Raw genomic sequence first — 72,089 nt, forward strand, 5'->3', positions numbered from 1 at the left:
GTTTATGATACTGTGCTGTGTGTGATCAGGCTGAAGTAGCCAGTGCAGGGAAACAGGAAACAGGAAGTAATTGTGTGTGAGGCAGTTGAGGAGGCAGAGGGAGATTTGAAAGGGCAGTGAGAAGAGGCAGAAAACACCACAATACACACATTTTCTTCTCTAGTGTTTTACTCACATTTCAGGGAAATTACCTGTTGCAACTCTAACTACAAAATCTCAGTCCCTTTGTCATTTAATTTTATATCTTTTAAAGAAGCACTGGTGTTTATAAAAGGTGTAGTGCATAGTCCTATGGAACACTATAGGCAAGTGTTACACATACACTGGTTAATGAAAGGATTAAACAGATAGAAAGGACCTTTTTGTAATTCTGCTTCAAAAAGCCACAAGGAAGTGGCAATGTGTGTGACTGGAGGCTTAGGCAAAAACAACTACACTTCATAGATATTTACTTAACTGAAAGCCCTTTGATTCACTAAGTATTCCCATAAAGAGAATCAGACACTGCCTGAAACAGTAATATAAGAGAAAACACACAGAACATTTTCTGGTACATGGGCTAGAGGGAGAGAAATGTCCATTTTAGACATGTGCATGCCGGCTAGTACGGAAAATTGATAGTTACTGTACATTAGAGAGATGTCTAGGCCTCCAAATTAACAGATATATTTGGTTTCTGCCTACAAGGCATCAATTGTGAGGGGGAGAGGGATATGAATAGCATTTGAATGCCCTCTGTTTTTTTCATTATGATAGGATCTGATATGTTAACATTTCCATAAAAAAAATAATTCAAAGTAACACCAGAGATACTGAAAGAAGAACTGAAATCCTATTTAACTGGGCAACCTCAGAGTCACCTTGACACTACTTTTACTATACTATACTAGGCCAGAAGAACATGTAGACCTCTAGTACAGTGTACATGCAAGTATATGTAATTAAGGTAATCACAGAAAACACAATGTTTATTATAGTCAGAAGCAGATATATTTAAATGCTAGATAAATCAAATACTAAGGCTATTTTAAACTACACCAAATACAAGGGAATTTGGTACCCTCAACATATACGTAAGTAAACACATGCCCACAGTTATTAGCATCTCATGAACCATGTTCACACATATATGGGGTCCCTCCGACACTCTCTTGGGCCCAGACAACATGCCATCACAATTTTTAGTGAGTCATGTGTTGCATCACTAGGCAACAATTCTAACTGATGTCTGAACACTGTACATAGGGATATATGTTACAGGATATTCCTCTTATTAGTATTGCTTGTACAGTTACAGGAGCTGTTATTCAAAATGCTCGGGACCTGGTGATTTCTGGATAATGGATCTTTCTGTAATTTGGATCTTCATACCTTGAGTCTAATAGAAAATCATATAAATAATAAATAAACTCAATAGGCTGGTCTTGCCTTCAATAAGGATAAAGTATATCTTAGTTTGGACCATGTACAACATATTGTTTTATTATTACAGAGAAAAATAATTTTCGTATTAATAATAATAATTCCGTAATTCAGAGCTTTCTGGATAACGAGTTTTCGGATAACGGATCCCATACCTGTATTATAAATAAATGATGTTCCAAATTATTAATTATTCACACAGTCAGCTTAGTGATCGGATTCTGTTGGGCCAAGCCACTTATTTCCACTATTCAAAAACAGAATCAATATTCCAGTCTGAGTAAATCTGATGCATCACAGAGCAGGTCAACTTAGATTTCACAATATAGACAAGGGTTTCAACAACAGCCCTCACCCAGAATGAAACATCCAGTTACAGTAGATCTGCTGTCACATGACATGACTTAGTAATGTGGAGAAACCTTTATTGGTTTCACAGGGAATGCTGGAAGCACTGCTTCTTTTCCCAGCTGATCGTTAGCTCTTTGGGGCAACTATAAACTATATAGAAGGTCTGTGAGTTACCCTAGATCTCATTTATTATAAAACCAATAAGGAGATCTTGACATCTGATGAATATATGGAACTTATGTTCTGTATGAGCGCAATGTGACTCCATAGTTAGTACCGTGCTTCTGGGTCCTCCTGTTCAACTCAGTAGTGAAAGCACTGTAAAAGTGGAAAAGTGGCCGGCAGCTGGGGAACCAATCTGATTATAATGTCTGTTCAAGATGTGCTGTTTTGGGCCAGTTACATACAAGTACACAGCAGGTGTCAATTACTTATTGGTGGGGGCTGGGATTACAGTAACAGTTACCATATCTGCTCCAAATGCATTTGGAAGCATTGTAAAATATCCAGACTTGTTTGATACATATGTAGTATTTAACTGTGATAGTGTCTAACATTTGTCCCAAACAATACACTTTTGCACCCTCATAGAGCATTGTGCTTTAATGCAGAACACCTTGAACATGCATGTCAAGCACATAACATCCAATTTGTATGTTGTGACATCCTAACCACAAACTGATTACACTATAAAGGACCAAGAGCTCACACACTGTGACAAACTGGGGTACCATATGGCCTCTAACAAGGGCAATGGCAATAGTGCGTTACGTGTTGTTACACAAAGAAGTCAATAGAGAACGGAAACAGTCTGAGTGCCATGAAAAACTCCATTGTGGGGCCATATACAGCCCAGAGACCTACAGATGGACAGCCTGTTTTACATGCACACTACATTTTTTCATGGGTTGGGAGATATGTTTGAAAGCGCAGTCGTGTCTCAAGTTAAGACAAATAGGAAGAATCTGATAGATGCGAACTACCAGGAGGAATGTTTGTTAGTATTTCAGGGTTAACAATAAGTTACACAGTGCTTTACATTAGGGAACAGGGGACACACAGTAAATAGTAAACAAGGGTTTACAGAGTACAATAGGATTAGGGGGCCCTACCCGCAAGAGTCTACAGACTAAACGGTTAGGGTAGAATTGAGACATAGGCATTTTAGAAACAAATTTGTGATTTATAATATGACTGATTAAGTAAGATACATTGAATAAGCTTTCCTAAACAGGTTGGTCTTTCAGGAGCGTTTCAAAATTTGGAAAGAAGGAGAGAGTCTGACAACGCAAGGCAGAAAGTTCCAGAGAAAAGCAGAAGCCTGAGAGAACTCTTGTAGACAAGAATGGACTGAAGTTATAAGAGGAGAAGAAAGGAGAGAGTCAGAGGCACAGCGAAGCTTGCGTAAAGGAGAGACCAGAGATGAAATGTAGGGGCTTCATTGTTAAGGGCCTTATGTGAGTGTGAATGTGTGAATGTGAGTGTTAATAGTTTGAATTTGAAACCTCAGAGCCAACAAAGAACAGTTTCAGTAGTAGCCACCTGCAAAAAAATGATCTAAAAAACTAAGATCATTTGTAAAGATTTTAATGGCACTGTCTGTTTTAATGTCTGTTCATATTCAGTCAAAAAGTGAGCACTCCTTTAACAACCACAACATCTTATCCATGTCTAGTAATCCAGATGCCTTGTTACAAACAGACAAAGAGTGTTTCATATGTTGTTATTGGGTATTAGTACTGCCACTTTGTGTTAGTGGCAGTACTAATATCCAAAGATCTAAAGATTACATCCAAAGCACATCAATACTTCCTGCATAAGACTCACCTTGATTTGGAACTGGACCTGGACAGTATTCAGAATGCTTGGAATCTGTTGATGCTCTACAGGATCTGGATATGCTTTCAGACTTCACATGTGGGGCATATTCCGTTGGTGACTTTGAACATGATCTGGATTTGTAGCAGAAAACATTTATTACAACTTAAGTCATTTCTGAAATGCCTAGTTCTATATATAAACATTCAAATTTTTCTACTTCAAAATTTGTCCCTTGATAAATCTGCCCCCTAGAGTGTGATTCAAAGCCCACTGCTGCTTCATGTCAAGTTTAATTGGTAGCACCTTGTAGGGCAAGTACCAAGCATTTTTTGGCTTTGTCAATACAGTATTTACAACTATGATTGGGCAGACAAAATACCTAGCATTGTAGGGACATTAATAATGAAAAATAGGCATAATTATTATTTTTCAGGCCAGTAATGTCCAACCTTTTCCATGCAATGAGTAGAATATTTAATAAACTACACCTCTTAGACAGAAAATCCATTGAGAGGCCTCCTCTGAACAACAGGCCTACATTTAAACTTTATTTTTATTTTAATTCTCCTTTGTAACACTTGACATAATCAAATGTCCTTTAACATGGATTGACATTATTTTTATATTCACTATTTCATAGTCTGCATCATTATAAGAATTTAGCATTCATTTTCTCCCCTTAAGGTTCTTTAAATGTTTTTTTTGGGGGGGGTCTCCTCATTAACAAAGTGAACTGTCCATGTATATTTTATGATATGTTACCTTTGTACAATATGCGTGCTAAACCACATATCGATTTTTGTCCCATGCAATAAAATAGTCAGCAGTAAAATTATGGATGGAGTCCATTTTTTTGTTCCCCTTAATGTGTTACCATAATTACCACTTTATATTGGGGGTGGGAGTTGACCAATAGAAAGTGTCCAACAAACACAATTAGAGCAGATAATCTGTAGCTAGCTGTAAGATACCTGCTCCTATTGTATTGATGTCTCATTCAATTATATATATCAGGGTGTGATGCACATATGCATTAAGTCAGAGACATACCATACTATACTATACTTTCTAGAGAACAACAATTAATCATTACAGAGCAAAACCCATATCTGTTTAATAGGCACAATTGAGTGAGGCATGTTTATGATACTGTGCTGTGTGTGAATCAGTCTGAAGTAACCAGTGCAGGGAACAGGAAGCAGGAAGTAATTGTGTGTGAGGCAGTTGAGGAGGCAGAGGGAGATTTGAAAGTGTATTGAGGGCAATGACACACGGTGCTACATATCACTGCGCGATTTTTCGCAACTACAAAACACCAGAAAATACCTTGTCATAGACAATACTGAGAATTGCCTCTGCTAAAATATTCACATCACGTAATAGCTCAAAAATGCATACCAAGTAGCATTTGTAGCAAATTAGCATAGTGATTACCCTGGAGAGGCAGATATGATATATATATATATATATATATATATATATATATATATATATATATATATATATATATATATATAGATGAATCTGTTCTAAGTGGAGCTGGGACTTTACTGTAGAGCAAGACTTGTACAGACAGTCTGTCAGTGACCAGGCTGTTCTGGTTAATGATCAAAGTTCTGCCACTTCTGTTATAAACTGTTAAAACCCATGTCCCTGTAGGAAACCTCCATTATAAATAAAGCAAGCAGATTTCAAGTTGAAGCTACTCCGGGTCTGGCTATCTCTTAATTTTGAAAGTTAGTACCAAGTCTACCATATGAGTGATATATTTATATATATATATATTTTTCTAGTTAGGAATAGTAAAATTTAAGGGAATTGTTTTTTGCAGCTCTAACTACAAGATCTCAGTCCCTGCCATCATATACTGTACTTTTTTTATTTATTAAACAAGTGCTGGTGTTAATGTAGTTGTATAGTGCATAGGGAGTTTTGATCGCTGTGCTCCTTTCTGGGACATTCCTATCCACCAGCTCAATGGAAAGTACACTGCTCTGTCATACACAATAGGCTAGTATTACTCGATGGAAAAAGATGTCCACATCTCCAATAGAATCTGAAGATTATTAATTACACTACATATTTTGGTCCTGACTATGTTCAAATTATAATTTAATAAAAGAAGGGCCTAATCCGGGCCCACAGGCCTACATTTACACAGCCCCACTTTGGGTGAACATAAGATTTATCAGTGTGAAGAGTTCACCAGAGTTCACAACAGAAAAACTTGTTTACTTTCTATTCAATACTTTATATATTTTTAGTATTGATTGCCTTAGCACAGTCTATGCAAAATGACTTGTCGTGGTGCAATGATTTGGGGGAAATTGTTGCATTCCTATAGCTATAGATACTTATTTAGATACTACTAGGCACTTTTAGTTTGTGACTTTCTCCTTAAATGACCAATGTTTGGTAGGGACCAAGGTTTTGAACCCTATTACGTGCGCACATATGCAGTCAATATGAACTCAATTGGCCTTTAACCTAAAATGAGGTGGCTTCAGTGTTCACTATTTCATAGTCTGCACCATTTTAATTACTTCTGTATATGTTTATTGTCTCCCCTTAAAGAGGTTATCAAGTTTTTCCTTTCTTTTTGGGTCTCCAAATTAACAAAGTGATTTGTCTGTAAATATTTTATGAAATATGACTTACCACTAATGACTTGGCATTATTAAATAAGGGAGAGGGGGGGTCAAACTGTTGTTGAAATTGCATTGTGCTATATAACTTGTATAACTTTTCTAATTTTTCCAGCTTCAATGGCTGCCTCCATGCCTACAGAGCAGCTTCTTTATATAAACTATAGTAGTCTTTGAAGCAAACATATAGCTTTTACCAGTGGAAGCTAACTGTATATTATATCTAAATTAGTTGAAATGTACTTAAAATGCTTTAAATTTTGGTGTTACTGTTCCTTTAATAAGTTTTTTATACACAATTAAATGCAATTTAACAGATTACTGAAAGTATATTGTCTACTAGTCAGCTGCCTCAATGAAAATAAACCTGAGAAAAACAACACGGCACCAATACTTAACCCGGCACAAACTCATTGCCGACTGCCCCCTTTTCCTCACCCAGTCATATCACGCTGCATGCACCAGCAGTCTGGGGGGGGTCCCATTTTGTTTAATTCTGTGCAATTTTTGTGTCATGTATTTTATCTGCATCACATACAGAAATTATACCCCACAGTGAATTTGCAGTCCATTCATTGTTTTCACGTGTTACCATATTTACAATTTTATATTGGGGTGGCAGAATTTTCAATTGCACTTAAGGCATATTATCACCCAAATCAAACAAAAACCTCAGTAGAAAGTACCCAGCTCACACAATTTGTAGCAAGCCGTAAGTAACCTGCTGCTATTTACCTATTTTTCATCAACTGGAAAGTCAATTCATCAATTTGTTTGGTATAAAAGTCTAGCTATGACCTGATACCAAAGTATATATTGCAGGATAGGAACAAAAAGCTTCCTATGAAAGATATTAACATATTCCAAAGGATACATTCCCTATTTACTTATAAGATGCAGAGAAATTCTATATCATTTTAACTGGATTTAAGAGTGGATTTAAGTTATATAACAGTTATGATTTTATACTGTTATAAATGATAAACCATTAAAAAGAGGATTTGTTTTACTCACCGATAAATCCTTTTCTTGGCTTTGTATATACGTTGTGTCCTGCAGGAATATCTTAATGTCATAGAGCAGGGAAAAAGCCAATACTTGAGCCTTGAGTCAGTTCACCCGCAAGTCCCTTGTTGAGACCATCCTGGAGGAATTCCATGAAGGAAAGAATATGGCACTGGAAGTGGTCAATAGACTTGGCACTGCACCAAGAAATGAATACGTGCCAGATGCAGTAGTAGATTGTGGCAATGGTGAGTTTACAAGCGAGCAACAGTGTACGTACTACTAGGGTGGAAAAACCTTCGGCTAAGGAGCACGTCTGGTGGGTCCAGGAGGGTTTTTAAGAGGTACGAAATCCCTTTGATGTGTTAGAGAAGGAACTTTGCCGCCTGTTATTGTGGTGGTTCCTTGAGAAGTTGTGGAATGAAAAGATAATTTTGAGTTGGTATAGTATTGCCTGGTTTTCTTTTCTTGGGGAAGAAAATTACTCTTTCCTCCAGTAATCTTAGATATAAGGTAATCCAATTCTGGCCTGAATAGTGAAGATCCAGTGAACAGTAGTGCAATGAGATTCTTCTTGGATGCCGGATCAGCACTCCATGTCTTCATCCATAGTGCCAGCCTAGCGGCTACTGATAAAGCAGACTATCTGGCGGTCAATTGTAAGCTATCCATTGTTGCATCACATAGGAAATGTACTGCATTAAGTACCTTGACAAGTTGTGATTGCATATAAATATTTTCTGCCTTTCTGTCCATTGGATCCTTGAACGAAGTTCCATCCTCAAAGGGTAGAAAACGCAGTAACTGTTCTGGCTTGCCACCTAACTAGAATGTTTAATTTATATGAGGTTGTATGTAAATAGAAGCTGCATGTGCTGGAATGTGCCTATGATCAATCAGAGATCACTAAGCAGTAATGTATCTGAATACTGCCTCCCTACCTACGGATAGTACTGAACAATGAAATACAGTCTCAAATACAAAAGACACACAAATATTTAGAAAAGTTTATTAAATACTGATTATATAAAATATGTTTAATATATTTTATAAAAATATGTTAAAAAAGTATATTATACAAAATATATTAAAAAAAAGGGGAGGGGCCGCCATCGCTGTAGTATTAGTCTTCACGGAAGTAATTTTCAATTAAATCATCTGGTAAGCAAACAAAGCAGCATTTCTTTATCTCCTTCCAGCAGTCGAGGCAGTAGGCTGTGTCACAGTTTGATGTCTTGCAAATATAGGAAGTCTTGGTTTCTTTGGCATTACAAACCAAACAGCGTCGCTTTATAATTACTCTCAGCCATTTCATTTGTCGGAATAGCATACCAGGTATAGACATCATCTGTGGACAACACAATATAGTCAATACCAATCCAAGGGGCATGAGAATCTATTACAGTACAGCAATAGCAGCTGAAGAAATGCATTAGATGTGTAAGCTAATGTATTTTGTGCACAATAATAGTGCAGCTAATGTAGGAAAATGAAAGCTAAGGCAAGGTGCTGCTGTGTTGGGTGCCAACTAATGTGCTGTAGGGTGATGAGCTGTAAAAGACAGAAGCTCAGGTTAATACTTACAAAGTTTCTGTGGCGGTTGGCAGTGATCATTAAGTTCTTCCTCTTTATATTTAAATACAGGTCCCTGTACCTCAGTAGCTCATTATAGAGATGGAGAATTCGCCGTTTCTCAGTCTAAAGGAAACAAAGCAGCAGGTGGTGGTGTTACACAGTTATTTAAACTAGGAAATACATCAGATCATTAGTAGAACAAAAAAAAGTGAAATTTAGTAGTGCCCTTTCTGCCATGAGCCAAGGTGACAAAATAGACACATGGGCCACTTTACCAGAAGCTAAAAAAAGCCCCCCAGGTTACTAAATTCCAAAATATTCCTAAATAAAAAACTCTCTCAGCCCATAATATCTTACCTTAGGGTAAAAGTAAGCAGCCAGGACTCTGCGCAGTCGGCTCATATATATTTGGACAAAAGGAAGGATCAGCGTGATGGTCAGTAGTAAACAAGTGCCGATATATTGCTGGGACGTCAGATGAATCGGTTGCGCCAGACAAACTGTGGAGAATCAGAAAGAAACTGGAGTATTAGTAATGCTGCCAACATGAATGATATGTCTTGTTGGGAAATGAATAGCAAATTAAGCCCCGAAAGATACTTATAATTCCTTTCATTCAGACTGAAACTAAGCAGTTTAACTGTTAAGCAAGTCAACCAAAACAATTTCACCTTAATGGTTCTACAGCTTGTTTGGCCATACAATTCATATCAGCTACCTGTGTGATTGTCCCATTTAAATGAAACTGCTTGCTACATGTAAGTTCTATTGATATCTACAAAACTTTAAACACATGGAGTACAGCACATAGGAAATGTCAGTGAAGCTTTGCACATACCAGTATTATTGGTCACATGAAGCGCATTAGAGGACGTATTGATATTTCCAATTGTGTTCCGGAGAAATCTTGCCAGGAATCCGGTCCCACCAACAATCACTTCTAGATTGTGTTTAACTGCAGGGTAAAAAGAGAGGTGGATTAAGCAATATAGAACAGAGAGAAGTATGAACTATTAACAGATTGCTGTTGGAAGCAAACAGTAATACATTCAAGACATACTTACAGCCAAAGTTGTAGCTAATATTGGAGTGCTTGATAGTGATGTCCATGATATTTTGGACACCCAAATCCAGTCCAAGTAAAAGCAGGCAAATAACAATCAGCGGAATGCACTTTATCATAGCGCTTGTCTGGAAGAGAAAAGTTCATTATTGTATTTATGAAAGCAGGGAACATACCGTAATCTGCTAGAGATTATTTGATAAGTACTTACCAATGCTTTCACCTCTGGTCCATGGAGGGCAAAGTTTATTGGGTAAATTAAATCTGCACGTTCCCCTTTTTTCAGCGGTAGCAGGTGCCTCTTTCCCTATAGGATAAATAAACAAAAAGAGTGATTTCCTGGTCTCTCGCTTACATTTTTGAATATCCTTAACTTGAAAAACAAACACTTCTGAACAAAATGGGCCAACAACAAAGTTACTCTTACTCAAAAACTGAAATCTACTCTCCTAGAGCTCCTCATGCAGTATTTAATGTACAGAAGAAGAGCACATTATGATTCTCACTCATCTTAATTCTTATATACTTCCTAAACCTTTATAATAACTTGTATACACTTCAAAATGTAATTAAGAAATGAGTGCATTTATAGAGCATAAATAAATATATACATATATAACAAAAGACAGTATGTTTGCTGCCAAACTAACCTGCTTCCTCCTACGAGCGTCGATTTGTTTGAAGTACGTTGTTATGTACACATTGTCGTGGCGAAGGTTTGAATTGTAATTCTTAACATAGCCAAAAGCTCTGCAAAGACAAAGGGACCAGAGTGAACCCCACACAAAAACCTCACACAAAGTAAACCATCGATATTTGGCTTCTGTAGTATCGGTAAAATAAAACGAATGTACTTACGAACTGATGTATTGGAGGAAGAGTAGAGACAAAACTATTTTTATAGCCTTCATAGCTTTCTGTGAAACTGATTCGCTCTCTTCAACGGTTTCAGACACATTTTGTTTGACTTTCTTCAGTGTCGTATCAAATATGGTTTTGTTTCTGACCTGTGTTCAGGCAAAGAGAGAAAAAAGTATATGAAAATACTAGCCAAGGGGATCACAAGACACGTCAGATGAACTTCATAGCAAATAAAGGAAATATACAAACAGGATCCTATCAGCAATGGAGAGAGTCTCCGATGAGGCATATTATGTGAAACTTACCGTAATTTGAACATCTATGGTGACATTTTGCTTGAATGTGTCAATGGCCCCACTGATATTATCATAGAGTTCTCCAAACAAAGGGTCGATGCGGATGTGCTTCTTGCACAATGGCAGGAACCCTAGAAATAAAAGCAGCAAGTCAATAAACAACTACAAATACTTCCCTCCCACTACTGTCAAGACATTTCTTGTTGGATTTTAGGGGAAAATTACCTTTACATTACATGTTATATTATGATATAGATGGGTCAAATCAAACATACTTTGAAATTTATCTTTTTATTATTTATGGATTTTATAAGACAATTTATGCTTATTTTTTTTATAAAAAGTTTTGCTTAACAGCACAAATAACGCTGTCCAATTGTAACCCCCTGTCACTGAATAACTATATATGGTGAAAATGCCAAATTCAATTTCTACTTTTGGTTACAAGTTTCACATTTTGTTTAAAGATACTTACAATTTAAAGCGCCGCAGACAAATTTCAATTTCATTGGCCAGCACAATGCATGATTGAGAAGAGGTAACCATATTGTCTCCATGCATTCATCATATTTCTGATCAAACCATTCATGGCACTTCCCTATGCCCATTTCAAAGAGATCTGTTAGAAAAGAAAATGGATCGTTAATTTGTGTAATGGAGCTGTCACCAAAGCCTACATGTTACCCTGCATCTCACAATTATGCGGGTATCTAGTATATAGGATGTGCATAATTCTCTACATACACATAAATATCATGAAAAGATTCAGGATCTTTAATGCTTGGGAATATGGAGACTGCACTGTGTAACATTCCAGCTCCAGGCAGAACAAAGGAACACAGGGTACCAGTCCTGCTACTAGAACCCCTACACCAAGTTTTACCTGATTCATGGGGTATCAAACCACGTGTGGCCAGAGCTGGGCCTGAGCGGCCAGGAGCCCCAGGCAACCTGGCCAGCCTCTGCACCGGTTGAGTGAATCATCAGTGTACGAGCATGCGTGAAAGCCTGAATTGGCGGATGCGCAAAAAGATGTAGAGAGAGGGGACCGAGCATGGAATAGGCTATAGAGCAGGTACATGTCTGCTGCCCTCCTAGCTTTGGGCCCTAGGCACATGCCTACTCTGCCAACCCCTAGTTCCAGCCCTGCATGTGGCCATTGGTTTGAGAAAACAGTGATATATTTTGAGCACATAAAGTATTTGGGAAAATGAAATGCAGTGAGATGAAAGTGGGTGTACTTGGAAACTTACATTCACAGCGTAGGAAAGTCTTCATGCTAAATTTCTTCTGAGTATTCATTAGTAACGTTTTGTTTCTCTCGATTTCTTCCATTATCAGTTCTTTCTCTCTCACATTGTCGTATCCCTCAGTGCTTTCAACTTCTTCTTCTACCTCACGGAAATCATCAGTTATTTCTTTGGTGTCCTTTGTCAAATTCGATGACCGTTTCTATAAAAAGAAAAAGAGACATATAGGGGGCATATATATATGAAATAGTGTAGAAGTAGAGCTCAACACAGTTTGTGAAAAGTGTGAAACTCCACTTCATTTACTTGTATAGGATTTTTAGGAATTGTTTATCAAACTCTCTTTTCACCCACTGATAAATGTGCCATTAAAAATCCAATTCAAGTGAACAGAAGAGGCTGTAAGTCCACTTGGGTGAACTGGGAGGTCTATTTTCCCCCATAGTTGCAGCATTTGATACACAAACTGGTGACCATGAAATTATTACTGAGAGAACAATACACATTGATCTAACATGACAGGACTGTACCACTCAAGACCTCAAAGCATTAAGTGCACTTTGTAAAGAAAAGGTGCAAATGTGAAAGGGCTTTTAATCCCAGGCCTATAAATTATTGAGCCATACAGTTAAGCCTATAATAACACATCTTGCATCATTTACAAAAATACTTATGAAGATTTGTCATTAATTATCATAATTGTGGGTCCCACCATTTTCTGCTAAAAAATATAAATTTCATTACCGTCAATTGACCAAATATCCTCTTTACAGGTTCCATCATTGATGTGTACATCATCTTTGTGTGGTTAAGGGTCATCTCTCCTGTACACTCAAAGCTCATTACAAGTAATTCTATATTTTTCATCATATTAGGAACAGGGCCTAAAAAGAGAAGAGGGTTTAGTACATTGTAAAGAACAAATACGGAGTAAGTAGAATGACTAGCCAGTACATACCATCAGTGATTGCTTTGATAGCAACTGTAGTTGTTAGGGCACCTGTCCTTTGGCACATGATAAGCAGGAATATCATCAATGTCGAGCAGCGGAAATTAGTGGACATTGCCCATCCGAAGGAAAATATAGCTGAGAAAAGAGCAACAGGGGGAGATGCATTAGGTTCAGCCTATAAGTACAACAAGGGCCATAACTTGCTATCACATAAATATACAGGGCCCATAACAGGAAAAAATTACAGGAACATACTTACAAACAATAAAATAACAAATAAATAGTGATAACAGTGAAAGAAGTATATACTCACCATTATTAACAATAAACATGCAGATTTTTATCTGGTCATTCAAGGTGGTTAATGGATAAACCAGCAAAAAGTAAAGTGCTAGAGAAAGAGAAAAAGGTATTAGACTGGATTACGCACACCTTACCCCTATTATATGCCATACTCTCATTGTATCAGTCTCTCACACACACTTCATTTTTTCACTTTTTTTCTTACCGCTTCCGATGCATAATCCAACAATTGCTCCAAGGAAATACTTCACTTGATAATATTCATTACTGTTGCTGAAGAAAAACCGGAAAAGCAACGTAGGGAGCATTTTAGCCAAGATCCGTTCCAATGCTGAAAGGACAGAAATCAACTCATTAAGTACAATTATCATTGCTTGCTGGAGTCTGTTAGTAAGACCCATTTATAAAACCAAACAATTCCCCAACGCTGTATAATGCATGGGTGTATATATCTTACATACAGGTTAAATACTGACTGATACAGGAGATTAAAAGGGTCTTTCTGCTCATCAGAACTTGTAACTACAAAAATATTTAAGTGATATGCATTTGGTTGCTGAAAACCCCAATAAATAAATAAATATTACTAACATCACTACTGCTACAACTAGAATTTGGAATACAAAGAACATTTCTATCAAATTCAGGAAACACTGTTACACTGTTACATAAAAAAGCTACTGGTTATATAATGCCCAATATAGACATGCGCTAAAATCCTATAAAGAATAACATTACATTTCTAAAAATATAACTATGTAAATGGCAATAGACTCTCCCACATTTACAGCTAACAAGAGGATCTGTACAGCCATCATTATATTCAATAAAAGGCAATCATTGGGATAATTTCAATCATATGTGTATCTACTACTGGTTCTATTATCATTTATCTATCATTCTATCTCTAAAAAGTTACTTACTAGTCTTTGGCTGATTTCTTTTCATTTTCTTCGTTAATATAACTGGTTTCTTTTCTTTTTCAATATTAATATGTATTTCATTATTATTTAAATTTAAATTTGTCATTTTCTAAATTTACGCAAGAGCTTGGCACAAACGTGCTTCCACTCTCCACGTAAGCTTAGACAATAATGACAGGTGTCTGTGAATCCTTAACACTGCACAACTGTCACAGATGATATCATAATAGGGATAGATTGGCATTCAGCCAAATGATGATGTCACAATAGTCTGATATACTAACCTATTGTGATGTAATCGGTGATGTCATAATAGGGTATTGTGATGTAATTGATGATGTCATAATAGGGTATTGTGATGTAATTGATGATGTCATAATAGCCACTTCATGATGTCACAATAGCCTGTAATTGCCGGAACATTCTGGCTTCTACTAGAATATATCATTCTAAATCTATTCAAAGCTATTACTCTGTATTTTTTGTTATACAAAACAGATTATACAGATTTGTATAATCTGTTATACCAATACTTAAATTTAGAATTAAAATATTTGTAGCAAAATAACTCCAAAGTTTAAAATACCATCATATATTATAAACCTGTTTATATCTAGTAGAAAAGACAAGTAACTTACTAATGTTTGGCTTTTTTCCCATTCATTTTCTTCTTTAATATTACTGGTTTCTTTTTTTTTTCTATATTCATTTGGATTTTATTATTCATTATTTGGATTTCCATTCTGTATCTATTCAAAGCTATTACATTATCTATTATATAAATACTTATATTTAGAATAAAAAATTATAGCAAAATAACTCTATATTTAGAAACACATATTCTAATCTCTACTGAGCAGGGCCGTGGCAACCCTCTGTATCCCTTAGTTAGTATGTTTTTATTTAATTAGATTTGTATGTTTGATGTAATCATCCTTCAATTGTACCGAGCTGTGCAATAATGTGATAAAATATTTATGTACGTTGGCAACAAAAAAACCTTCGATTTTCAAAAGTCCATCAAATGACTCCAAATTGGTTGTAGAAGTTCCCCAATAGGGTAAAACACCAATTTGGCAGGTTTTATATGGTGAATAGTTGAATTTAAATTCTTAAAGAGACAGTACATGATAAATTTTGATATTCACATTTTTTTTTTTTTTTTTTAAATTTGAATCAAATATGGACGATTCCCTAGTCAAATTATACTAAAATAAACTCAAAATTCAAATTTTAATTTTCACTTTGACCTTTGATAAATTTGCCCCATACTGTAGGGCAGTATTGGGCAGAATTAGCGTTGACTCCTCCAGCAGAGAAGCCCCTTAGTGTAGTTCATATAGATAAAGGGAGTCCAGCATTCACCATGATTGACTAGTGTGTTAGCTTTATTGTACTATACCAAATCAACCTGACAAGGGGAGGTGTGTATTTGCTGAAACATTGTTTTCATTTGGAATGGCACAATAAAGCTAACACAGCAGTTAATCTTGGTGATGGACAGGCGAAGGCTGTTTATATGCAGCTATCTATAAGCCAACAAAATTCTGGCATCATTTACAAGATGGATGAGGATGCTAAGGCTAATTCTACACTCAGCCCAGGTGCAAACACATGGGTGGATTTCGGCTGTAAAACAGCCCAGTGTGGCATTAGCCTACTGTAGTAACTCAAGTAATGACTGGAGTGGTCAGGAAAGTCCAAGAGGAGGCATTTCTAAAGAAAATATCCTTTAATTAAAGCATAATGTACATTACATTTTGACCGTCAATCTGTTCTCGAAACACAACTTCAACACAGGTGTCATAGCTTTGTCTCAGTGTCTGAACCTAGTTTTCTTGCATGGTATCTTCTCTATCCTGCTATCCAGTGCTGCAGAAACAAAATTACATTTGCAGAGGGTTCTAGGCAGGCCCAGACTGGCAATCTGTGGGTTCTGGCAAATGCCAGAGGGGCTGCTGTGTGGTTCAATAGAAAAATACCATATAGTGGGCTGGTAGGGGGCTGTTTGGGCTGGTGGGGGACTGTTTGGGCCTCCGTGTACTTGGAATGGCAGGGCCTATTTTGACTCCCAGTGCAGGACTGGTTCTAGGGCTTGTAATGAAATGATCAGTAAATAACAACAAGTAGGGAAGATTCTTGAAATGAACAGCACATTTGGGTAGAATGCTCTATAACAGTGGTTTCCAAATTGTGGGGCTGACTCCCTGGGGGGGGGGGCTGTAGCAGTGGAATCTGTGCTCAGTCTGAAGGTTGTGCAATTTGGGGAGAAAGTCTATTTGTTCCATCAGAAATTGCAGAAAACTAGCTTTCAATTCAGTTAGGTTAAAAGGATGAAAAGCTTATTTTTTGTTATAGATATTCTAGGAACTATGGTTGAATAACTGATAATTGAGTGTTTTTTCCTATATGTGTAACCTTGCTAAGGGGAGCCTGACAAAACTCAAACCTGTAAGGGGTTTTGATTTAAAAAAAAAAAAAAAAAAAAAAAGTCCCTAGTGGCAATAAAAAGACAGGGGGGCTCATTTATTAAAGCAGCGCAGCGCATAAGTGGACGCAAAAGGTTGTCTGCGCCATCACAAGCGTGATCGCTAATATATTTGCGTGATATTGCGCATAACACAGAGCTTTTGCGATGGTTTTGTTTATGCGCATTGCGCAAAAGATTGGGCATTTATGTCGCAAACGATGCCGTGGTTGTTAGGGGCGTGGCTGTGGGCGTGGCTACAATGCGCTTGCACTGCGGCCGTCGCAGATTTGCGTCTGTATATGTGCAAAACTGCACCCGGGCAACAGCACCACAATTTTTACGCCTGCCTCTTCGTGGCGTAATAGTAACGCTCTTCAAAATGCGCATTCCTGCCCAGCTGCGCTAGTATATTCAAGATGAACAACCCTTGTAAAGTGCATATTAACCACGCCTTCCACCCAACATGTTTATATTGACCAAGGTTCCTTTAAGGGTATCAGGTAGGCTAAACACCTTTGCAACCAAACAAATATTAGCACAGAAACAAATGCAGATGCGTCTAAGTGAACGCAATATGCGCAATATGTGACGCAACTAATTAAAGCAGCGCATTCATACATGAGCACAACTAATCCTTACCTTTGCGGTATCTTCCTGTGCGCACAATTTATTATAAGCACTGCGACAGCTGATACGCAGTTTCACACGTCGCACCTGTCTTGTGTCTACATTAGCGCACAAATCGCACTGTTAAGGTATCGTGCGCTACATTATTAAATACTCGCATGCGCTGGGCAAATGTCTGGCCACTGCGCTCTTTTTAGCGCTGCGCTGCGTTAATAAATGAGCCCCAGGATGCTTTGTAGTTGTTGCATGTATGGAATTTTCCTTTATTTCAAGCTCCAAGAGAGCGCTGGCCCTATATACAGTGGCTTAACTCCCGGGGGAGCAAGGGGTGCAATTGGACCAGGGCCCGCACCCCTGCAGGGCCCCCCCAGCAGATCACAGCCAGCTGTAGTCGACTGCAGCTGGGGGAAAAAATCGGCACGGGGGGGGGTGGCCTGGCTGCACGACCCGCCCCCACCTTATTATAGTTATGTTACTGCCTATATAGTCTCATTTATGTATGCAAGTGCAGTGTAACTTTTCTCTGCAGTGGGAATACCCCTAAAACCTCTATCATTAAAGGAACAAAATGCCCCCCTCGCACTTCTGTATAGTTGCACATTGGTGCTGCTCAGTCATTTATTTATTTTATTTAAGTTAAAACCTCATGTAAACTGCGTTTTGAGCACGTGCCTGGAATCAGACATGGTCGGACTGGGCTGGAGGGACACCGGGAAAAACCCAGTGGACCGCCCGCTCTCGTGGGTCCTGCTGGCCCAAATCCGCACCCTGTGGTTCCTCTTCTTGCTACAAATGGCCTGAAGAAGGGCCCGAAGAACATAGTGCGCATGCAGCAGAGCATAGTGGTGGGGGGCCCAGAGTCTCAGGCCGCCCAGTCCGACCCTGGAATCAGAGGTCAAGTAACTAACACATCTGTCTTTGTAGTTGAGAAATTCAATCATTTCTTCTGCATGAAGGCAGTAAATTCAGAGATTTAAAAATTTACCCTGTATATCAGATCAGTTGCACATTTTTGAGTGCCAATAGGGTATGGTAGATATCTAGAGGTGCCTTACTTATGGTTTCTGTGGCTTCTTCAAGTGGTTCTTGTTGATGTTCTCTTTAGGAAACTGGTATTCAAGAGTTGAATTAATTGTGGAGGTGGTAATACCCGGTTGGGAATCTTCCATAATGCCTCACACACACACACCATTGTAGGAGAAGAAGTTATGATTCACTGTAGTTTGCGGCTGCTGTGCCTGCTAATAAATATAGCTCAGAAAGAGTAAAAATTAGTAGTGAGTAGTAGTAGTGAGTGAGCAGGATATGGCACCTGCTCAATACTGAGAGTGCTATAATGTATGTGATTTGTAAGTCACACTCCAGGGTGGGGGAAGCGTGCTCACCGTTCAGATATTTGCCAGGCTAAAACAAACCCCATAGGGGGTTTGTGCATGCGAATTTGATGAATTATAATGGTTCTAATAAAGGCCAACAATCCAAATGAACTTAATAGTAAAAATAATAAAAAAAAACAAACAAAAAAAAATTCCCCCTGAGAACTGCGCCCCCTCAGTGAATGCTCCCTAAGCGGTTGCCTACCCTGCCTACCCCTGGCTCGGCCCTGCATACACATAGGTTTGCCACCTTTTCTGGAAAAAAATACCAGCCTTCCTATATTTCTATCTTTTTTCCCTATTAATAACATTAGGATCAATCATCATTTTTACCGGCCAGGTGGTAACCCTACATACAGATGGACAGACGGCAGTTAGAATGTCCCCCTGAATCTCCTGTAAGACCAGGTAGATCAGTATTTCTTAGTCTCTTTCCTTAGGGGACCCAGATTAAGTCAATGAATCAGCTTTGAGGATCAAAAATTGGTTAACAACCAATCATCCAATTTATTATGTTGGCTTTGAAAAAGCCAACATACAGTATTGATCTACTAGTTCAGCTCATTCTTATTCTTTTTCTTATTATGTTGGCTTTGAAGAAGCAAACATACTGATCTACTAGTTCAGCTCGTTCTTATTCTTATTATGTTGGCTTTGAAAAAGCCAACATCTTGATCTACTAGTTCAGCTCGTTCTTATTCTTCTTCTTATTATTATTATTAGCGCCCCCCCATTTTCTATACGCTACTCCTCCTACAGTTTTAGGGGTACAAGCTCCAAACTTTCCACACCTATTCGCCTTATAGCAAAGTACGTTGCTTGTGCTTTAGTAAGTGATCCCACCCACTGCGCCCATGCGGCGGACCACCAAAGACGCCTTTTTTCGTATTGACTTTGACAGGGAAAATTTTCAAATCACTGCCGCTCATACAGTTTTGAAGCTACACTCCCCAAACTCGGACCGCATATTGTTGGTGCCACCCCGAATACAAATATGTATTTTGGGGGGGCACCCCAAAGTGGGCGGAGCTACCAACAGCCAATGAAATTTTAGCAATTTTCTAAACGCTACTCCTCCCAGAGTTTTAGGAGTACAATTATGAAACTTTGCACACTTGTTCGGCTCATACCCGAATAGGTTGCTTGTGCTCTGTTAAGCAATCCCACCCTCCGTGGCCCTGTGGCGGCCCCCCAAAGACCCCATTTTTTCCCATAGACTTTCATTGGAAAATTTGAAACTTTTGCCACTCGTACAGCATTAAAGTTACACAATCCAAACTTGGGTCACTTAGTCATGGGGTCAACCTGAAAAGTTCTGTCACATTTTGGGGACTCCAAAAAGTGGGCGGAGCAACAAACAGCCAATCAGATTTTCCCTATTGACTTCAATGAGAAAATGTCAAACACTGTCATTCCCACAGTGTTAAAGCCAGAGACCCAAAACTTGGCACCATGGGTCACTGGGGTTAAAATTTGGAAAAGTGAGCGGAGTCTACCGCAGCCAATCAAATATTAGCCATTTGTTTCAATGGGAAAAGTTAAAACTGACGCCGCTCTTAGATTGTTAATGGGAGGGTCCTCAAACTTGGCACAGTTGGTCACTGGAGGACCGGGATCAAAATTTGGAAAAGTGGGTGGAGCCAAAAACAACCAATCAGATTGCTTTGATGATTTAAATGGGAAAAATTAAAATTGCTGCCATTTGCACGTTATTGATGTCATGGACCTCGAATATCACAAATGTGCTCACTGGGTGTTGGCACTTCAAAGTTAGGAAACAACCAATCAAATGTCATTCATTGATTTTCAATCGAAAAACCTAAAATTGCTGCCATAATTTACATGTTAAATGTCATGATTCCGAAACCTTAAAGTGTTAGTCACTTGGTGACTTTGGTTCAGAATTAGGAAAAAAAAGGGGGCGGGGCAACAACAGCCAATCGGATTTCAACCATTGACCTTAATGAAAAACGCCAAATTGCTGCTATTATTACGGCGTCAATGCCAAGTGTCCCAAACTCAGCACAATTACTCACTGGGTGACTGTGGTCAAAATTTAGGAAAAGTGGGCGGAGCCAATAACAGCCAATCAGATTTTACCTATTGACTTCAATGTCAAAATTTCAAATACTGCCATTCTCACAGTTTTAAAGCCAGAGGCCCCAAACTTGGTACAGACCATGACTGGGTGACTGGGGTTAAAATTCAGAAAACTGGGTGGAGCTTAAAACAGCCAATCAAATGTTACCTATTGCTAATCAATGTCAATATATATGTTGCTGCCATTCTTTCACAGTTAATGGCAGGGACATCAAACTTGGCACAGTCGGTCACAGGGGGACTGGGATTCAAATTTTAAAAGTGGGTGGAGCCAAAAACAGCCAATCATGTTTTTTGATTGATTTTAATGGTAGAATTTGATCTGCTTCAATTTTCACCGTTTTAAACCAGATTTGACCAACTTTGTGTACTCTCTATGCACCAGGGGCAACTGGCCCCAACACCTCTTGCGTTTCAAAGCCAACATGTTGTGGTTTCTTCAGAAACGACACCATCTAGTTTACTTTTTGTTGTAGTTATTGTTGGTCATTTGTCTAAGCGATTAATCCTTTATGTTTTATTTTTATGTCTTGCTCTCATGGTGCACAAGGTATATTTTTGCGGGTACCTTATGTGCGAAAAGCTTCCTATTAGCAGTCTCAACTGCAAATATCTTTAAAAAAAAAACAACTAATAGAAAATTGCAAAAGTGCTCGGGGTAAGTTTAAATTAATCAGGCCAGGTTTATCAGATATAAACTGTATGGAGACCTTTATTCTTGTTATCTAGTAACAACCCTGGCCTTCATGTGCCTATAGGTGGCTTAATGTAGATTTAAGTCCATTTGCTCACCAGCGATGCTACCATAAAGAGAGAATGTAAAACCGTGTGCTTCATCCACACCATGAGCTGTAAAATTAAGTCTGATCTCCCACAAAGCACTGTGCTGGGTCACATGATAGAAATAAAGTAGCCAGATAAGTTCAAATGCAACAATGTAAATGGCCTTATGGAGGTGCTGAATAGATACCTGAAATGGTCTTGTGTAATTACAGCGAACAGCCAGCAGATTGAGTTCACCAAAATGGAGTAATAGAAATAGTAAATATGATGACAGCTTATGCTGGAGAGATGACACACACAATGAGCTATACCCTCATACTGTATTGTCTAAGGGAAACAATATGGCACCTCCTTCCCATATGTATAAATACAAATATACAGAGAAGGAATGTTCTGGGCACACAATAAGCTATACCCCCATACTGTACTGTCTAAGGGAAACAATATGGCACCTCCTTCCCATATGTATAAATACAAATATACAGAGAAGGAATGTTCTGGGCACACAATAAGCTATACCCTCATACTGTACTGTCTAAGGGAAACAATATGGCACCTCCTTCCCATATGTATAAATACAAATATACAGAGAAGGAATGTTCTGGGCACACAATAAGCTATACCCCCATACTGTACTGTCTAAGGGAAACAATATGGCACCTCCTTCCCATATGTATAAATACAAATATAGAGAGAAGGAATGTTCTGGGCTCAGAATAAGCTATACCCTCATACTGTACTGTCTAAGGGAAACAATATGGCACCTCCTTCCCATATGTATGAATCCAAATATACAGAGAAGGAATGTTCTGGGCACACAATAAGCTATACCCCATACTGTACTGTCTAAGAGAAACAATATGGCACCTCCTTCCCATATGTATGAATACAAATATACAGAGAAGGAATGTTCTGGGCACATAATAAGCTATACCCTCATACTGTACTTTAAGGGAAACATTATGGCAAATACAAATATTCAGAGAAGGAATGAAAGAAAGTCCTACAGGACTTCTCCACTTCCTAGTTTCCTACAGAATTTCTTATCTCCCTTCAAGATTCCTTTAAATATGCTCCCAAAAGTAATACTGCCCCCATCTTCCTACATACCTGTTCCTATCCTCAGTTTCTGTGTATGACCCCTCCACTCTATAGCTTTTCTACTGACCCCCTCAAGCTTCCCTTCATGGTTATTCCCCACACCTCCTCTTCTATGAGGCTTTCCCACAAGAATTCTGCTCTCCTTATTATCCCTTCTAAGACTTCTCCTCTCTGTGCCAAACCTTGTTTAATCCTGTGTATTCCATGGAAGGCTGGAAGGTGACTCTCAGTACTAAATATACATTTTGTAGCACTAATAACAGAAAACAATTCACCAGAAATGAATTTTAATACAAATTTATTTCTAAATTAATTTATGGTACAAAGATCAAATGCAATGTATAAGCCAAATATATAGGGCTTGTACTGTACAGCAATTTAAAAAAAAAAATATATTTATTTATTGTAGCTGTGCTTTGCTTTGTTTTCCAGCAGCTGTTGATGTCTTAGGGCCCAAGACTGGGTAGTAGTTTTGGCCCTGTGGCTGGAATGGGTACGATGAAGGCCATATTGTTGGACAGTCCTGATGACGGGTAGGTCTTAGCCAGTCTTTATCATGGAGTAATGTTACATTCACAACTTTCTCATTTTGGCCACTTTCCATGGTGGTATCATCATTAATGTAGGACTTGGTCGCTGGAAAGTCCAACTTTTTACTTTTTCTTTAGAATAATGCCTTCATCCATATATGTGTTACTCTGAGCAGAAGTAATAACAGAGAATCTCAGATAACGAAGTCAATGGCCAAGTTGGTTCTTGTGCATCCTTCAGTTTTTCATTAATTTTGGCCACTGTGTTGCTGGTTTCTTGGATCTCTAACTGGTATTCGGCCATTCTGTTCGCAATTTCTGCCATCTTTGCCTCAGCTGTTCTAATTTTTTCCTCCGTCTCTCTCATTTGGAGGTCAAGGAGCTTTATCCTCTTTTCCGTTTCAATCATCTTCTGATGTTGTGCCCATTGTCCCCAGCAAGATATTATAACCGCGAATACAAATAGAAATATGACTATATAGAAGAGTTTCTGGGCTGGATCTCGATAAGTAGAGTCTTCCGAATCAGTATTATTATTAAATTTTGTTTTGTGCTTCATTTTTCTCTCTGCATCATCAAAATAAAGATTATATTATTTCTCTAAACTTCATCTAATGAATACATTATATATATATATATATTATTATTATTATTATTACTACTAACATGTGTTTATAAAGCGCCAACATGATTATGGCAACCAGACAATATTTCATTACTACTGAAGGTGCCATTTTGACATCACATCCCATTCTTATAGTCTGTATTTTATCTTATATAGCAAAAATCTCTAATATTTATTTTTAGTCTGATGCTCGCTAAGTCGCTATCTATTCTGTTCTGTTCTCTTGATAATCTTTTTTACCTATCCCAACTAATACTAATCCCACCTAACACCATTAAATGCTTTATCAGGATTAAAATATGCTCTCTTTCAAAGCCTCTAGGTTCTCTAATGATATAAATGTATATTACATTCTAAAATGAAGCTATTAGCTCAAACACAAACACAGCCTTTCCATAAGTCTGAGCTTTCCAGAAAACAGGTTTCCAGATAATGGATCCCCAAGCTTTTCACAACTCTGATAAGATTTTGTTTTTATACTCAGTATAAACTGCAGGTACCATTATGACATCACATCAATATGGCACCCAGATACCATTTAATTAATATTAAATTGTCACATCACATCCCAAACCTTTATATAATTATATTTTGCATTTTATCTAATACTGTTAAACTTTCGAATCTTTCATTTTAGTCTTATGCTCGCTGTCCTTTCTGTTCTCTTGTTAATATCTTTTAACTATACAACTAATATGGATCCATCTAACTCTCTTAAATCAGAATCAAAATATACTCTCTCTCAATGCCTCCAGGTCTTTTAATGGTTAAAATCTACATTATATTCTAAAATAAAGCCTGTATCTCAAACACACACACACATATCCTAATATAATGATATATCTATCACTATTCTTGGTTTGTACTGTACCTATAAGAAAAAACTATCTAAGTTCTAACTTTAATATCCCTATACAATTAATGTTATTCTCTTAAGACTGCAATAAATATACTGTATATATATAATTGACAATAAAAACTAATTAACGTAATTTACTTTAAATGTCTTTAAAATTGAATGTCGAGAATTTGTAGAAATAAAGTTTCTTTCAGATAAATGGTAGGGAGTTGCTTACACTTCGAAAGCTTTTCACAACTCTGATTTGATTGTGTCTGTTACACGGAGTATAAACTGATACATACATTATGACATCACATCGCTATGGCAACCTGATTATGTTTACATTACACTCATTATGACATCACATTACATCACAATGGCAACCTTTTTGCCAGTTTACTGGATATTGTTATTTAATTTTTGTTGTAGTTATAGTTGGTTATTTGCCTAAGCGATTAATCCTTTATGTTGTATATTTATGTCTTGCTCTCATGGTGCACAAGGTATAATTTTGCGGGTACCTTATGTGCCATGAGCCTTAGACGTCTGCTCTGTAGTCTCCGTATTGTCTATTTTACATAACCCAGCAAATCTTTCTGTTCTATCATTACCATCACATACTTTTTGGAGATTTATTGATTCTCTTAGTTGAGCGAAAAGCTTGCTGTTAGCAGTCTCAACAGCAAATATCTTTAAAAAAAAACAACTAATAATAGAAAATTGCAAAAGTGCTCGGAGTAAGTTAAAATTAATCAGGCCAGGTTTATCAGATATAAACTGTATGGAGACCTTTATTCTTGTTATCTAGTAACAACCCTGGCCTTCATGTGCCTATAGGTGGCTTAATGCAGACTTAAGTCCATTTGCTCACCAGCGATGCTACCATAAAGAGAGAATGTAAAACCGTGTGCTTCATCCACACCATGAGCTGTAAAATGAAGTCTGATCTCCCACAAAGCACTGTGCTGGGTCACATGATAGAACTAAGGTAGTTAGATAAGTTGCAATAATGTAAATGTCCTTATGGAGGTGCTGAATAGATACCTAAAATGGCCTTGTGTAATTACAGCAAACAGCCAGCAGATTGAGTTCACCAAAATGGAGTAATAGAAATAGTAAATATGATGACAGCTTATGCTGGAGACATGACACACACAATAAGCTATACCCTCATACTGTACTGTCTAAGGGAAACAATATGGCACCTCCTTCCCATATGTATAAATACAAATATACAGAGAAGGAATGTTCTGGGCACACAATAACTATACCCCCATACTGTACTGTCTAAGGGAAACAATATGGCACCTCCTTCCCATATGTATAAATACAAATATACAGGGAAGGAATGTTCTGGGCACACAATAAGCTATACCCTCATACTGTACTGTCTAAGGGAAACAATATGGCACCTCCTCCCATATGTATAAATACAAATGTACAGAGAAGGAATGTTCTGGGCACACAATAAGCTATACCCTGATGGCAAATACAAATATTCAGAGAAGAAATTAAAGAAAAGTCCTACAAGACTTCTCCACTTCCTAGTTTCCTACAGACTTTCTGATCCCCCTTCAAGACTTTAAATATGCTCCCAAATTTAATACTGCCCCCATCTTCCTACGTACCTGTTCCTATCCTCAGTTTCTGTATATAACCCCTCCACTCTGTAGCTTTTTCTACTGACCCCCTCAAGCTTCCCTTCATGGTTATTCCCCACACCTCCTCTTCTATGAGGCTTCCCCACAAGAATTCTGCTCTCCTTATTATCCCTTCTAAGACTTCTCCTCTCTGTGCCAAACCTTGTTTAATCCTGTGTATTCCATGGAAGGCTGGCAGGTGACCCACAGTACTAAATATACATTTTGTAGCACTAATAACAGAAAACAATTCACCAGAAATGAATTTTAATACAAATTTATTTCAAATTAATTTATGGTACAAAGATCAAATGCAATGGATAAGCCAAATCTATAGGGCTTGTACTGTACAGTGAGCAATGTTAAAAAAAAATATTTATTTATTGTAGCTGTGCTTTGCTTTGTTTTCCAGCAGCTGTTGATGTCTTAGGGCCCAAGACTGGGTAGTAGTTTTGGCCCTGTGGCTGGAATGGGTACGATGAAGGCCATATTTTTGGACAGTCCTGATGACGGGTAGGTCTTAGCCAGTCTTTATCATGGAGTAATGTTACATTCACAACTTTCTCATTTTGGCCACTTTCCATGGTGGTATCATCATTAATGTAGGACTTGGTCGCTGGAAAGTCCAACTTTTTACTTTTTCTTTAGAATAATGCCTTCATCCATATATGTGTTACTCTGAGCAGAAGTAATAACAGAGAATCTCAGATAACGAAGTCAATGGCCAAGTTGGTTCTTGTGCATCCTTCAGTTTTTCATTAATTTTGGCCACTGTGTTGCTGGTTTCTTGGATTTTCAACTGGTATTCAGCCATTCTGTTCGCAATTTCTGCCATCTTTGCCTCAGCTGTTCTAATTTTTTCCTCCGTCTCTCTCCTTTGGAGGTCAAGGAGCTTTATCCTCTTTTCCGTTTCAATCATCTTCTGATGTTGTGCCCATTGTCCCCAGCAAGATATTATAACCACGAATACAAATAGAAATATGACTATATAGAAGAGTTTCTGGGCTGGATCTCGATAAGTAGAGTCTTCCGAATCAGTATTATTATTAAATTTTGTTTTGTTCTTCATTTTTCTCTCTGCATCATCAAAATAAAGATTATATTATTTCTCTAAACTTCATCTAATGAATACATTATATATATATATATATATATTATTATTACTACTAACATGTGTTTATAAAGCGCCAACATGACTATGGCAACCAGACAATATTTCATTACTACTGAAGGTGCCATTGTGACATCACATCCCATTCTTATAGTCTGTATTTTATCTTATATAGCAAAACTCTCTAATATTTCTTTTTAGTCTGATGCTCGCTAATAGTCGCTATCTATTCTGTTCTGTTCTCTTGATAATCTTTTTTAACTATCCCAACTAATACTAATCCACCTAACACCATTAAATGCTTTATCAGGATTAAAATATGCTCTCTTTCAAAGCCTCTAGGTTCTCTAATGATATAAATGTATATTACATTCTAAAATGAAGCTATTAGCTCAAACACAAACACAGCCTTTCCATAATTCTGAGCTTTCCAGAAAACAGGTTTCCAGATAATGGATCCCCAAGCTTTTCCCAACTCTGATCAGATTTTGTTTTTATACTCTGTATAAACTGCAGGTACCATTATGACATCACATCAATATGGCACCCAGATACCATTTAATTAATATTAAATTGTCACATCACATCCCAAACCTTTATATAATTATTGATTTAATATTTTGCATTTTATCTAATACTGTTAAACTTTCGAATCTTTCATTTTAGTCTTATGCTCGCTGTCCTTTCTGTTCTCTTGTTAATATCTTTTAACTATACAACTAATATGGATCCATCTAACTCTCTTAAATCAGAATCAAAATATACTCTCTCTCAATGCCTCCAGGTCTTTTAATGGTTAAAATCTACATTTTATTCTAAAATGAAGCCTGTATCTCAAACACACACATATCCTAATATAATGATATATCTATCACTATTCTTGGTTTGTACTGTACCTATAAGAACAAACTATCTAAATTCTAACTTTAATATCCCTATACAATTAATGTTATTCTCTTAAGACTGCAATAAATATACTGTATATATATAATTGACAATATAAAGTAATTAACGTAATTTACCTTAAATGTCTTTAAAATTGAATGTCGAGAATTTGTAGAAATAAAGTTTCTTTCAGATAAATGGTAGGGAGTTGCTTACACTTCGAAAGCTTTTCACAACTCTGATCTGATTGTGTCCGTTACACGGAGTATAAACTGATACATACATTATGACATCACATCGCTATGGCAACCTGATTATGTTTACATTACACTCATTATGACATCACATCACAATGGCAACCTTTTTGCCAGTTTACTGGATATTGTTATTATGTTGGCTTTGAAGAAGCCAATATCTTGATCTACTAGTTCAGCTCGTTCTTATTATTCTACTTCTCCTTCTTCTTCTTATTATTAGCGCCCCCCCATTTTCTATACGCTACTCCTCCTACAGTTTAAGGGGTACAAGCGCCAAACTTTCCACACCTATTCGCCTTATAGCAAAGTAAGTTGCTTGTGCTTTAGTAAGCGATCCCACCCACTGCGCCCGTGCGGCGGACCACCGAAGACGCCGTTTTCCGTATTGACTTTGACAGGGAAAATTTTCAAATCGCTGCCGCTCGTACAGTTTTGAATCGACACTCCCCAAACTCGGACCACATATTGTTGGTGCCACCCCGAATAAAAATATGTATTTTGGGGGGGCACCCCAAAGTGGGCGGAGCTACCAACAGCCAATGAAATTTTAGCAATTTTCTAAACGCTACTCCTCCCAGAGTTTTAGGAGTACAATTATGAAACTTTGCACACTTGTTCGGCTCATACCCGAATAGGTTGCTTGTGCTGTGTTAAGCAATCCCACCCTCCGTGGCCCTGTGGCGGCCCCCCAAAGACCCCATTTTTTCCCATAGACTTTCATTGGAAAATTTGAAACTTTTGCCACTCGTCCAGCATTCAAGTTACACTCACCAAACTTGGGTCACTTAGTCATGGGGTCAACCTGAAAAGTTCTGTCACATTTTGGGGACTCCAAAAAGTGGGCGGAGCAACAAACAGCCAATCAGATTTTCCCTATTAACTTCAATGAGAAAATGTCAAACACTGTCATTCCCACAGTGTTAAAGCCAGAGACCCAAAACTTGGCACCATGGGTCACTGGGGTTAAAATTTTGAAAAGTGGGCGGAGTCTACCACAGCCAATCAAATATTAGCCATTTGTTTCAATAGGAAAAGTTAAAACTGTCGCTCTTAGATTGTTCATGGGAGGGTCCTCAAACTTGGCACAGTTGGTCACTGGAGGACCGGGATCAAAATCTGGAAAAGTGGGTGTAGTCAAAAACAACCAATCAGATTTCTTCGATGATTTAAATGGGAAAAAGGGGAAATTAAAATTGCTGCCATTTGCACGTTATTGATGTCATGGACCTCGAATATCACAAATTTGGTCACTGTGTGTTTGCACTTCAGTTAAGTTAGGAAAAGTGGGTGGAGCCACAACAACCAATCAAATGTCCAATATTGATTTTCAATAGAAAAACATAAAATTGCTGCCATTTTTACATGTTAAATGTCATGATTCCGAAACCTTAAAGTGTTACTCACTTGGTGACTCTGGTTCAGAATTAGGAAAAAAAGGGGGCGGGGCAACAACAGCCAATCGGATTTCAGCCATTGACCTTAATGAAAAACGCCAAATTGCTGCTATTATTATGGCGTCAATGCCAAGTGTCCCAAACTCAGCACAATTACTCACTGGGTGACTGTGGTCAAAATTTAGGAAAAGTGGGCAGAGCCAATAACAGCCAATCAGATTTTACCTATTGACTTCAATGTCAAAGTTTCAAATACTGCCATTCTCACAGTTTTAAAGCCAGAGGCCCCAAACTTGGTACAGACCATGACTGGGTGACTGGGGTTAAAATTCAGAAAACTGGGTGGAGCTTAAAACAGCCAATCAAATGTTACCTATTGCTAATCAATGTCAATATATAAGTTGCTGCCATTCTTTCACAGTTAATGGCAGGGACATCAAACTTGGCACAGTTGGTCACAGGGGGACTGGGATTCAAATTTTAAAAGTGGGTGGAGCCAAAAACAGCCAATCAGGTTTTTTGATTGATTTTAATGGTACAATTTGATCTGCTTCAATTTCCACAGTTTTAAACCAGATTCTACCAACTTTGTGTACTCTCTATGCACCAGGGGCGACTGGCCCCAACACCTCTTGCGTTTCAAAGCCAACATCTTGTGGTTTCTTCAGAAACGACACCATCTAGTTATAATTACTATTTTGCACTATAGTAAAAAACATAATATGATTAAAGGGGATCATGGGGACCAACTAACAGCATGGTGACTCATTTTGGGTACTAAACCTTAGATGAAAAAATCCTTGGGGTAGATGCAAGAGACTGGTGTTTGTAGCTGAATAACAGTACTGACATTTCCTATCACTGGCTTTCATATTCACATGCCTCCAGGGTCAATAACCTCTATTTAGATGTTCATTGTACTGCTATGAAAGCAAATATTATTCTCCATTCATACAGGGTGTTTGAGCTCTTCCTTTATTTAGTATTACAGTACACAAAGTCATGGATTACCTGTGGCTCATATCTATAGATTTGTCCAGTAATGTTTTTAGCTTTATTTGGTGTCACATAACACATTGAAAAATGTGATTCATGAAACATAATACAACCTTTACTGTAAAATACAGGTATGGGATCCATTATCAGGCAAATCCAAATCTGCAATAGACTCCCTTTAATCCAAATAATTCTAATTTTTTGAAAATGATTTCCTTTATCTCTTTAACAATAAAACAGTATTTTGTAGCTGATCCAAACTTATATTTTTAGTAGACAAAATATGGAAATTCAAATTTACGGAACGACCCCTTATCCAGAAATCCCCAGGTCCAGAGCATCCTGGATAACAGGTCTCATACCTGTATTACTAAGGTGGCACTACACACCACACCAAAGTTATGGTGAACTGCCTCAGACTTGTGTTGACACTGCAAGGAAATGGTGGTCTCATTATTCCATATTTTCTGGGAGTGCCCTAAAATTCAACCCTTTTGGGTGACAGAAGCCTCTTAAATACTTAATATCTCTATACCTCACAGCCCAGTTTACCTCTTACTTTTCCACTTGAATAAACCACTTTCCACTTTTTTCTTCCACTGAGCTGCACTTACTGAATGCTGCCAATCAATTAATTCCTTTACATTGGAAATCACGCCCCCGCCAATAAAGGAATGAATAGCTATGATTAAGTGTTTGGAACACGAAACGCGTCAGGCTGTTTGACACAATAAATTCTTCACTTGAACATTTGCCTGGTGGAAGTCTTGCCTTTTTGAGTGCCTGCTCCATTGTTCGTCGGTTTGTCCGCCCCCTTGTGCTGAGGGCTCAGGGCGGTGCACCTGGGCCACTTCCTTGATGTTGTGAGTGACTATTATACATACAAGAGACCCGAAAATCATAGAAGCTTCTTCCTTATCCCCTCAACCCCACACCATTTCAATGGTCCCTTCCTCCCCCTACTAAGAGCAAAGTGTGCTTGATACATGCAGAACTCTGATTACCTTGAAATTCCATCTAAAATTGTTTTGACGGCTTTTTATGTGCTACATAATGATTGTGTATCAGACATTCTCCTACTCAGTATTACTGTTCAATGTCTAACATGTAAAACTCAATAAAAGTTTACAATTAGGCCCATAAATCTTTGGACAGAGACAACTTTTTTCTAATTTTGTTCTGTACATTACCACAATGAATTTTAAATGAAACAACTCAGATGCAGTTGAACTGCAGACTTTCAGCTTTAATTCACTGGGTTGAACAAAAAGATTGCACAAAAATGTGAGGAAATAAAGCCTTTTTTTAACACAATCATGTCATTTCATGGGCTCGAAATGAATTGGACAATTGACTCAAAGGCTATTTCATGGGCAGGTGTGGGCAATTCCTTCATTATGTCTATCAATGAAGCAGATAAAAGCCCTGGAGTTGATTTGAGGGGGGGGTGCTTGTTTGTGGTCAAAAGAGCTCTCCATGCAGGTGAAACAAGCCATCCTTAAGCTGCAAAAACAGAAAAAAACCTCAGAGAAATTGCTACAATATTAGGAGTGACAAAATCTACAGTTTGGTACATCCTAAGAAAGAAAGAAAGCACCGGTGAACTCAGCAATGCAAAAAGACCTGGACGTTCATGGAAGTCCACAGTTAAACAGTTGAATTAAAGCTGAAAGTCTGCAGTTCAACTGCATCTGAGTTGTTTCATTTAAAATTTATTGTGGTAATGTACAGAACCAAAATTAGAAAAAAAAGTTGTTTATCCAAATATATATATATATCTACACACACACACACACACACACAAGCATTACTTTCACCAGTGCTGCCAATAATTTCATAAATAATATTTTTCCCTACCTTTATGGTTTTTGCTTTCATGCCGACTTTTCCTTTGAAAGTTTCCTCTGTTTGCGTGTGCTCTGTAATAATACACTTCTGTGTGGTCACAATCTTTTCTTTCACAATACACAGTACATCATTTCTATTCTCCTGCAGCTGTTGTATAAGAGGATGATGCAAACGAATCTGCCTTTAAATTGAGAGAACAAATGGCACAGTTGGTAAGAGTAGGTAAGTGCTGGGTAGGAGATGAACAGCATACATAAATATATATATATTTCAGAATCAAACACAGCTGGTGAGGAGACTACTAAAATTGCACAGTGTACAATGCAGTCTTCTGACTAATACAAATACTGTATACTCTGCCTTTCAAGTGCCCATCTAAATTGTAGGTTATTATGTGGTGCAAAACTGTATAGGGCAGGGCCACAACTGGTGTTTTTTGTGGGGTCTGCCTGTCAGACTACGCAGGAAGTTGTTGGTGCAAAAAATGTATATTTTTGTTTCCATGCAGAAATTTGCTCAGTTTGAGCACTGATAGGCAAATACTATGTATTCACCAAGAAGAAAATACCAAGTAATTTGTTATTACGAATTTCTACAAAAACCCTGCTACTCCCTCCCAGTTGTTCCCCTCCCTGCTGCCTCCTTTCCCAGGCTGTCTACGGGAGCTGGCAGTACTCAGCATACTACACTATAGGACAGGAATCAATCAGCAGTGAGGCTGACCTGATAGGGAACTGAAGAATGTCTTTGCTTGTGTAACTGCAGGGCTGTGATTGGCTATCCAAAGCATTATGGATAACTGGCCCCATACCTGTACACGTTCACCCCCAGGTCTGGACTGAGATTCAAAATAGGCCCTGGCATTTCAGCTACACACAGGCCCAAGCAGCACCTCAACAGCCCAATAAATACTGACTGTCTATGGCAATTTACAGCAGCCCCTCTGGCATTTGCCAGAACCCACAGATTGCCAGTCCGGGCCTGTTCACCCCTCATTTGAAACATATACAGGGACTGCAGCAGATCTACTGGGAGCTCCAATTAAGGGACAATTTTTAAAGTTAGAGATACATTTTAGCCTAGAGTTAAACCGGTACCAAGTATTATTTACTATTGCCTACAAAATGAGGAGGATTTTACTTATCCTGTACATCTCCTTTAAAGCCAGCATGCTCAATGTTGCAAGATTATACATTTACCATGTAGTTAGCACACAATAATAAAGACATTTTTACCCAGTACTGTATGTAGCACACCCTTTAGTGCACTTTAGCTGTGTGAATTATAGTGTGTGACCAGGACTATTTCTGAATGTAGTGTGCCTCTGATCCACTTGTACCTGGGCAACTCCCAGTACCTTTTAGACTTCTTTTTGCATCAAGGATTCAATTACAGAGAAGTTTCTTTGCAGAAATAACTGGTTTATTAACAGCAGAACAGTTCATTCAATAACTGAAATAAGCAGTCACTCCTTTAAAGGCACATTAGAATACAGTAGTGACAGATCCCTCCGAGAGGTAAAACAGGCAAAGTGTAAGTTACCACACTCCTGAGGCAACTCCTCCCTGAGAGTAGAGCACTGTGCTTTGAGATCTTCAGCCTGGCGTCTTGTGTCTTGGCACCCTAACTGAGTGCCAAGACACAAGACTTTTCATGTATTTACATACAATAAGAGATGCCAAATGGACCCATTCTTCTGCTAAACAACTCCAGCCCCATTTCTTTATTTTTTTGTTTAATTAAAGTATAATGCTAAGCACCTTTCCGATAAACTATTATAAATGCTTAATAAACTATTATTAAGCATTTCCAATGGTTCATGTAGTAAAAATAACTGAGGCATTTGAAGGACCCCCGGCGTAAGGGAACAAGTGACCGTGACTATTTTGCTACTAGAGGGAGTGAGTTTTATTTATAACTGGATACTCACCTTATGCCAGCACATTATGCAGCAGGCAACTCCCTCCTATCAGTAAAAAAAAGGGAAACAACTAATAAGGCTCACGCAAATACACTACAGTTCCTGAATCCACTTTGCTAAATGTGGCCCCACTAGAAACAAATGATTAACCACACAGTTACAATAAAACAAATTAACTTTATATAACTGTAACGCTTTCTTGGGCTATTCAGCACATAGATAGTTAAATATGTCCAGCTAGCGTATGAGCATGGGTTACACTGTGAATCTACACTCAAGGCAGAGCCTTCGCTAAATGGAAGCTTCCCCTTGTTGATATGGTAAAACTACAACCCACAAGCTAATTAGTGTAAAAATAGATGAATTGGACGCCAGGAGGTTCTTGAATAGTAAAGCAGGTGAACGGATTTATTATGCACAAATGCAGCTGACCTCAGGTTTACTCACAGCATGTACAGGATACAGCAGATGGAATCACTTAGGACATAGTAAGGAATACAGTCAGACAGAAGCGACTCCTTGAGATATCAGCAGATAGGTGTACATCAATTCCCAGTTAACTGACGTTGTCAGTGAGGGGATCTGGATCGATCAGGTAGGGTACAGGAAGTCTTTGCTAACCTAAATGCCTATCAACTGAGTTCCCTGCTCTAAAGGCAAACAGGCCTTGTGGGAAAGCTACTTCCTTCTACAAATCCTTGTTGGAGCGACAACTGCTCATATTTGCTACACCTCTCTGTCTTACTCTCCTAGAGAGTCTATTACAGGAGTTTACTATGCTAGCTGTTCCTCGTTCACGGGGTTACCTGGTCCCCGATTTAAGCACCAAAGGTGTCAGGTCCCTTTGGGGTAAATGACTTACTGGGGCCTATGGTGATCCCAGGCTCAATGGAGATCACCTAGCAGCAGCACCAGGAGCCAAAGAGGAAGAGGCCACTCCCTGCACAACACTATATAGCAGTGTGGCAGGGGAGTGTCATTACACTATTTGTCCAGTAGGTGAGGTGGTTACACTTAAACTGTTGCAAGGGCTTTGCCCAATAACAAAGGATAAGAGAAACTACAAGGAAAGGTAGGGGATTAACTCTATAGGAATAGGATATCCTATAGGTCCATACATAACTATAAAAGTGCAGAGTAAATTACAATCAGATCTCAATACCCTCTATCCTGGGGAACCCTTGTCCAACCCTGGCACAGTACCTACCAGGCTCAGTCCCACATTCCACTCTGGGTGGACAAAGAAAGTCACAGTCCCTTTTCACCCTCCAGCTCTAAACTTTCCCCAGGTAGCACTACCTGCCAAATACCTCTCCAGGTGGACAGAGGTAGTTGCTCCCACATAGCAGACACATGAAAAACACCAATTTCTCAACAAGCCTTTCACTAACCTCCCTCAGGCAGAACACTCACCAGGGACTCACAGAGATGGGTCAGGCATCCACAGCGACTCAATCCTCCAGTAAAGCACACAAGGTTGCTTTAATATTCAGGGTACAGTTCCAACACTATCCACAGTGCAAGCACAACAAAACCCCTTACTCCTCATGACACTGCCCCCAGTACTATCAGCAATGCGTGCACATCAATTATCTCTGTTGAATCCAAGCTCAAGTCCCTCCTGGTCGAGCTTTCAGGCCTGGGGTTCCTGTACCCCAAGCCTTTCAGGGGTCCCTCATATCTTTAGGCCCCTACATCTTGACTTGCAGTGCCTAAACTCCCAACCAGGAAATAGACTGAACTGAGCACATGGCAGCTCGCTATATGAAGATGTTACACAACAGTGACACCTTCTGGCCAAATCCCAAATCTGTCAAGGCACACTGCATTAGGGACAAGGGATTTACTCCCCCTCCCTTATCCAATTTAGGTCCAGCACTTAGCTGGCAAGGCAGGGGTACTTAACCCTATGGGACCCTACATAAAGACTGCACGGGGGATTCCACACAGCGCAGCCTTCAGTCTAAACTCTGCCTCCTGCTCTTCCATTGCCATTGTGTGTGGGAGGAGGAGTCCTGTCAAGACAAGATACTGCAAGCGACAGTCCATCCGAGCTGTAACTGTAGGAACTACCGCCAAGCTCAACAAAAAGAATTTAGTTGTCTATTCTTCCCAAGTGCGCACCTGCTCCCCAATCCTGCGATCAGTGTATCAGCATTGGCACTCTGTGGGGTACAGCAACATACTTTACTGTCACCTCTGCTTCTTTTCTCTCCCCTTTTATTTCGGCCTTTCTGAGTTAAAAAATCTCTCGTTGGCTGGTAGCCACATGGAGCTAGCTTTTCCTTGCAAGCTTTACAGCTTTAGCTGTAGATTAAAAGTAATAAAAAACAAGCTGTACTACAGATTTGATTTTACAGAAGCGAGTTGGTGCTGAGCAGATTCATCATAGTGCGGCCAACTGAATTGTAACTCTAACATGGTGCCCAAATGCCCTTTCCAACTACTGATGGGAGAACTCCAGTCCCACTGCACTCCTCTTTCCACATGGACCCTCCAGTTCCACAGCACTCCTCTTTCCACATGGACCCTCCCTAAGTGAAGGATGGGTGTGTTGTGAAACTACACCTCCCTTTGCTGTAAAGAGATTTATATAACATCAGCTGTTTTGAACATATAACAAAATATGTATGCAATACAGCAGGGTTATGCTAACAGATATATAAGAGACATATATTGAGAATACAATCAGAGTTTAACCACTGCACCAGTGTAGAGTTGCCTGGTTTACCAGCCAGTAGTCAGGACTAAAGCCTTATTCACGAGGTCCCTGCTCCCCGACTTTCACTAACAGGAGCTGTCCCTTTATGGCAGCACAGCTTTATTGGGCCTTGTTGATCCCAGGCTCAGTGCAGCTTCCACCCAATCCAACAGATGCAGGCTAAAAAAAAAGATCCACCCCAAGCAAACACTATATTTAAGTGGTCATAAGCCTATGGGCCAGTAATAGAGATATGTAGGTGAATAAATGGATACATGAGCTTTTGTCTTGTAATTGGAGAAATAAGGAAGTGAAGGGAATTAAAGTCAGAGGGGCATACTAAACTTATGGGTCCATACAATGCCTTTCTATTAGGTATGCACCAAATCCAGGATTCTGCAAGGATTCTGCCTTTTTCAGCAGGATTTGGATTCAGCCAACCCCTTGTGCCTGCCCGAACCACATTGGCGTTTCTGCCATGAGACAAGGTGAGTACCTTGCCTCAGACGACAGCTCCCCGGAAGTTTCCAGGGACGGCAAAAAGCCACTACTGTTAACTTTAAGAGCCCACTTTCCGGTTATTAAACCGGAAATTCGGCTTTTCTATCGCAGAGAGCGATATTTCACACTCTGTGCTAGCAATGCGCCCCTCACTGGACCGCCCGTTGGAGATCTTAAGGTAAGCCTGGGGCGGTATTGCCTGAAAGGTGCCTGCCGAACCGAATCCTAATTTGCATATGTAAATTGGGGATGGGAAAGGAAATCACGTGACTTTTCGTCACAAGGAAGTAAAAACTTTTTTGCCACTTTTTCTTTTCCCGCCCGACTTTATAAATGCAAAGCTGGGGAGCAGGTGTCCTATGAATGAGGCTTCAGTCAGTGGCAAGCTTTCTTGCATATGCAAAATATGATTTGGTTCGGTATGCGGATGCGGTTGAATCCCAAACAGTGGATTAGGTTCATCCATACTTTCTTTCATTCGTTCTTACAACATACACACACACACAGCTAGTCCTATAATCATAAACCTTTTTAATAGGGGCCCTGCTGCCCAACTTTCTCTACATGGACTGTCCCTCTAGAGCAAATCTCTTTATTGGGTCTTGTTAGCACCAGGCTCCCCAGAAAAATCCACCTAGAGGCCAAAAGAGGAAGAAACGCCCCTTTCTAGTCTCTCTATAAAAGTGTGACAGGAAGTGGTAGCTAAATTATTGGCCAATACAAAGACATCTCACTTAGGAAACCTAGAGACAAAGGCTTCTGCCCATCAACTAGAGCAGTGATTCCCAACCAGTAGCTCAGGGTCGGACTGGGGGGTCCGGGGCCCACCGGGACTGGTGTCCAGGGCCACCCTCTGGCCCCCGCTACCTACTTGTTAGGCGAACCCTTGCTCGGCGCCCAGGCGGCGCATCGCGCATGCGCAAACGGCGCGCATGCGCAAACGGAAACGGCGCGCATGCGCAAACGGCGCTGCTATGCGCCAACATTTTTTTTATTATTTTTTAAAAAACTGTTTGGGAGAGGGGGACTGGCCCGGCGGGGCCCACTAGGGTCGGGGCCCACCGGGTATTTTGCCGGTATCCCGCCGGGCCAGTCCGACACTGCAGTAGCTTGTGAGCAACATGTTGCTCTCCAACCAATTGGATGTTGCTCTCAGTGGCCTCAAAGCAGGTGCAAAGTCTTGGAGGCAAGTTTTGGTTGTATAGAAACCAGGTGTACTGCCAAACAAAGCCTCAATGTAGGTTGACAATCCACATAGGGGCTACCAAATGGACAATAACAGCACTTATTTGGCACCCCAAGAACATTTTTCATGCTTGTGTTGCTCCCCAACTCCCTTTTCTTCTGAATGTTGCTCATGGGTTCAAAAGGTTTGCTATCCCTGAATAAGAGGATTTCTATCCATAGGGACTGTTAACCCTGTGAGTCCCTAAATAATATCAGTACACACAAAGTTGAGGAAAATGATTGATATTCCTGATCAGTGGAATCCCCTTAGCATACTGTGCTGCTGCCACATTTGTGTTTTCTATCAGAGCTGCCTGACTAGGCATGTGTTAACTGACATGGACAGAAACGGGTGGCAGAAGTATTAGTCCCTAGGGGCCTGTGGGTTCCATTCATTTTTCCTGTTAAAAATTGGGGGGGAAATGGATTGAAAGTACCCCCAGGGACTCATTCAGCACTGGGTATAAGACCTTCATCTCAACAAGTCATGGTCATAATGGTCTTGGAGGAGGCATCACCAACACATTTTTTTGACTAGCAGGGGTGCCCTGGGATTACAGCAGAACCTCCAGTTTTGCCCCTGATAGAGTAAAGCCTGAGAGTTAAAAAAAAAAGTCACATTTTATTTATACAAGTTAAAATTCATTAGTCCCCACAGAAAAGCCTACTTCATTTAATTCCTCAAACAATATAGTTGCTGGGGGTTCTTTGTAGAAGGAAGGGGCTAGGGTAAGACTAGCAGCAGGCCAGTCTTGCTTTGGCCAATGTCAGTGTCAGACTCCACAAACTTTCAAGCAATTTAGGTATTTTACACCATTTGGAATAGCATACAAGTTTTGTTTTTGTAGTATATGTATGGCTGTGCCCCCTGGTAAACCTTGTACTGCATTTACAAAATAAATCAAAATTATGAATCAGTCAGCTCTCTGCACTAACCTTTAAGTGTTACTTTTTAATGCACTATTGTTCTCACACACTGCATATTTAGGGCAATGCCCTTTCTCACTTTCTGCGTATGATTTATATGTCTGAACGTGGTAAGACCAATTTAACAAAACTTCTCAGGCATTTTATATACAAAACTTCAGCCCCACTCCAATAATGAACCACCATTCAAAGATGGCTATACATGCAGAGTTCAGCATTCTACAGAGTACCACTAAATGCAACAAAACATGGGTTTTTAAAGGTGATGAGTTTGAACCTGATATTATACCCTTACACCATTGATATATGGCGTAAAGGCCATAGTATTACCATTTTCAGCCTGTTCTTTTTCAGTTCCCTGTCACCCATCCATCAACTTCTATATTCTCATGTGCATTGTCACTTTCACTGTTTCTATATTTTATTTTTTTTCTCCCTTCTCCTACCTTAAAGGAGAACTCAACCCCCCACTAATTAAAACTCTTACCCAGGCCAGTACCCTACATAGTCCCCGATCCCCGCATAGGTTATAACACATTTAAGTGCCCCTTATCCTTTACTCGCCTAGCAGTGCAGAGGAAGCATAGCGAAGCTCGTCGGCGCCATCTTCTGGCACTTTTTTCCCCTGCCACCCATCCCCTCCCATGTTTGCCTTGATCTGTCTCAAACTTGCAGAGAAGAGATAGGGTAGGACTACAAGGACGTTTTCGGCGTGATCTGACATGCTGCGACAAAACGCCTGCGTCAAATCGCACGCAATGGAAATAAGGTAAGTGAATGCATTGTCGGATGCTGCATGCTACAGTCGTGTCGCGTCTGATTAACACTGCGACTTCATCCGACATTTCCATTATTTACCTCATTCCCGTCACATGCGATTTAACACCAGCAGTTTGTCACAGCGTGTCCGAGTGCGCCAAAAACGTCCGTGTAGTCCTACCCATAAGCGACAATAGCCAGGACTTGGGATGGGATGAGCAGATCTGACAGAGACGTCAGAAGTTTAAGAATTTAATCAGCTCAATATGCTCAGTAATCCCCAAAATGCCTCAGCAGTCATGTGAGCGGCTTTTCAGTTTAGTCGAGTGATGAAACATTGTTGAGATTACACAGCAAGACCAGCTGATATAGACTAACCTCGATCACTCTAGATAGCTCAGCACCTGATTTCCCTGCCCAAGTAATAATACAATTGCCTTTATACAGCCTGTGAAACTCCCGGCTGCCTTTGGGGATGGGTACATTTTCCCATATAATACACAAGTTCCAGTGAGTCATGTGACGTGTTATAACTGATAACAAAACTAACTACTGTTAGCATACCTCCCAACATTTTGGAAATAAAAAGAGGGACAAAAAAATTTGCGCGCGTAATGCGGGTATAAATTTTTTCACAGCGTCCAGTTTTGCGGTCACACCCCCTAATTACCATGTTCATTTTGCACAATTTGGCAGGTTATGAAAGTTTCAACATATTTCTGTTTTTTTTTTTCAGTTACTACAGTTTTGCTGTGAGTTTAACTTTTCCCAAGAGACCTGTTATCTTATATTGTTACATTTTCTTATCTAGAAATTGTTACAAAAGTATCTTATCTTCTGCTGTGGCTGTTCTGGGCTTTCTGCCAAAAGCCAATTAAGTTAGAAACATTGCTTCTTTTTCTGCCGGTTCAGTGCACAGAAAAACGGGACTTTCCAGTATAAATGAGGGACTGCAGGTTGAGCCTCTAAAAACGGGACAGTTGGGAGGTATGCCAGTGTTAGTACAGGTTACTATTATTTCTATTGTATTCACTACAAATATATATATATATTTATATATATATATATATATGTTGTAGCTCCCACTCTTCCCAGCTATAGTCAGGTGATCCCACTGGTGTCTAATAAAAGGGCAGCCAAGTTTGGGAGTTTTACTTTGAAAGCAGCTAGTAAGTTGCAGGTAAAACTTAGTCCCTTTGTAAAATGTATAATGAAGCAATTGAATTCTTAATGAATCAGATGAAAATTAAGCGTAGGACTGGCCAGATATGGGATGACTTTGACGTAGTTGGCCAGCTTAAATATATTGCAATATATGGACAAACAATCCCTGTGTTGTTTAAAGGGTAAGGCATTTTTTAGTAGCAGTATGCACAAAATGTCGCTGTCTTAAATATATTGATAATGGGTTGAGTGCAGAGGACTCTTGTAGTTGACTATATGTATTTTGTGGTCACACCCTCATTGCACCCCCGCCTAATGGTTTTAAAAAATAGTGGTGAGCACAACTTTCCCTTGTTTGTTATAGTTATACAGGAGCAGTGACCAGCTCCATGTTGTAGCTCCCACTCTTCCCAGCTATAGTCAGGTGATCCCACTGGTGTCTAATTAAAGGGCAGCCAAGTTTGGGAGTTTTACTTTGAAAGCAGCTAGTAAGTTGCAGGTAAAACCTAGTCCCTTTGTAAAATGTATAATGAAGCAATTGAATTCTTAATGAATCAGATGAAAATTAAGCGTAGGACTGGCCAGATATGGGATGACTTTGACGTAGTTGGCCAGCTTAAATATATTGCAATATATGGACAAACAATCCCTGTGTTGTTTAAAGGGTAAGGCATTTTTTAGTAGCAGTATGCACAAAATGTCGCTGTCTTAAATATATTGATAATGGGTTGAGTGCAGAGGACTCTTGTAGTTGACTATATATATAGAGAGAGAGAGAGAGACAGAGAGAGAGACAGACAGAGATACAGTGATTGATTTATTTTTGCCTGTTATTTCTGACCATACATTATTAAGCTGTGTTTAAGCAATCATTTTTCACCCGTGTCCCGCTGGCCCTGTCAGACCCTGTTGTGCCCCATAGAGCAGGATATCCAAAGTGTGCTTTAATGCAGGGCACATTGAACATGCATTTCAAGGACAAGGATACTGTGATGTGTGTGATCAGGCTGAAGTAACCAGTGCAGGGAAACAGGAAGCAGGAAGTAATTGTGTGTGAGGCAGTTGAGGAGCAGAGGGAGATTTGAAAGGGTCATGAGGAGAGGCAGAGCTGTTAAAAACAAATAAATATGAATTAACCTGCCATGCTGTGACTCCTGTAATATTTTGGAAAACCCACAATACACACATTTTCTTCTCTACTGTTTCACTCACATTTCAGGGAAATTACCTGTTGCAACTCAGTCACTTTGTTAATTTTACATTTTTTAAAGAACCACTGGTGTTTATAAGAGGTATAGTGCATAGGGAATTTGGATAACCATGGTGCTTAATGGAGAACCATGAATAAAATCATTCGTATCCACCAGCTCAACACTCTGCTCAATGGAAAGTACATAGTCAGTCCTATGGAACACAATAGGCAAGTGATACACATACACTGGTTGTTGAAAGGGTTAAATAGGCTACACATATACTGTTATTGCTGCTTTATATTACTCATCTTTCTATTCAGGTTCTCTACTATTCATATTCCAGTTTTTTGTTCAAACCAATGCATGGTTGCTAGGGTAATTTAGACCCTAGCAACAAGATTGCTGAAATTGCAACCTGGAGAGCTGCTGAACAAAATGCTAAATAACTCAAAAACCACAAATAATAAAAAATTAAACCCAATTGTCTCAGAATATCACTCTCTACATCATACTAAAAGTTGTTTCAAAAGTGAAAAACCCCTTTAACTGACAGCCCTTTGATTCACTAAGTATTCCCATAAAGAGAATCAGACACTGCCTGAAACAGTAATATAAGAGAAAACACACAGAACATTTTCTGGTACACGGTTCATTGTAGACATGTACATGCCGGCTAGTACAGCAAATGAATAGTTACATTAGAGAGATGTCCAGGCCTCCAAATTAAGAGATATATTTTGTTTCTGCCTACAAGTCATCAATTTGGGGGGGTCAACCTATTCAGTACAACTAGAAATGCACCAATTCCAGGTTTGGAATTCAGCCAAGACTCTTTCAGCAGGATTAGGATTGGGCCAAATCCAAGTGCCTGGCCGAACCAAATCCAAAAAAAAATCACATGGCTTTTTGTCACACAAACAAGAAAGTAAAACATTTTTTTTGCAGCGAGCTGCGTGCCAAAACACATACAAGAAATTCAAAAAAATTCACAAAAATGTCAAAACGTTCTATTTACCCCCTCACTTCCCTGATTTACATATGCAAATTAGGCTTCGGATTCAGTTCTCGGCCGAATCTTTCACAGAGGATCCAGGATTCGACCGAATCCTAAAATAGTAGAACTGTGAATAATTTGTTTCTGTCAGGGATTCTGACTGACCCAGACAGTGAAAACCATATGAGAAATTTGCTTTGGCTACAGACAGGAAGCAGTTGCAGCTAAAAGCTTGAGTTTTGTCATGTAAATTTTAATTTATATTTTTCACTTTTAACAGGCATGTTTTTTATTTTCCATATTTATTTGTATCTATTTAAAACAGTCTGGTTATTGTTTTTTTATATACAGGTATGGGACCTATTATCCAGAATGCTCGGGACTTGGGGCTTTCCGGATAACGGATCTTTCTGTAATTTGGATCTTCATACATTAAGTCTACTAGAAAATCATGTAAACATTAAATAAACCCAATAGGCTGGCTTTGCTTCAAATAAGGATTAATTATATCTTAGTTGGGATCAAGTACAAGCTACTGTTTTATTATTACAGAGAAAAAGGAAATCATTTTTAAAAATTTGGATTATTTCATCATAATGGAGTCTATGGGAGACGGCCTTACTGTAATTCGGAATTTTCTGGATAACGGGTTTCCGGATAACGGATCCCATACTGTATTACATATTAAACTGAGTTATATGAACAGCATTTGAATGTCTTATGATATTTTTATGATATGATGATCTGATATGTTAACATGTACATATAAAAAAATTAATTTGTGGTAATAAATAAACCTACTCACTAAGGCAGAGAATACAGGTAAAAGCTGAATTTAATAAAAGCAGCAGAGTTTGATAATTCTGAACATTGTTATTGGGTTACAAAGCTTAGGTGAGCACAGTCATTCTCATAATAAAATCACTCAAAGTAACACCAGAGATAATGAAAGCAGAACTGAAATCCAATTTAATTTGGCAACCTCAGAGTCACCTTTTTAGGAACAGTATCAACAAAAAATAAGTGAATTAAAGTAATAAGAATTGGACGCAGTATTGCTGTGCACTGGGAAAACTGCTATGTTTGCTTCAGAAACACTACTATTGTTTATACAGGTATGGGATCCGTTATCCGGAAACCCGGTATACATAAAGCTCTGAATTACAGAATGGCAGTCTCCCATAGACTCCATTTTATCCAAATAATCCAAATTTTAAAAAATAATTTCCTTTTTCTCTGGAATAATAAAACAGTACCTTTTACTTCATTCAAAATAAGATATACAGTAATTTATCCTTATTGGAAGCAAAACAAGCCTATTGGGCTAATTTAATATTTACTTGATTTTCTAGTAGACTTTAAGGAACAGTAACATCAAAAAATGAAAGTGTTTTAAATTAATCAAAATATAATGCATTGTTGCCCTACACTGGTATAACTTGTGTGTTTGCTTCAGAAACACTACTATTGTTTATATAAATAAGCTGCTGTGTAGCAATGGGGGCAGCCATTTAAAGGAGAAAAGGCTCAGGTTACACAGCAGATAAGCTCTGTAGAACATAATGGTGTTATCTATTATCCACTATTTAACCTTTTTTCAATGTCCACCATTGCTACACAGGAGCTTGTTTATATGAACTATAGTAGTGTTTCTGAAGCAAACACATAATTTTTAACAGTGCAGGGCAACAGTACATAATATTTTCATTACTTTAACACACTTTCATTTTTGGTGTTACTGTTCCTTTCAGGTATGAAGATCCAAATTACGGAAAGATCTGTTATCTGGAAAACCCCAGGTCCCGAGTATTCTGGATAGCAGGTCCCATACCTGTAAGAACTGAAATCCTATTTAACTTGGCAACCTCAGAGTCACTTTATTAATTGTAAGATTCATCTTGACACTACTTTTACTATACTATACTAGGCTAGAACATGAAAACCTCTAGTACAGTGTACATGCAAGTACTGTATATGCAATTAAGGCCATTACAGAAAACACAATGTTTATTTATAGTCAGAAGCAGATATATTTAAATGCTAGATAAATCAAATCCGAAGGCTATTTTAAACTACACTAGATACAAGGGCATTTGGTAGCCTCAGGTACACACATATACGTAAGTATATGCCCACAGTTATTAGCATCACATGGACCATGTTCACACATATTTGGGGTCCCTCTGACACATTCTGGGGCCCAGACAACATGCCATCAACTGTGAGGTCACAGAACTTTAAAGTGGCTTCTAATATCCTGGTTTTTATTATTGGTTTTTATAATACACAATTTTTAGTGAGTCATGTGACACAAGTAGCATCACTAGGTATTCTGACTGAACACTGTATCTATAAATAAATGATTATGTTCAGGTAAATGATCCCTACTTATAAAAAGGTGACCGATATTCATAGAGAATTTTGTGTTGCAGTATAATCATAAAGCACAACCTCATTCCCCTCAATATAATTCCCAACATATCTCGGTGTGTATTTACATTATCATAGAGTGTCCCCATCTGTAATATGCATGTACTGTTTCAATGTACAATGATGTGTATACAAGAAGGGCTATATAAATATAGTATACAATTATGTATGTATATACTAGCTCGATCAAACCCTAAACTTTCATTCTAAGTATGTATGTATAAGTTTATTTATAAAATGCTACAATGAAACAGTGCTGTACAATTTTACAATGTACAAAAGCAAACATCGGGAAGACAAGTATTCTAATAAATACAATAATTATAAATACACAAAGATTAATTATATTCTATGAGACACAGTAGGAAGGAGGTCCCTGTCCCACAGAGATTACAGTCTATATAGTATATGTGCTCTTTGAATAGGCCTACACAGTGACATGCTGGGAATCATATTGGGGGAATGATGTTGTAGAGTCAATTACACAGTGAAATGAAGACAAAATGAACAGGTGTGTGGAACACTATAAATGGGCAGTTAACTGTCCATGTTACAGTGTATTGCTTAATCTAATCTTAACAACTGTATCAGCTCCAAATTATTAATTATTCAAGCAGTCACCTTTGTGATCGAATTCTGTTGGGCCAAGCCACTTATTTCTACTATTCAAAAATAGAATCACTATTCCAGTCTGAGAAAATCTGATGTATCACAAAGCAGGCCAACTTGGATTTCACAAGATAGACAAAGGTGTCAACAACAGTCATCCCAGAAGGGATGTACATCCAGATACAGTAGATCTGCTGTCACATGACATGACTGATGAAGCAATGTGGAGTAACCTTTATTGGTTTCACAGGGAATGCTGGAAGCACTTCTTCTTTTACCAGCTGATCGTTAGCTCTTTAGGGCAACTATAAACTATACAGAAGCTTTGTGCTAAAATACATTAATTTAACTATTATGACTCATTCATTCTTCCAGATTCTTTTAATTCTACTTGACTCTTGCTCTATACATTACTTCAATCTTCATTATTTTTCATTTTCTATCTGACCAATCTTCTATTCAAAAAGCTTAACATGTAAAAACTTCAACTTCAACTTCAGTGATACTTCACACTTGCCAGTAGTCACAAAACCATTGTAATATGCAAATATAATACTATTTTGTCAAATTATGTCACTTTATAAATATGTTGAGCTTTTTAAGACACATGCAAGTCTTGCTCTTAGGTCATTTCCTAGGACATTTTGCCAAGCAGGTACCAGTACAAAAACACTTCATCTACACAGCCATATACAGTCTGAACTTGCTCTACTACAGGATCACTTTTGCCACACACAATATAAATTCCAGTGCTTGTCAGAATGATTTTGAATTTGTTTGAAAAATCTTAAGTTTTGGTGACTTTTGGTTTACACATTTGCTAAATAAATATTAATGGGAAATACCAGATATAGGGCAATCTATCTAAAGCTGTTTTCCCTTCCTGCTAAGTAAATGTCAAAATATTTTATTTTTGTATCTTAGCCAACTGACCTGCCACATTGATTTTGTATGTAAGATTCTTTTCACAGCAGATTGGCAGCTCTTTGGGGCAGCTATAAGGCACTGTTTGTGAGCATTCCAGTTTCTCTAGATCCTAATGCATTTGATGGAAACCAATAAGGAGATCCTGACATCTGTATTATTATATATAACGTGTGTGTTATATAAGAGCGATATATGACTCAATAGCTGGTAGCCTGCTTTTGAGTCCCCCTGGGAGAAGCAGCCAGCAGCTGCGTAACTGATCTAATTAAAATGTCCATTCAAGGTGGGCTGTGTTTTGAGGCAGTTGCATAACTCCACACAACAGGGTTCAATTACTTATTATTGGGGATGGATGTTGGTCACACAACAACTACAGTAATAGTTACCATAACGCTGACAAATGCATTTGAAAACATTTTACAATATCCAAACCTGTATACACGTGCAAAATTATACTGTGTTCATAATGTGTCTGACCCGAGTCAGAATTAAGTTGTGTGCCCCAGTGTTGGACTGGAGGGTCAGAGGCCAGAGGCCCCAACTGTTGAGCTCAGCCTGCAAACGCATACATTTATATGGTCTTGTATGAACTACATCAGGGCTTCTACTATCTATTCTATATATTTAATCATCGGAAAAACATTATCCTTCATATATACCTACAAATTTAAATTTAGGAGATTAAACTCATATACAGCTCAGTAAGCAATCATAACCATTTTATTAATGATGTTTAAATGTTATTATGAAAATCCAAAGCAGTTATGAAATCCAAATAGTTGTTTTATATTACATAAAACTCCAGGTTGCCACACCAAATGTTTATGTATGCTAGTCTGTGTTACACACTGAATACAAGAGCAAACCATGAAGGAGGGTTTCAGTGATATATATCAGACTGTGAGGCACATATGCATTAAGTTTACAGACATCCCATAGTATATTGTAGAGAACAGCAATCCGTCATTACAGAGCAAAACCCGTATCTGTTTAATAGGCAAAATTGAGTGAGGCATGTTTATGATACTGTGCTGTGTGTGACAAGCTGAAGTAACCAGTGCAGGGAAACAGGAAGCAGGAAGTAATTGTGTGTGAGGCAGTTGAGGAGCAGAGGGAGATTTGAAAGGGTCATGAGGAGAGGCAGAGCTGTTAAAAACAAATAAATATGAATTAACCTGCCATGCTGTGACTCCTGTAATATTTTGGAAACCCCACAATACACACATTTTCTTCTCTACTGTTTCACTCACATTTCAGGGAAATTACCTGTTGCAACTTAGTCACTATGTTATTTAATTTTACATTTTTTAAAGAACCACTGGTGTTTATATGAGGTATAGTGCATAGGGAATTTGGATAACCATGGTGCTTAATGGAGAACCATGAATAAAATCATTCGTATCCACCAGCTCAACACTCTGCTCAATGGAAAGTACATAATCCTATGGAATACAATAGGCAAGTGATACACATACACTGGTTAATGAAAGGGTTAAACAGATTGAGACACCCTTCTTTTTGTAATTCTGCTTCAAAAAGCCACAAGAACATGGCAAAATGCCTGACAAGAGGTTTAGGCATAAACAACTATACTTCATAGATATTTACTTAATGGAGTGGTTCGCCTTTACGGTAACTTTTAGTATGTTATAGAATGGCCAATTTCAAGCAACTTGTTAATTGGCCTTAATTACTTTTTTTTTTATATAGTTTTATAGTTATTTGCCTTTTTCTTTTGATTCTTTGCAGCTTTTAAATGGGCGTCGCTGACCCCTTCTAAAAAGAAAATGCTCTGTAAGGCTACACATGTACTGTTATTGATACTCATCTTTCTATTCAGGTTCTCTACTATTCATATTCCAGTTTCTTGTTCAAACCAATGCATGGTTGCTAGGGTAATTTAGACCCTAGCAACAAGATTGCTGAAATTGCAACCTGGAGAGATGCTGAACAAAAAGCTTAATAACTCAAAAACCACAAATAATAAAAAATTAAACCCAATTGTCTCAGAATATCACTCTCTACATCATACTAAAAGTTGTCTCAAAGGTGAAAAAGCCCTTTGATTCACTAAGTATTCCCATACAGAGAATCAGACACTGCCTGAAACAGTAATATAAGAGAAAACAAACAGAACATTTTCTGGTACATGGTCCATTGTAGACATGTACATGCCGGCTAGTACAGCAAATTAATAGTTACATTAGAGAGATGTCCAGGCCTCCAAATTAATATATTTTGTTTCTGCCTACAAGTCATCAATTGGCGGGGGGGGGGGTCAAACTATTCAGTACAACTAGAAATGCACCAAATCCAGGTTTGGAATTCAGCCAAGAAGGATTAGGATTGGGCCAAATCCAAGTGCCTGGCCAAACCAAATCGAACAAAACCACATGGCTTTTCGTCACACAAACAAGAAAGTAAAACTATTTTTTGCCGCACACTGCGTGCCAAAACACATAGAAGAAAGTAAAAAAAAAAAACGTCACAAAAATGTCAAAACGTTCTATTTCCCCCCCTCACTTCCCTGATTTACATATGCAAATTAGGCTTCGGATTCAGTTATTGGCCGAATCTTTCACAGAGGATCCGGGATTCGGCCGAATCCTAAAATAGTAGAACTGTGAATAATTTGTTTCTGTCAGGGATTCTGGCTGACCCAGACAGTGAAAACCATATGAGAAATTTGCTTTGGGTACAGACAGGAAGCAGTTGCAGCTAAAGGCTTGAGTTTTGTCAAGTAAATTTGAATTTATATTTATACTTTTAACAGGCATGTTTTTTAATTTCCATATATATTTGTATCTATTTAAAACAGTCTGGTTATTGTTTTTTTATATACAGGTATGGGACCTATTATCCAGAATGCTCGGGACTTGGGACTTTCCGGATAACGGATCTTTCTGTAATTTGGATCTTCATACATTAATTCTTCATGTAAACATTAAATCAACCCAATAGGCTGGTTTTGCATCCAATAAGGATTAATTATATCTTAGTTGGGATCAAGTACAAGCTACTGTTTTATTATTACAGAGAAAAAGGAAATAATTTTGAAAAATTTGGATTATTTCATTATAATGGGGTCTTTGGGAGACGGCCTTTCTGTAATTTGGAACTTTCTGGATAACGGGTTTCCGGATAACGGATCCCATACTGTATTACATATTAAACTGAGTTATATGAACAGCATTTGAATGTCTTATGATATTTTTATGATATGATGATCTGATATGTTAACATGTACATATAAAAAAAATTATTTTGTGGTAATAAATAAAACTACTCACTAAGGCAGAGAATACAGGTAAAAGCTTAACTTAATAAAAGCAGAGTTTGATAATTCTGAACATTGTTATGGGTTACAAAGCTTAGGTGAGCAGTCATTCTCATAATAAAGTCACTCAAAGTAACACCAGAGATAATGAAAGCAGAACTGAAACCCAATTTAATTTGGCAACCTCAGAGTCACCTTTTTTAGGAACAGCATCATCAAAAAATAAGTGTCTTAGGCTAAGGCCACACTAGGCGATAGCGCCGCGATTTGACTCGCGGCGACTTTTCGCCGCGACTTTTAAGCCGCAATCGCTGGGGAAACTTTTGCGCTGGCGTCTATGGGGAATCGCGAAAAATCGCCAGCGTAAAAACACACGCGGCGATCTTTTCTCTACTGTCGCTCGAAATTGCCTCGCTAGGCGATTTCGATCGACAATAGAAAAAAGATCGCCGCGTGTGTTTTTACGCTGGCGATTTTTCGCGATTCCCCATAGACGCCAGCGCAAAAGTTTCCCCAGCGATTGCGGCTTAAAAGTCGCGGCGAAAAGTCGCCGCGAGTCAAATCGTGGCGCTATCGCCTAGTGTGGCCTTAGCCTTAAAGTAATAAAAATTGAATGCTGTGTTGCCGTGCACTGGGAAAACTGCTATGTTTGTACCTTTTACTTCATTCAAACTAAGATATACAGTAATTTATCCTTATTGAAAGCAAAACAAGCCTATTGGGCTAATTTAATATTTACTTGATTTTCTAGTAGACTTAAAGGAACAGTAAAATCAAAAAATGAAAGTTGTTTTAAATTAATAAAAATATTATGCATTGTTGCCCTACACTGGAAAACTTGTGTGTTTTCTTCAGAAACACTACTATTGTTTATATAAATAAGCTGCTGTGTAGCAATGGGGGCAGCCATTTAAAGGAGAAAAGGCTCAGGTTACACAGCAGATAAGTTCTGTAGAACATAATGGTGTTATCTATTATCCACTATTTAACCTTTTTCAATTTCCACCATTGTTACACTGGAGCTTGTTTATATGAACTATAGTAGCATTTCTGAAGCAAACACATCATTTTTACCAGGGCAGGGCAACATTACATGATATATTCATTACTTTAAAACACTTTCATTTGTGGTGTTACTGTTCTTTTGACGAAGATCCAAATTACGGAAAGATCTGTTATCTGGAAACCCCCAGGTCCCGAGCATTCTGGATAACAGGTCCCATACCTGTAAGAAGAACTGAAATCCTATTTAATTGGGCAACCTCAGAGTCATCTTATTAATTGTAAGATTCATCTTTGCACTACTTTTACTATACAATACTAGGCTAGAACATGTAAAGCTCTAGTACAGTGTACATGCAAGCACTGTATATGTAATTAAGGCCATTACAGAAAACACAATCAGGCTCATTTATTAAGACTGGGCAAATTTGCCCCTGGGCAGTATCCCATAGCAACCAATCAGTGATTAGCTTTTTTCAGCCAGCTGTAGGTTGAACACTGAAAGCAATTATCTGATTGTTTTCCATGGGTTACTGCCCAGGAGCAAATTTGCCCAGTGTTTATAAATAACCCCCAATGTTTATTTATAGTCAGAAGCAGATATATTTAAATGCTAGATAAATCAAATACTAAGGCTATTTTAAACTACACCAGATACAAGGGCATTTGGTAGCCTCAGGTACACACATATACGTAAGTATATGCCCACAGTTATTAGCATCGCATGGACCATGTTCACACATATATGGGGTCCCTCTGACACACTCTGGTGCCCAGACAACATGCCATCAACTGTGAGATCACAGAACTTTAAAGTGGGTCCTAATATCCTGGTTTTTATTATTGGCTTTTATAATACACAATTTTTAGTGAGTCATGTGACACAAGTAGCATCACTAGGTAACGATTCTAGCTGATGACATCACCGAACACTGTGTATAGGGATGTTACCGGGTATTCCTCTTGAGTATTATATATAAATAAATGATTATGTTCAGGTAAATGATCCCTACTTATAAAAAAGTGACCGGAATTCATAGAGAATTCTGTGTTGTAGTATAATCATAAAGCACAACCTCATCCCCCTAAATATAATTCCCAACATATCTCCGTGTGTATTTACATTATCATAGAGTGTCCCCATCTGTAATATGCATGTACTGTTTCAATGTACAATGATGTGTATACAAGAAGGGCTATATAAATATAGTATACAATTATGCATGTATATACTAACTCGATCAAATCCTAAACTTTCATTCTAAGTATGTATGTATAAGTTTATTTATAAAATGCTACAATGAAACAGTGCTGTACAATTTTACAATGTACAAAAGCAAACAACGGGAAGACAAGTATTCTAATAAATACAATAATTATAAATACACAAAGATTAATTATATTCTATGAGACACAGTAGGAAGGAGGTCCCTGTCCCACAGAGGCAGTTGCATAAATCCACACAACAGGGGTCCTTTACTTATTATTGGGGATGGATGTTGGTCACACAACAACTACAGTAACAGTTACCATAACTCTGACTTGTTTTAAAATAACCAAACCTGTATACACGTGCAAAATTATACTGTGTTCGCAATGTGTCTGACCCGAGTCAGTTTTGTGCCCCAGTGTTGGACTGGAGGGTCAGAGGCCAGAGGCCCCAACAGGTGAGCTCAGCCTGCAAACGCATACGTTTATATGGTCTTGTATGAACTACATCAGGGCTTCTACTATTCTATTCTATGTATTTAATCATAGGAAAAACATTATCCTTCATATACACCTACAAATTTAAATTTAGGAGATTTAACTCATATACAGCTCAGTAAGCAATCATAATCATTTTATTAATGATGTTTAAATGTTATTATGAAAATCCAAAGCAGTTAAGAAATCCAAATAGTTGTTTTATATTACATAAAACTCCAGGTTGCCACACCATATGTTTATGTATGCTAGTCTGTGTTACACACTGAATACAAGAGCAAACCATGAAGGAGGGTTTCAGTGATATATATCAGACTGTGATGCACATATGCATTAAGTTTACAGACATCCCATAGTATATTGTAGAGAACAGCAATTCGTCATTACAGAGCAAAACCTGTATCTGTTTAATAGGCAAAATTGAGTGAGGCATGTTTATGATACTGTGCTGTGTGTGATCAGTCTGAAGTAACCAGTGCAGGGAATCAGGAAACAGGAAGTAATTGTGTGTGAGGCAGTTGAGGAGGCAGAGGGAGATTTGAAAGGGCAGTGAGAAGAGGCAGAAAACACCACAATACACACATTTACTTCTCTAGTGTTTTACTCACATTTCAGGGAAATTACCTGTTGCAACTCTAACTACAAGATCTCAGTCCCTTTGTCATTTAATTTTATATTTTTTAAAGAAGCACTGGTGTTTATAAAAGGTATAGTGCATAGTCCTATGGAACACAATAGGCAAGTGTTACACATACACTGGTTAATGAAAGGATTAAACAGATAGAAAGGCCCTTTTTGTAATTTTGCTTCAAAAAGCCACAAAGGGGTGGCAATGTGTATGACAGGAGGCTTAGGCAAAAACTACACTTCATAGATATTTACTTAACTGAAAGCCCTTTGATTCACTAAGTATTCCCATAAAGAGAACCAGGCATTGCCTGAAACAGAAATATAAGAGAAAACACACAGAACATTTTCTGGTACATGGGCTAGAGGGAGAGAGATGTCCATTTTAGACATGTGCATGCCGGCTAGTACAGCAAATTGATAGTTACTGTACATTAGAGAGAGGCCTCCAAATTAACAGATAGATTTGGTTTCTGCCTACAAGGCATCAATTGGGAGGAGGGAGGGATATGAATAGCATCTGAATTCCCTCTGTTTCTTTCATTATGATAGGATCTAATATGTTAACATTTACATAAAAAATTATTTATGTAAGCATTTCTTTATTCCTCTGAATGTTTCTTTTTATTTCAAAAACAAAATAAAAATTAATTAAAAAATTAATTACAAAAAAAATTAATAAAAAAATGTTTTTATGATAATACATAAAACTACACACTAAGGCTGAGAAAACAGGTAAAAGCTGAACTTGATACAAGCCAAGTTTGATAATTCTGAACATGGGTTGTTATTGGGTTACAAAGCTTAGGTACGCACAGTCATTCTCATAACAAAGTCACTCAAAGTAACACCAGAAATACTGAAAGAAGAACTGAAATCCTATTTAACTGGGCAACCTCAGAGTCACCTTGACACTACTTTTACTATACTATGCCAGAAGAACATGTAGACCTCTACTACAGTGTACATGCAAGTATATGTAATTAAGGTAATTACTGAAAACATAATGTTTATTTATAGTGGGAAACATATTTAAATGCTAGATAAATCAAATACTAAGGCTATTTTAAACTACACCAAATACAAGGGAATTTGGTACCATCAGGTATAAACATATAAGTAAGTAAACACATGCCCACAATTAGCATCTCATAAACCATGTTCACACATACATGGGATATCTCCGACACTCTCTTGGGCCCAGACAACATGCCTATTCTATCTAATATTCATTTTTATAATACACAATATAATACACAATTTTTAGTGAGTCATGTGACACAAATTGCATCACTAGGCAACAATTCTAACTGATGAAATCACTGAGCACTGTACATAGGGATATATGTAACAGCAGGGGTCCTCAACTACTGGGTCGCGGCCCAGAAGCGGGCTGCGGACACTCACGCACATGGCCGCCGAGCCCAGTGCGAAAAAACACGGTGCACCCCAAATTGGACGCTGACGCGACAAAATTGTAGCGTCCAAATTTGTTGCTGCCCCCCCGCTGACCCCGTACCATATCTGTTCCAAATTCATTTGGAAGCATTGTAAAATATCCAGACTTGTTTGATACATATGTAGTATTTTACTGTGTTCATGAAGTGTCTAACATTTGTCCCAAACAATACAGTAAGTATTGCACCCTCATAAAGCAGTGTGCTTTAATGCAGAATACCTTGAACATGCATGTCAAGCACATAACATCCAATTTGTATGTTGTGGCATCTGGATATAATGTCAGTGTAAATGGTACAGCTACTACTAGCCTAAGTCACTGTTCCTAACCAAAAAATGATTACACTATGAAGGACCAAGAGCTCACACGCTGTGAAAAACTGGGGTACCATATGGCCACTAACAAGGGCAATGGCAATAGTGCTGTCCGTGTTGTTACACAAAGAAGTCAATAGAAAACAGAAACAGTCTGAGTGCCATGAAAAACTCCATTGTAGGGCCATATACAGCCCAGAGCCCTACACATGGATAGCCTGTTTTACATGCACTCTACATTTTTTCATAGGTTGGGGGATATGTTTCTTAGGTTGGGGGATATGTTTCAAAGCCCAGTCAAGTCAAGAGGATTTTATTGTCATTTCAGCCATATACAGTAAATACAGCACATAGTAGAAACAAAATGGCGTTCCTCCAGAACCAGTCGTGTCTCAAGTTGAGACAAATAAAAAGAATCTGATAGATGGGAACTGCCGAGAGGAGGTTTTGTTAGTATTTCAGAGTAACAACAAGTTACACAGTGATTCACATTAGGGAACAGGGGACACACAGTAAATAGTAAACAAGGGTTTACAGAGTACAATAGGATTAGAGGGCCCTACTCGCAAGAGTTTACAAACTAAAGGGTTAGGGTACAATTAAGACATAGGGATTTTAGAAACAAATTCGTGATTTTAAGATACATTGAATTAAGATACATTGAATAAGCTTTCCTAAACAGGTTGGTCTTTAAGGAGCGTTTGAAAATTTGGAAGGAAGGAGAGAGTCTGACAACTCGAGGCAGAAAGTTCCAGAGAAAAGCAGAAGCCTGAGAGAACTCTTGTAGACAAGAATGGACTGAAGTTATAAGAGGAGAAGAAAGGAGAAAGTCAGAGGCAGAGCCAGGAGAGACCAGAGATGAAATGTAGGGTATGGGCTTCATTGTTAAGGGCCTTATGTGAGTGTTAATGTGAGTGTTAATAGTTTGAATTTGAAACCTCAGAGCCGGCAAAGAACAGTTTCACCTGCAAAAAATTATTTAAAAAACTAAGATAATTTGTAAGGATTTTAATGACACTGTCTGTTTTAATGTCTGTTCATATTCAGACAACAGTCAAAAAGTGAGCACCCCTTTAACAACCACAACATCTTATCCGTGTCTAGTAATCCAGATGTCTGGTTACAAATAGACAAAGAGTGTTTTATATGTTGTTATTGGGTATTAGTACTGCCACTTTGTATTAGTGGCAGTACTAATATCCAAAGATCTGAAGATTACATCCAAAGCACATCAATACTTCCTGCATAAGACTCACCTCGATTTGGAACTGGACCTGGACAGTATTCAGAATGCTTGGAATCTGTTGATGCTCTACAGGATCTGGATCTGCTTTCAGATTTCACACGTGGGCCATATTCCGTTGGTGACTTTGAACATGATCTGGATTTGTAGCAGAAAACATTATTACAACTTCAGTAATTTCTGAAATGCCTAGTTCTATATATAAACATTCAGAAACCTGTATATGTTATAGTTTACTCTTTTAAATCTCACTTTATTAGCTGTATTAAACCCATCAGTATATTTTTTAATACAAAATATCCTAGTACAACTAGATGACCTATGTTCTACAACAAGATCATGCAAGGTATTAACTGTATCATACAGACACTGGAACATAAACCATATATTTACTTAAATACACAATAAAATGAGGGGGGTCAGATCACTCCGACTTGTACAGTGGAAGTTATGATCATAAAAGTAGCAAGCACGTAGGGTGGTCCTAACTATTTACTACCTGTCAACTTTTTTATATGCTGCCTACATAAAGCATTTCTTTGTATAAGTGTCTCCTTACCAAGGCACTGGTTACTCTTGCTTTATACATTACTTCAGTCTACACTATTTTCACCTTTTGTGCATTCTTGCCCAATTCAATTGGTGTACTAAAGATAAAGGCCTAAATCTATGCAACTTGTGGCACTAGCCATCAGCTTGTTATAAGCAAGTAGGGTGTCCTTTTGTCAAATAATAAGCCACCTTATTTATATATATATTGTGATAGAATGACCAAAGAAATTGGTAGAAATGTGTGTTTTGCCTATCATTTCTCACCTGAAGGAGTTGAAAGCTACAAGGGAGATGTGCATAAACAGGGAATGGTTTCTCTGTTCAAAGGATTTTGCTAGCTGGCCCTGGACGCTATAGTGTTCTCGATGGGATAGGCAATCCATTCCAGTGGTCCAATTTGCATGTTGGAGCTCACTTTCCACTGGAAGGCTGTCCTGTGGAAAAGTATTTAATCATAGTTTAGTGTAAGGGAGGTCTCTCAAAGCTGGGCAAAGATCAGGGAGCTTACCTGTCTGTGTTAAGAACTCCCAGAGGGGCTGGGGGTGCTTCCTGCCACTGCAAGGGGCAGATGGAGATGTGACAAGGTGAGTCTACAGTGATTGAGGTGCTGCCAGAAGGTGAGCCAGGCCTGAAGCTGGTAAGCGGATATCCCAGGAGGGGGGAGTTAGAAGGGCTTAGTGAGAAGCCTGAATATTCCTGAGTGTGGAAACCAACATGTATCGTGAAAACCCCAGAGTCTTGAATGCATGCTTTTAAAACGCTAATGAATGATGTACCTGTATGTCAGTGACTTTATTTTGGAAGAGTTTTCCTGAATAAACCTGTTTTTTGCCTAAAGACACTGTATCACTGTCTTTATGATCCTGGTCCTCTGCTTACCTGCCTATCATAGCCCTATGGTCCTATAGTCCTAGATCATTTTCCCAAGCAGGTACCAGTACAAAACACTTCATCTACACTACCATGTACAGTCTGAACTTGTTCTAATACAGGCACTAGGGAGAGCCTTTGCCACACACAATAAAAAATCAAGTGGTTGTCAATTTTACATTTTGGTGCCTTTTGGATTACACATTTACTTAACAACTATTCAAAAGAAACAGAGAATAGGGGGAAAATATCTAAAGCCAAATTTCCCTTCATGTTAATAAAAAAGGAAAACTAACATTTTATACATGTATCTGAACCTGCCACAATGATCTTGTTATATTGTTATTGGCACACACTGACCAAACAAAAGCAGGTGCCAAAGCCACTGAACACACATCCAAAGACAGTAGATCTGCTCTCACATGACATGACTAAGTAATATGAAGTAAACTTTATTGGTTTCACAGGTAATGCTGACAGCACTGCTTCTTTTGTATTCCAGCTGCCATAGATCCCAAAGCATTTCATATGAAACCAATGAGGGGATCCTGACATCTGGATAAATACATACAATTTTATGTGCTATATAGGAGCACAATGTGGTTACATAGCTGGTACCATATTTATGGGTTCCCCTGTTTAACTATCAGTAGAGACAGCACTGTAAAAAGTGGCCAGCAGCTGGGGAACCAATCTGATCAAAATGTTCACGGTGGAGATGGAGATTGGTCACAAAGCAACAACAGTAACAGTTACCATAACTTTGCCAATTGCATTTGGAAATGAGTGGTATGGCCCCATACAGCACGATATCCAATGTCTGCTTTATTACAGGGCACCTTGAACACTCGTGCTAAGCACAGAAATATATGTTACCACACAGTCACAGTCTAACAAGGATTATAACCTCTCCAATCATATCTATCAGTCTCTATAAAGCAACTACAAAGTATTTTTTACAGTTTAATGAATGAGCTATAAATATTAGATTTTTGGCCACCAATATTGATTTTTAGAAACTAGAGCAGCAAAATAACATCACTCAGTGTAACATTCCCATGTTACTTATCTGCTGAAAATAAAGTCTGAAACATAGGATTTAATGCCTCTGTACTTATTTTATAACAAGGTATATATTTTAGCAGTGTCTATAGAGCTTCATAGCAGCCATGAAAAATCCATTGTTGTGCCATATCCCACCCACAGGCCTACAGCTGGACACATACAGAATGAATAACTGGCACAACAGCGCATCTGCAAGTGGGGAAAACGCCTGCTGTTTAATGAATGTAACACATTACATTAAACACATATGGGGTGATGTAATAAAAGGCACTAATTTTGCCCAGGTGCAGTAAAATGTAGCAACCAATCAGCAAATAGTCACCTGTTTAAATAGCATCTTATTAGTTGCCATGGGTTACTGCTCCTATGCAAACTTAGTGCCTTATATTACATACAGGGAATAAGATGTCACCTCTTGCAATTACGCTGTTGTGCCAGTTATTCATTCAGTTATTGTTTGGGGAGGGCACTGAGCCTCTAGACCGAGCACTGGGTTACTGGACTGGATTGTGTTGGTGATCTTCCTTGTATTGTCTACAAACACAACATTTAGGGGCCGATTCACTAAATTTGAGTGAAGGATTCGAAGTAAAAAAACTTTGAATTTCGAAGTATTTTATGGGCTACTTCGACCATCGAATGCGCTACTTCGACCTTCGACTTCGACCATTCGATAGTCGAAGTACTGTCTCTTTAAAAAAAACTTCGACCCCCTAGTTCGCCATCTAAAAGCTACCAAAGTCAATGTTAGCCTATGGGGAAGGTCCTCATAGGCTTGCCTAACTTTTTTTGATCGAAGGATATTCCTTCGATCGTTGGATTTAAATCCTTTGAATCGTTCGATTCGAAGGATTTTATCGTTCGATCGAAGGAATAATCCTTCGATCGTACGATCGCAGTATTTGCGCTAAATCCTTTGACTTCGATATTCGAAGTCGAAGGATTTCAATTCCTAGTCGAATATCGAGGGTTAATTAACCCTCGATATTCGACCCTTAGTGAATCAGCCCCTTAGAGTGTGATTCAAAGCCCACTGCTGCTTCATGTCAAGTTTAATTGGTAGCACCTTGTAGGGCAAGTTCCAAGCATTTTTTGGCTTTGTCACTACAGTATTTACAACTATGATTGGGGAGACAAAATACCTAGCATTGTAGGGACATTACTAATCCAAAAATAGGCATAATTATATCGTATTTTTCAGGCCAGTAATGTCCAGCCTTTTCCATGCAATGAGTAGAATATTTAATAAACAGAAAATCCATTGAGAGGCCCCTTCTGACCCACAGGCCTACATTTAAACTTTATTTTTATTTTAATTCTCCTTTGTAACACTTAATTTTTCATATGAAAAATATATTTGACATAATCAAATGTCCTTTAACATGGATTGACAGTATTTTTATATTCACTATTTCATAGTCTGCATCATTATAAGAATTTAGCATTCATTTTCTCCCCTTAAGGTTTTTTAAATGTTTTTCTGGGGGGTCTCCTCATTAACAAAGTGAACTGTCCATGTATATTTTATGATATGTTACCTTTGTACAATATGCGTGCTAAACCATATGTCGATTTTTGTCCCATGCAATAAAATAGTCAGCAGTAAAATTATGGATGGAGTCCATTTTTTTGTTCCCCTTAATGTGTTACCATAATTACCACTTTATATTGGGGGTGGGAGTTGACCAATAGAAAGTGTCCAACAAACACAATTAGAGCAGATAATCTGTAGCTAGCTGTAAGATACCTGCTCCTATTGTATTGATGTCTCATTCAATTATATATATCAGGGTGTGATGCACATATGCATTAAGTCAGAGACATACCATACTATACTATACTTTCTAGAGAACAACAATTAATCATTACAGAGCAAAACCCATATCTGTTTAATAGGCACAATTGGGTGAGGCATGTTTATGATACTGTGCTGTGGGAAATCAGGCTGAAGTAGCCAGTGCAGGGAACAGGAAGCAGGAAGTAATTGTGTGTGAGGCAGTTGAGGAGGCAGAGGGAGATTTGAAAGTGTCTTGAGGGCAATGACACACGGTACTACTTATCACTGCGCAATTGTTGCACCTACAAAACACCAGAAAATACCTTGTCATAGACAATACTGAGAATTGCCTCTGCTAAAACATTCACATCACATAATAGCTCAAAAATGCATACAAAGTAGCATTTGTAGCAAAATTAGCACAGTGATTACCCTGGAGAGGCAGATATGATACATATATATATATATATATATATATATATATATATATATATATATATATATATATATATATATAAAGATGAAACTGTCCTAAGTGGAGCTGGGACTTTACTGTAGAGCAAGACTTGTACAGACAGTCTGTCAGTGACCAGGCTGTTCTGGTTAATGATCAAAGTTCTGCCACTTCTGTTATAAACTGTTAAAACCCATGTCCCTGTAGGAAACCTCCATTATAAATAAAACAAGCAGATTTCAAGTTGAAGCAACTCAGGGTCTGGCTGTCTCTTAATTTTGAAAAGTTAGTACCAAGTCTACCATATGAGTGATATATTTATATATATGCATCATGATATATATATATATATATATATATATATATATATTTCTAGTTAGGAATACTAAAATTTCCGGGAATTGTTTGTTGCCGCTCTAACTACAAGATCTCAGTCGCTGTCATCATATACTGTACTATTTTTTATCTATATATATATATAACAAGCGCTGGTGTTTATGTTGTTGTATAGTTCACAGGGAGTTTTGATCGCTGTGGTCCTTTCTGGGACATTCGTATCCACCAGCTCAATGGAAAGTACACTGCTCTGTCATACACGATAGGCAAGTATTACTCGATGGAAGATTATTTAATACACTACATATTTTAGGTCCTGACTATGTTAAAATTATAATTTAATAATAAAAGGGCCTAATCCGGCCTACAGGCCTACATTTACACAGCCCTACTTTGTGTGCACATAAGGCGCAGATTTATCAGTGTGAAGAATTCATCAGAGTTCACCACAGAACAACTTGTTTACTTTCTATTCAATCCTATAGTATTTTTAGAAATGTATTTATCAAATAGTGAATTCCCTACCCAACCCCTACCACCCCTAGCTATCAGTCATGTATAGATGGGGGGAAGGGAACGTGATATCAGGGGACATGATCAGGAATGGGGGGGTTGCCAGTTTTTACCAGGTCTCCTCTATGGTCCACAATAGTTATGCAACCGAAGTATTGATTGCCTTAGCAGGGTCTATGCAAAATGACTTGTAGTGGTGCAATAATTTGGGGGAAATTGTTGCATTCCTATAGACATTTATATTTAGATACTACTAGGCACTTTTCGTTTGTGACTTTCTCCTTAAATAACCAATGTTTGGTAGGGACCAAGGTTGTGAGCCCTATTACGTGCGCACATATGCAGTCAATATGAACTCAATTGGCCTTTAACATAAAATAAGTAGTTCAATGTAAAGATAGGAATACATATATTTGTATATTTCAGGGCAGTGATGTAACACTATATTTTTCATATGGAAAAACATATTTTATATTTCAGAAAACATTAAAGAAGCACCACCGGGAAACGCATGAAGAAATACCCATGTGTATGAGGCTTAAGAATGATTTTAGGGGGAGGGATGACTCATGACAACATTTTTAGCCAACTGGTGAGCTCAGCTTGCAAACGCATACATTTATATGGTCTTGTATGAACTACATCAGGGCTTCTACTATCTATTCTATATACTTAATCAAAGGAAAAACATTTTCCTTCATATACACCTACAAATTTAAATTTAGGAGATTTAACTCATATACAGCTCAGTAATCAATAATAATCATTTTATTAACGATGTTTAAATGTTATTATGAAAATCCAAAGCAGTTATGAAATAAAAATAGTTGTTTTATATTACATAAAACTCCAGATTGCCACACCAAATGTTTATGTATGCTAGTCTGTGTTACACACTGAATAAAAGAGCGAACCATGAAGGAGGGTTTCAGTGATATATATCAGACTGTGATGCACATATGCATTAAGTTTACAGACATCCCATAGTATATTGTAGAGAACAGCAATTAATCATTACAGAGAAAAACCTGTATCTGTTTAATAGGCAAAATTGAGTGAGGCATGTTTATGATACTGTGCTGTGTGTGATCAGGCTGAAGTAGCCAGTGCAGGGAAACAGGAAACAGGAAGTAATTGTGTGTGAGGCAGTTGAGGAGGCAGAGGGAGATTTGAAAGGGCAGTGAGAAGAGGCAGAAAACACCACAATACACACATTTTCTTCTCTAGTGTTTTACTCACATTTCAGGGAAATTACCTGTTGCAACTCTAACTACAAAATCTCAGTCCCTTTGTCATTTAATTTTATATCTTTTAAAGAAGCACTGGTGTTTATAAAAGGTGTAGTGCATAGTCCTATGGAACACTATAGGCAAGTGTTACACATACACTGGTTAATGAAAGGATTAAACAGATAGAAAGGACCTTTTTGTAATTCTGCTTCAAAAAGCCACAAGGAAGTGGCAATGTGTGTGACTGGAGGCTTAGGCAAAAACAACTACACTTCATAGATATTTACTTAACTGAAAGCCCTTTGATTCACTAAGTATTCCCATAAAGAGAATCAGACACTGCCTGAAACAGTAATATAAGAGAAAACACACAGAACATTTTCTGGTACATGGGCTAGAGGGAGAGAAATGTCCATTTTAGACATGTGCATGCCGGCTAGTACGGAAAATTGATAGTTACTGTACATTAGAGAGATGTCTAGGCCTCCAAATTAACAGATATATTTGGTTTCTGCCTACAAGGCATCAATTGTGAGGGGGAGAGGGATATGAATAGCATTTGAATGCCCTCTGTTTTTTTCATTATGATAGGATCTGATATGTTAACATTTCCATAAAAAAAATAATTCAAAGTAACACCAGAGATACTGAAAGAAGAACTGAAATCCTATTTAACTGGGCAACCTCAGAGTCACCTTGACACTACTTTTACTATACTATACTAGGCCAGAAGAACATGTAGACCTCTAGTACAGTGTACATGCAAGTATATGTAATTAAGGTAATCACAGAAAACACAATGTTTATTATAGTCAGAAGCAGATATATTTAAATGCTAGATAAATCAAATACTAAGGCTATTTTAAACTACACCAAATACAAGGGAATTTGGTACCCTCAACATATACGTAAGTAAACACATGCCCACAGTTATTAGCATCTCATGAACCATGTTCACACATATATGGGGTCCCTCCGACACTCTCTTGGGCCCAGACAACATGCCATCACAATTTTTAGTGAGTCATGTGTTGCATCACTAGGCAACAATTCTAACTGATGTCTGAACACTGTACATAGGGATATATGTTACAGGATATTCCTCTTATTAGTATTGCTTGTACAGTTACAGGAGCTGTTATTCAAAATGCTCGGGACCTGGTGATTTCTGGATAATGGATCTTTCTGTAATTTGGATCTTCATACCTTGAGTCTAATAGAAAATCATATAAATAATAAATAAACTCAATAGGCTGGTCTTGCCTTCAATAAGGATAAAGTATATCTTAGTTTGGACCATGTACAACATATTGTTTTATTATTACAGAGAAAAATAATTTTCGTATTAATAATAATAATTCCGTAATTCAGAGCTTTCTGGATAACGAGTTTTCGGATAACGGATCCCATACCTGTATTATAAATAAATGATGTTCCAAATTATTAATTATTCACACAGTCAGCTTAGTGATCGGATTCTGTTGGGCCAAGCCACTTATTTCCACTATTCAAAAACAGAATCAATATTCCAGTCTGAGTAAATCTGATGCATCACAGAGCAGGTCAACTTAGATTTCACAATATAGACAAGGGTTTCAACAACAGCCCTCACCCAGAATGAAACATCCAGTTACAGTAGATCTGCTGTCACATGACATGACTTAGTAATGTGGAGAAACCTTTATTGGTTTCACAGGGAATGCTGGAAGCACTGCTTCTTTTCCCAGCTGATCGTTAGCTCTTTGGGGCAACTATAAACTATATAGAAGGTCTGTGAGTTACCCTAGATCTCATTTATTATAAAACCAATAAGGAGATCTTGACATCTGATGAATATATGGAACTTATGTTCTGTATGAGCGCAATGTGACTCCATAGTTAGTACCGTGCTTCTGGGTCCTCCTGTTCAACTCAGTAGTGAAAGCACTGTAAAAGTGGAAAAGTGGCCGGCAGCTGGGGAACCAATCTGATTATAATGTCTGTTCAAGATGTGCTGTTTTGGGCCAGTTACATACAAGTACACAGCAGGTGTCAATTACTTATTGGTGGGGGCTGGGATTACAGTAACAGTTACCATATCTGCTCCAAATGCATTTGGAAGCATTGTAAAATATCCAGACTTGTTTGATACATATGTAGTATTTAACTGTGATAGTGTCTAACATTTGTCCCAAACAATACACTTTTGCACCCTCATAGAGCATTGTGCTTTAATGCAGAACACCTTGAACATGCATGTCAAGCACATAACATCCAATTTGTATGTTGTGACATCCTAACCACAAACTGATTACACTATAAAGGACCAAGAGCTCACACACTGTGACAAACTGGGGTACCATATGGCCTCTAACAAGGGCAATGGCAATAGTGCGGTTACGTGTTGTTACACAAAGAAGTCAATAGAGAACGGAAACAGTCTGAGTGCCATGAAAAACTCCATTGTGGGGCCATATACAGCCCAGAGACCTACAGATGGACAGCCTGTTTTACATGCACACTACATTTTTTCATGGGTTGGGAGATATGTTTGAAAGCGCAGTCGTGTCTCAAGTTAAGACAAATAGGAAGAATCTGATAGATGCGAACTACCAGGAGGAATGTTTGTTAGTATTCAGGGTTAACAATAAGTTACACAGTGCTTTACATTAGGGAACAGGGGACACACAGTAAATAGTAAACAAGGGTTTACAGAGTACAATAGGATTAGGGGGCCCTACCCGCAAGAGTCTACAGACTAAACGGTTAGGGTAGAATTGAGACATAGGCATTTTAGAAACAAATTTGTGATTTATAATATGACTGATTAAGTAAGATACATTGAATAAGCTTTCCTAAACAGGTTGGTCTTTCAGGAGCGTTTCAAAATTTGGAAAGAAGGAGAGAGTCTGACAACGCAAGGCAGAAAGTTCCAGAGAAAAGCAGAAGCCTGAGAGAACTCTTGTAGACAAGAATGGACTGAAGTTATAAGAGGAGAAGAAAGGAGAGAGTCAGAGGCACAGCGAAGCTTGCGTAAAGGAGAGACCAGAGATGAAATGTAGGGGCTTCATTGTTAAGGGCCTTATGTGAGTGTGAATGTGTGAATGTGAGTGTTAATAGTTTGAATTTGAAACCTCAGAGCCAACAAAGAACAGTTTCAGTAGTAGCCACCTGCAAAAAAATGATCTAAAAAACTAAGATCATTTGTAAAGATTTTAATGGCACTGTCTGTTTTAATGTCTGTTCATATTCAGTCAAAAAGTGAGCACTCCTTTAACAACCACAACATCTTATCCATGTCTAGTAATCCAGATGCCTTGTTACAAACAGACAAAGAGTGTTTCATATGTTGTTATTGGGTATTAGTACTGCCACTTTGTGTTAGTGGCAGTACTAATATCCAAAGATCTAAAGATTACATCCAAAGCACATCAATACTTCCTGCATAAGACTCACCTTGATTTGGAACTGGACCTGGACAGTATTCAGAATGCTTGGAATCTGTTGATGCTCTACAGGATCTGGATATGCTTTCAGACTTCACATGTGGGGCATATTCCGTTGGTGACTTTGAACATGATCTGGATTTGTAGCAGAAAACATTTATTACAACTTAAGTCATTTCTGAAATGCCTAGTTCTATATATAAACATTCAAATTTTTCTACTTCAAAATTTGTCCCTTGATAAATCTGCCCCCTAGAGTGTGATTCAAAGCCCACTGCTGCTTCATGTCAAGTTTAATTGGTAGCACCTTGTAGGGCAAGTACCAAGCATTTTTTGGCTTTGTCAATACAGTATTTACAACTATGATTGGGCAGACAAAATACCTAGCATTGTAGGGACATTAATAATGAAAAATAGGCATAATTATTATTTTTCAGGCCAGTAATGTCCAACCTTTTCCATGCAATGAGTAGAATATTTAATAAACTACACCTCTTAGACAGAAAATCCATTGAGAGGCCTCCTCTGAACAACAGGCCTACATTTAAACTTTATTTTTATTTTAATTCTCCTTTGTAACACTTGACATAATCAAATGTCCTTTAACATGGATTGACATTATTTTTATATTCACTATTTCATAGTCTGCATCATTATAAGAATTTAGCATTCATTTTCTCCCCTTAAGGTTCTTTAAATGTTTTTTTGGGGGGGGTCTCCTCATTAACAAAGTGAAACTGTCCATGTATATTTTATGATATGTTACCTTTGTACAATATGCGTGCTAAACCACATATCGATTTTTGTCCCATGCAATAAAATAGTCAGCAGTAAAATTATGGATGGAGTCCATTTTTTTGTTCCCCTTAATGTGTTACCATAATTACCACTTTATATTGGGGGTGGGAGTTGACCAATAGAAAGTGTCCAACAAACACAATTAGAGCAGATAATCTGTAGCTAGCTGTAAGATACCTGCTCCTATTGTATTGATGTCTCATTCAATTATATATATCAGGGTGTGATGCACATATGCATTAAGTCAGAGACATACCATACTATACTATACTTTCTAGAGAACAACAATTAATCATTACAGAGCAAAACCCATATCTGTTTAATAGGCACAATTGAGTGAGGCATGTTTATGATACTGTGCTGTGTGTGATCAGTCTGAAGTAACCAGTGCAGGGAACAGGAAGCAGGAAGTAATTGTGTGTGAGGCAGTTGAGGAGGCAGAGGGAGATTTGAAAGTGTATTGAGGGCAATGACACACGGTGCTACATATCACTGCGCGATTTTTCGCAACTACAAAACACCAGAAAATACCTTGTCATAGACAATACTGAGAATTGCCTCTGCTAAAATATTCACATCACGTAATAGCTCAAAAATGCATACCAAGTAGCATTTGTAGCAAATTAGCATAGTGATTACCCTGGAGAGGCAGATATGATATATATATATATATATATATATATATATATATATATATATATATATATATATATATATATATATATATATATAGATGAATCTGTTCTAAGTGGAGCTGGGACTTTACTGTAGAGCAAGACTTGTACAGACAGTCTGTCAGTGACCAGGCTGTTCTGGTTAATGATCAAAGTTCTGCCACTTCTGTTATAAACTGTTAAAACCCATGTCCCTGTAGGAAACCTCCATTATAAATAAAGCAAGCAGATTTCAAGTTGAAGCTACTCCGGGTCTGGCTATCTCTTAATTTTGAAAGTTAGTACCAAGTCTACCATATGAGTGATATATTTATATATATATATATTTTTCTAGTTAGGAATAGTAAAATTTAAGGGAATTGTTTTTTGCAGCTCTAACTACAAGGTCTCAGTCCCTGCCATCATATACTGTACTTTTTTTATTTATTAAACAAGTGCTGGTGTTAATGTAGTTGTATAGTGCATAGGGAGTTTTGATCGCTGTGCTCCTTTCTGGGACATTCCTATCCACCAGCTCAATGGAAAGTACACTGCTCTGTCATACACAATAGGCTAGTATAACTCGATGGAAAAAGATGTCCACATCTCCAATAGAATCTGAAGATTATTAATTACACTACATATTTTGGTCCTGACTATGTTCAAATTATAATTTAATAAAAGAAGGGCCTAATCCGGGCCCACAGGCCTACATTTACACAGCCCCACTTTGGGTGAACATAAGATTTATCAGTGTGAAGAGTTCACCAGAGTTCACAACAGAAAAACTTGTTTACTTTCTATTCAATACTTTATATATTTTTAGTATTGATTGCCTTAGCACAGTCTATGCAAAATGACTTGTCGTGGTGCAATGATTTGGGGGAAATTGTTGCATTCCTATAGCTATAGATACTTATTTAGATACTACTAGGCACTTTTAGTTTGTGACTTTCTCCTTAAATGACCAATGTTTGGTAGGGACCAAGGTTTTGAACCCTATTACGTGCGCACATATGCAGTCAATATGAACTCAATTGGCCTTTAACCTAAAATGAGGTGGCTTCAGTGTTCACTATTTCATAGTCTGCACCATTTTAATTACTTCTGTATATGTTTATTGTCTCCCCTTAAAGAGGTTATCAAGTTTTTCCTTTCTTTTTGGGTCTCCAAATTAACAAAGTGATTTGTCTGTAAATATTTTATGAAATATGACTTACCACTAATGACTTGGCATTATTAAATAAGGGAGAGGGGGGGTCAAACTGTTGTTGAAATTGCATTGTGCTATATAACTTGTATAACTTTTCTAATTTTTCCAGCTTCAATGGCTGCCTCCATGCCTACAGAGCAGCTTCTTTATATAAACTATAGTAGTCTTTGAAGCAAAACATATAGCTTTTACCAGTGGAAGCTAACTGTATATTATATCTAAATTAGTTGAAATGTACTTAAAATGCTTTAAATTTTGGTGTTACTGTTCCTTTAATAAGTTTTTTATACACAATTAAATGCAATTTAACAGATTACTGAAAGTATATTGTCTACTAGTCAGCTGCCTCAATGAAAATAAACCTGAGAAAACAACACGGCACCAATACTTAACCCGGCACAAACTCATTGCCGACTGCCCCCTTTTCCTCACCCAGTCATATCACGCTGCATGCACCAGCAGTCTGGGGGGGTCCCATTTTGTTTAATTCTGTGCAATTTTTGTGTCATGTATTTTATCTGCATCACATACAGAAATTATACCCCACAGTGAATTTGCAGTCCATTCATTGTTTTCACGTGTTACCATATTTACAATTTTATATTGGGGTGGCAGAATTTTCAATTGCACTTAAGGCATATTATCACCCAAATCAAACAAAAACCTCAGTAGAAAGTACCCAGCTCACACAATTTGTAGCAAGCCGTAAGTAACCTGCTGCTATTTACCTATTTTTCATCAACTGGAAAGTCAATTCATCAATTTGTTTGGTATAAAAGTCTAGCTATGACCTGATACCAAAGTATATATTGCAGGATAGGAACAAAAAGCTTCCTATGAAAGATATTAACATATTCCAAAGGATACATTCCCTATTTACTTATAAGATGCAGAGAAATTCTATATCATTTTAACTGGATTTAAGAGTGGATTTAAGTTATATAACAGTTATGATTTTATACTGTTATAAATGATAAACCATTAAAAAGAGGATTTGTTTTACTCACCGATAAATCCTTTTCTTGGCTTTGTATATACGTTGTGTCCTGCAGGAATATCTTAATGTCATAGAGCAGGGAAAAAGCCAATACTTGAGCCTTGAGTCAGTTCACCCGCAAGTCCCTTGTTGAGACCATCCTGGAGGAATTCCATGAAGGAAAGAATATGGCAC

At 38.1% G+C, this 72,089-nt stretch overlaps 1 protein-coding gene and 2 long non-coding RNA genes across 4 annotated transcripts; all 3 read right to left on the reverse strand.

Moving 5' to 3' along the window:
• Nucleotides 1–8,354: 8,354 nt before the first annotated feature.
• Nucleotides 8,355–9,764, reverse strand: LOC121394570. The gene is made up of 3 exons (XR_005961783.1): nucleotides 9,658–9,764; nucleotides 8,829–9,319; nucleotides 8,355–8,592 (listed from the first exon to the last, which is right to left on the reverse strand). It is a non-coding gene; the product is annotated as an uncharacterized LOC121394570 (long non-coding RNA).
• Nucleotides 9,765–9,884: 120 nt separating this feature from the next.
• LOC121394455 (E3 ubiquitin-protein ligase DCST1-like) lies at nucleotides 9,885–13,481 on the reverse strand (the record flags this gene model as incomplete). The annotated part of the gene is made up of 8 exons (XM_041565609.1): nucleotides 13,034–13,481; nucleotides 12,293–12,491; nucleotides 11,515–11,658; nucleotides 11,049–11,170; nucleotides 10,741–10,889; nucleotides 10,533–10,632; nucleotides 10,094–10,189; nucleotides 9,885–10,010 (listed from the first exon to the last, which is right to left on the reverse strand). Coding segments are annotated over exons 1-8 (1,062 nt in total), but the record flags the coding sequence as incomplete, so codon positions are not given.
• Nucleotides 13,482–26,864: 13,383 nt separating this feature from the next.
• On the reverse strand, nucleotides 26,865–59,562 carry LOC121394571. Of its 2 annotated transcripts, XR_005961784.1 has the most exons (4): nucleotides 58,850–59,562; nucleotides 58,047–58,171; nucleotides 33,061–33,232; nucleotides 26,865–27,637 (listed from the first exon to the last, which is right to left on the reverse strand). It is a non-coding gene; the product is annotated as an uncharacterized LOC121394571 (long non-coding RNA). The 2 variants fall into 2 exon arrangements; XR_005961785.1 differs by lacking the exons at nucleotides 58,047–58,171; nucleotides 58,850–59,562 and adding an exon at nucleotides 36,386–37,142.
• Nucleotides 59,563–72,089: the final 12,527 nt, after the last annotated feature.

The sequence above is a fragment of the Xenopus laevis genome, chromosome 6L (genome assembly GCF_017654675.1).
Source record: "Xenopus laevis strain J_2021 chromosome 6L, Xenopus_laevis_v10.1, whole genome shotgun sequence".
In the NCBI taxonomy this organism is placed as follows: domain Eukaryota; kingdom Metazoa; phylum Chordata; class Amphibia; order Anura; family Pipidae; genus Xenopus; species Xenopus laevis.